Source organism: Anarhichas minor, unplaced genomic scaffold (genome assembly GCF_050575085.1).
Source record: "Anarhichas minor isolate MPS153535 unplaced genomic scaffold, ASM5057508v1 ptg000017l, whole genome shotgun sequence".
Classification (NCBI taxonomy): Eukaryota; Metazoa; Chordata; class Actinopteri; order Perciformes; family Anarhichadidae; genus Anarhichas; species Anarhichas minor.
The window spans coordinates 7403972-7473150 of record NW_027466463.1 but is presented as its reverse complement, the minus strand read 5'-3'; the positions used below and the strand labels follow the sequence as shown (position 1 = coordinate 7473150).

The window sequence follows — 69179 nt, the reverse complement described above, 5'->3', positions numbered from 1 at the left end:
TTTTAAAAAAAAAGATTTTTTTTTCTTTTTTCTTTTGAAAAATCAAATCAATTGCTTTTTCAGTCCACCAGATGGTGCGGAGTTGTTTTCTGGTGAGGTCAGGAAAGGTCCCGGGTCAGCGTGATTGGTAGGAAGTTGGTCAAAAATAGAGACATCTGGCCTCACAATGGGGTTAAATCTGCCAACAGTAGCCAGGCTCATGGGGAGAGTGCAGCGCATAACTGTCTCTCTGCCCTTGACGTCCACGTATCGCAAGTTATACTGATTTATATAACTCTTATATCCTCCTTATATAAGTTATAGTTCATATACTGAGTCCACACGTTTGCATTTAGTTAAGTTGGACTATGTAGTAATACAAACGGTTCAGTTTGTCAGGTTCATGCAACATTTATGACATTGTTGGTCAGTCTGTCTGCTTGACAATCATATTTTGCTGCAATAAAAATGATTGAAGTGAGATGAACAGACTGAAAACTTTATCTTATTAGATAAAACATGTTGACACAGTTTTCCTTTGGGGACATAATTTGAAGTTGAAAAAAGTAATAAATCGCAATATAGGCCTATGGTATCGCAATACTCAGAATATCGCAGTATCGTGATAATATCGCAGTATCGTGATAATATCGTATCGTGACCTAAGTATCGTGATAATATCGTATCGTGACCTAAGTATCGTGATAATATCGTATCGCGGGATCTCTGGTGATTCCCACCCCTAGTGAACATACATGAATAATTAACTTTCCCAGGCCTGCTTTGTCAGTGATGAGCAGAAACCGTCTTACAGTATGCTGTCAACTTAGTTTGCTCTTATACTTCGTCGACAATGCTCAGGCTACACACACACAACAAAAGTCGCATGTCACATACAGGGGCGGCCCTTTAAGGCAACGATATGAAGAAAAGTCCCAACAAAACATTGGTTTTCTGTTTTTGTGTACGTTACAATTGCTCTTATCTATAAGCATAATGAGATATAACAAATGTAAAAAAATAGAAATAAAGGACTTTGTAAAATAGAATTACATATAAAACAATATATGCAGAGAATAGGAAAAGGAAATGACAAAAACAAGAAACAAGGAATGAGAAATACAGGAACTATGTGCGTCAGACACACACAACCACGGTGTAAATAAGGGAATAAAAGAATATGTAATTAAAATAAGTAATAAAAACTGGAATCTATTGAGTTGTTAAATAAAAATGCAAGAAAATGACCAATAAGAATTAAATAACAATATGAATATATTTCGAAATGTACAGCTTAAATGCAGTTTTAATGGAAGCATTGCACAAGTTAGTATACTGTTTAATATCTGGACAGTGAGAGCGCGTCACACGGGTTAAGAGGAAACCTGGAGGTCAGCACAAGGAATGAGCCGTGACGCCGGCTTTTGTCACAGACGGACGCAACAACACGAGATGTTCAGATTGACACCATGTTTAGAAGTACAGCACTTTCCCATAACTGCAGATCTCACACATGTTCAAGCTGATATTAAAGTCTCGTCGCTTAGTTGAGTAGCTCGTTAATCCGAAGCGGCCCCTGCTGAACTTGATGGAGCCCCCAGCTAGTGTGAAGCCGCTCACTGCTCATTTCCACGTGTTGAAACTGTCGACATGGTGTGAAACACGTCGCTCCAAGTTGGACAGTGACTGTCTTGTGACATTTGAATGTCAACGCTGTAGGTTTGGTCTCAGAAGTGGAGAAGGCACATTGTTGAATTGGTGCATTATTAATGTATCTTTCATACACGACATTCAGTTAGTGTTTCATTTAGTTCATTATAGTTCATCACTGCTCAGATTTGTTGTGTTATAAGTTGTTTTTTTCTACATTTATCTTTTATTTTTCTGATCTCAACTTCAATATATTTTCATTTTTGTTCGTGGTCGCTGCCGGTGAAGTTTATCATTTAAATGCGCTGTACTTGATTTTACCATCAACCTTAACCTTCAAATATTGACGTGAGCGGTAACCTTTAAAATCCAGAACCACTCGGCCTTCAACATGAAGTCAAATTCATAATAATTGCAATACACAATCTAATACAATACACTACTTTATTACTACTACTACTACTACTACTACTACTACTACTACTACTAAATGTGCCTATTTTATTTCTCTGTTTCCAGAGTACACAGATGATCAATTTAGATTGTAATTTACACAAATAATGCAGTTTATGACTCATATACAGATATGTAAGCACTCACTGTAACAGAGGTCAGTGTGAATGAAATGACATCAGCTGTTACGGATTCATACAGTGTGTAAAGTGGTATGTATTCAGAATGTATTCATTCTTGTGTGACGTAACTCTGTTTTGATAATAACATGGTGGAAGTCATCACATGATGGTCTGCCTGGCTGATCAACGAGTAAAGCTGAATCGAAACATGAACTTAGGTAACCTGGTAACTTTCAGCTTTCTGTTGTAACCTGATTTCTTAAAGGTCATGTAAACAAAGAGACTGAGGGCTGTACTATGAAGTGAGATCAGTGGGTCAGTGAGGCAGTGAGTAAAACATGGTACGACGCCTGTGTTCGTAATGCATTATAGACATACTTATAATGTGCTATAATCTGCCTATAGCACTGTATGATTATAGTATTATGATACGCAGTATCATATGCATTGTAATTGCTGGTCACTCACTGCCTTTTTCTTTCAAGGATCATAGTGTATAATAAATGACATAGTTATAATACATTATAACCACTGTTATAATGCTTTATAATGTGATTCTAAGTTAATATAAGTGGTCCTTGTTTGCTTTAAGTAAAGTGAAAAACATAATCATAAATCTCTCCCAAGACCAACAAACGTAAAACTAATGTTCACTTCAGTAATGACCACTTTGAGTAACTTGTAATCACATTACAATGCATTATAACGGTGATTATGATGTCATACAAAAAATATAATGAATTACATCTATGATCCATGCAACATAAATGTCAGTAGGTGACCGAATCAGTGTTTATAACTATAATTACACAGTGTTCTATGCAAATTATAATGCATAGGTACGTTTATAATGCGTCATAGACAGTGTTAGCTAAAAGTTCATTTACATAGGACTTTTCAAAACCCATCTACAGATCACTACTCTGAGCTTTGGTGACGCGTTTACACTGAGATCAGTACAGATGACATAAAGACGCTCTTGCTGCACGCAGAGTGACTTGCGAGTTGTGTCATTTACGTATATGCCAATAGCTGAGAGCAGGCTGAGTAAGCCGGCAAGATGAGAATTCAGTTGTGCAAAATAAATGACTTGAATCACTCACTCAGTGAGTCACTGCACGTTCGCTCATTTCCAGCTATTTTACTTCACAGAATCCAGTGTGCTTCGGTTTCTCCGTGGCCCGTCTCATTCAGGAGGTCGCCAAGCAGGAGAGCTCCTCATCTCTAGTGACGCAGATTCTCCTGCTCCACGCAGAGCCATTAGGCCCTAACTATTGATGTGTGTTTGTTCTGCTCTCGAGAGAAGATGAAGGGTCGACTCGACTGCGGTGCACGCAGCGAGACGTGCCTGTCAAACTGAATAGTGCTGGGATGGAATTATTTGACGTGAGACGTTGGCACGTTTTGTCATTATTACCCTGTTGCTTTTTCTATCACACACACTATACCAGGGGTGTCAAACTCATTTTCACTCCGGGCCACATCAGCATCATGGTTTCCCTCAAAGGGCCGGTTGTAACTGTAAGACTGTATAACTGTAACTACTCCCTAACATATTGTTAAATAACTCTCTCTGCATTTGATTATTGTTTATTCAAGTGTAAAAATATTGTATATGCAGTTATATAAATGTAAAATGATATTTAAGCACATTTCTGTTATTATAACATAAATCATTTTAATTTAGGGTTAGGAAACCGACATTACTCTATCAAAGATCAAACTATTAAAGAAAATAACAAAGACAAATATCATCAAACACAAGTTATGCATTAACTTTGTTCAAAGCTATTTTTGTCACCTCTCTGCATCACTAATGTCCCTGTCGTTGTCCCGCGCATGGCAGCTACATCCAAGAGCTCCTCACTCAGATCAGGTCTTATAAACATGGATAGATGCTCTGTGTCCGTGTTGTCTGTGCTTTCATCAGCAGCTAATGAAGAAGACGAGTACCTGCTCGTCTCTTCGGCTAGCTGTGTTGTTAGATTGCCTGCTAGTTCCTGAACTCGGTCTGCGATGGTGTTTCTTCACAAACTGACATTTGTAAAAGTCTGTATCTGGAGCTCACCTGCTCACATACCTTTAGCATGCACTGGGCTGTAGTTTCTGTAAATATATTCTGCTGTGATTGCACTCTGCCTTTTAATTCTTGGACAATTTGATGTTTTTCTTGGAGGCTAAATTTAGCTCCGTGTTTGGTGTCAAAATGCCGACGTGAATAGTATCCTTCATCACCGACACGCATCATAACACAGAAGACAGACCCATTTTTCTCCTTGAAGCACAAACATGTATTCGCTTTCCCATCTTAAATTACATTTTCTTCCCTCTGCATCAATTTTTCTCTTCGTGGACATTTTTGGATTATTTGTCGATCTTTTTCAACTCAATCACTTGTTGGAAAACCTCTTTACGGGCTGTTCCCTCTCCTGTCCACCTGTTGTGATAGTTTTAATGTCGGTACACAGACAACATGCTATCTCAGAATTTCAACTTTCTATCTCATAATTTCGACCATGGGGATACTTTTATTTCCAAGTCTAACTTTAAATTTCTTTTCCAAAAAATTTTTCTTTTGTAACTTTTTTTTTTTTGCTGGCGGATTCGCGGGCCACATAAAATGACGTGGTGGGCCGGATTCGGCCCGCGGGCCTTGAGTTTGACACCTGTGCACTAGACGGTGTAGAAACATATTTGAACGTGCGAATCTCTGCATGGTGACGTCGAGTTGCTTTAAAGCTGCACGTGATAACAAATATGTGTCACTCTACCCTGACAGTAGTACATGAGACAGATAATCTGTAAAATAATCATCTTCCTCTGTGTCCTCCTGCTCCTAATGACATTTGCAAGATGTCACCGCACGCGATATTTTAGTGGACTGTTCAGCTGCCGGTGCGCGGTGCTTAGTTTTGGCTCGAGCGTTTTCAACGTGGCAGCTGGGTCACAAACTCTCTCCTTTTACAGCTCAACAGTACCCAAAAATGTGTTTCTGAATACATTTGAGGGGAGAAATAGGCAATGGCGTCTCAGAATCTTGATCGATATTTGATTGGCGCTGCCTACTTTGCCTGTTTGATCGGAGTTTGTGAGTTTTGCGAGCAGCGATCGACAGCTGCTCAGAGACTCCTCGGCTCTGACTGGTTGTTTTTCTACAAGCGTGGTCAAATCTTCCAAACGCAATTAGGAGGACACAGAGGAACATGTCCCCCCCCCCCCCCCACACACACACATATAATCTGTCTCATGTATTACTGTCAGGACATAGTGGCAGTTTTATAAAAAATAACTTTTAAATCATATTAGCTGAAAGTTACCAACTGCAACATGAAGTTCATAATGTACCCTGGTGGCATGTTGCTCCTTCTTGTCTCTGTGTTGTCCTTACATGCAGCACTAATCTTGATAATACTAATGTAACGGTAGTGTTTTGACAAGGCATAAGATCGCAGATACAAAGTATATAGCCATCACTTATCTTACATTTATCTATTATTAAATGACAAAATCTACTTTTGAACGAATATGTGATGTTCTTGAACTCCATGTCCTTTTAATATCGAGCAGGCAGGATTATTTCCCTGGTGTCTGGTGCCTTGCGTCTGGTGCCTTGCGTCAGCTGAAAGATCTCATGGGAGGCAGTAGTTGCACAGATTACAGGCTTATGATCTGGTTGCAAAGGTCAAACCAGAGGCCTGGCTGGGGTAGTGTTTCTAGGAAAAGTGAATACTTTTTTTGAACTCCTGGTGTATTTGTTAGCTGTGGCTTTCGCGTGAGCGTGTCAGCTAGTAATATTTGGTGTGGAACATAACAAGTCATACACAATAAAACAGGTAGTACAGCTAGATAAAAACTGCAAAACAGGAGTTAGCTCAGTTTACCGAAATTTTAAGACAGCAGCACTGAGCTTAGAAAACAACTTTGTGAGTGTCAGTACATTTGGATCAAAGAAATACGCAATGACCAGTCAGAAACAAAAAGATTGGATAATTACACCCTCCTCTCACGTCGGGGAATAGTACACAGGGGGCTGCAAAAAAAGATAGGAAGGCGATAGGGCTTTGAACCCGAACCTTACCAAAACACAGAGTATACTAACTTTCAGGTATTATCTATATTTTGACGAATATTCTCAATTATATGAGAGGTTTCTATAAGTATAATCCGGCTGCACTGAAGCAAGGCACTGATGGATTACTAGAAAATAAATCACACATTATAAATGAACCATGATCTTAAATAAAATTCAGGAGAAATGTTTTGCCTGTTTGAAATATAGAAATTGCCGCGAATAACATTCCAATTTCTAAAGTAATTTCATGTATTATTGCAACACATTCTTTGCTTTTTGTGGGTCAGAAAGTCCTCATGAGGACGGGGTGAATTGAGGGGTCAAACAAACACAGGACTTTCACCCAGGAGACTGCTCTTCCATGTCCCGTGTGAACCCAAAAGTCAATGTTGTCTTATTTACGCTATCCACTTAACTTATGTATGAAACTTAATTTTCATTCAAACGTCCTTATTTTAACCCAAACATTGATCTTTTCCTAAACCAAACCAAGTATTTTGGTTGCTTGAACCTAACTAAGTAGTGTTGTTTGAATTCACAACGTTAGCCACTTGTTATTTAAACGCCAGCGTCACAAAGTGTTGCTCTCCGTCAGCAGAAAGAGCGGATGCAGAAGAGGCGACGGGACAAGCTGAGAGGTTGAAGGAAGATAAAGATTTGACAGATGGAGGGAGGGGTGAGGAAGAGAAACACAACATTTTAAACCAACAAACTGACCTACAGTAAAGTGTTACAGCTGCTTACAATAATGCTAGTTTTCTTTCACTCTTTCCTTGTTACTCAATGTTTATATTAAATCATAGATAGCAGCTTAACAAGGTGATTCATACTCGTGAAAAGTTCAAATATTCACAGAAAGGTTCTGCCTTGCTTTACGGATGTAAACATTAGCACGTGGGTTGAAGGATGTCCTGTCTCTGCCTGTAAAACCATCCACGCAGATATTTACTGAGGGAGGAATACCAAACTAAGAGTTACTGATTAATCACATACGGTCATTTAGTAATCGACAACTATACTGGAACGTGAATAACTGGATAACACACAGACCTAGGCAAACAAAGGTGGTGTATCTAGCACCTGATTCTGTCATTTCAGTGTAAATATTTGTTTTATTTATATTCTATCTATATTAAAGAAGTAAAGATATCAGCATGATACACTTTAAGAGTAAAAGTATTCAAAATCCTGAGTGGTCCCTTTCAGATTGTCATATCATATTTGATATATTCTTGGTTCATCACAGCAGATGCATTACTTTATACGTTTGGTATTTTGATCTATAACAAAGCATCATATTTTAAGAGATGATCAATTGTTTTATATGTAAAAATGTGGAATATAAACAAACTATATAGTGCAGTAAACAAAAACTTATATGAAGAAGTACTTCATAAAGTAATCTAAAATTGGAATAAAAGTACCTATAAATCGTACTGAAGTACAATATGAGTAATTGTAGTTTATATGTAGTTTGTTATTTTATATACGGCACTCTCGTCTTTGTCTGTTCAATGGCGGCTAACATTGCTTGCGATGATGATACAGGTCTTCTGCATATTCCCATAAAAGATATACATGTATTTCAACGAAAATACTGCTTTAATTACTGTATTTACAACCTTATCTTGTACTTTGCTACATCATAAATCCTGCAAACTGAATACAGCAATGCCTTAGTGTGCTGTGTTGGTAGTACGGTCAAATGAACGATAGCTTCCCTCTGTGTCATTCGGTTGGATGACGTTTTCATTTTCATAATACAACCCACTTTGCTACGACACAAGTTTAACTTTGTTGAATGAATTTCCCCAAATGGAAAAGTAAATGTTGTAAGAAAATACACTATAGAAACAAATAAACAATAATGTAACATTTTAACATCCTAGGTCAAGGAAAAAATGTTTATGGTGAATTTTAACATGCTGTGGGTGAAAGCTCTGGAAAAAGCTAATACAGTAAGAGGACCTTGAGGTCAGATTATTTTGTCAAACTACTAATACAATGGTCACGAATGAACACTCACATCCAATTTAACATATATATTTTTTATTTTTCTTCTACTGTGATGATCTAACAATATTCGAGTGAAAGTATTTTAAGCTGTTAGCTGTTAGCCTGCTGCTAACACTGAGTTGGTGCCCCTCCCAAGCTGATCAGACAAGCTAAGTAGCTAACATGTAGCTTTAGCTGCTACCGCTACCTCACTCAATTCATGCACACAAATTAAGTAACAAGTTTTTTTTAACTTGACAGCATGACTGACTTTTTTGTGAGCGGGGGACCATGCTAACGGCATGGAACTATCTGGCGCTCGGGTGGCTATGAGGCAGATTTTCTCTCCAGAACTTGCTCATCTGCTAATCCCCGCACAAGGTCTCCGCTCAGCAGCAGAAGCAGCAAGGCCGAGACAAATGGGCCTTTTATGACGGCAGAGTTTTTTATGAGAAACAGATGATTTGTGTGTGTGTCCTGCGTGTGAGGATAATCTGCTCCTACAAAGGCTTTAGATCGGAGCAGACAAGACGCAGGAGTGAAGATTCAATTACAGATGACATAAGGCGCTTTCATCTGAGGTCCGTCTGATGGGAGTTTAGCTGTGTGTGTGTGCGTGTGTGTGTGTGGAGGCCGATCCACTGACGCAAAACATCTCTCAAACAGAGACAATATAACAGGCGTCTTGCTGCCATGCAAACCCGCCAGGTGTGCTGGACTGATGTACCGCGGGTGGGTGACGACTCGGGGGTTTGAAGGACTTAATTGCCTTGTGCCGACTGTCCCGCATGTTGCTGTGTCACTTCCGCCGCTCTGTTAGTGCCGGGTGTTTGTGTAGATCCTCAGGTTGATATTACTGTCCTCCATCTCAAAGACAGAATGATGATGATGATGATTATGAAATGAGAAACAGCTCGAGTGAATGGACGATGAACACATGTAGTCCTTGCTTATCAGAATGATTACACGTGCATGGACTGGAACATTTCTGAGTGATGCAGCACTGGTTGTTATTCTCAGTGTTTTTTTCGTTTTTGGGAAAACATTTAAAAATGAACTCTTCAACTGCATGTTGTTCAATCCGAGCGGCTTTTTTGTCTTTTTTCTCCCCACCTCGAGTAGGGCAGTGAAGTACACCTGCCGTTCTCCATTTATGCTCTTATATGGTTAATCTGCACAGAGTGCCGTGATGTTACGCACGTTTCATGCTGGGTTTGTATTGTGCATTTTGTAAAAAAGAAGCAGAGTTTTAAAAAGGTGCACTTCAGGCATTTTGGCAAAACTGGCCTTCAATTAATTAACATGCTGGGAACATGTGTGGGAGATTGTGGGAGATTGTGGCTAAGTGGATAGCAGGGCCGTCTTTCAATCAGAGGGTCGGTGGTTCGAACCCCGGCTCCACTAGTCGCATGTCGATGTGTCCTTGAGCAAGACACTTAACCCCAAAAATTGCTCCCGTAGCTGTGCCTACGGTGTAGAAATGTGATAGACTCTGAATTGTAAGTCGCTTTGGATAAAAGCGTCTGCTAAATGACTGTAATGTAACATCTGTAATACATAATTTGCTTCCCTGTTTATTTGTAACAGTTCAGCATGCTTTGATGCATTTGATTGGACCACTAAAAAGTGGGCGGGCTTAGAATCAAAGGACCGTGGCTCCACACTCACATCCCTTGTCACTAAAAGTTGCAGATCGACTGGATGTCATGATATTGTTGGTTGAAATTGGTTGATACTACCTTACGTAAGCACTTTTCATATTTGGTTTCACAAGAAGAAAAGATGTTTCCATTTTGATGTAAAAGTATGAAAGAAAAAATAAACTTTTGCACATGTTTAACAGGTGCACAATGGGGCTAGAAAGGCATCTGAAAATAAAGGAAAAATGAATGTATATGTAAAATATGTAATATGTGTGAAATATGTAATAAATAATTAAAAATCATGTTTTGCATTGCAGCACACTACTAGTTATTCAGATGTTATTTAAAACATTTTATCTGTACAATATGCTAAAGTGTACGCATGTTATACCAGACTGGATGATCTACTAAAATTGATTTTGGTGCCATATTCAGAACATCTAATCGTGGTCTAGTTTACGCCTGGGATGCAAAGGAGGTCAATACAATGGACATCCAGGATAGCAGGTAACTGAAGAGCAACCTCCCCAAACGCAGTATATTCCTTTGAAGCAGTTGCGGGGATATGGAAAACTGTTATGCAACTTCAAAAGGTCATGCTGGCATTGTTTTGAAGCGGAGGCCAGGGGTCGTAAAATGTACACATATAGAAAATTTAAATTTAAAAAAATCAGAATCAAAAAAAATGTATATAACAAAGTAGTCAGTTGGACTTAAATATGCAGTGGGCCGCTTATGGAAAGCTCTGCGTAAATGTAAGCCATGCAAGTCCATCTCTTTCCTTAGATCTGTAAGACTACTCTTCTTGACACCAGGTGAGGATGTTAAAAAGAGCAAAAAAAAAGCAAACAACTGCTGACTAGCAATCTGCTCAAATGAAAGCAGCCAACGTGCTCAGCAGCTGCAAAATGTTATATTTAGATGGCAGGCATTGTCTGGAGTCTGAGACGTACAAAACACGCTGCAGTCGTGTGGGCGCATGGCCCTGGATGCGCTACATTTAGATTGGTGAGAGATTTTCACGTGTTTTCGTGTGTATACATGTGTTTTTTTGTTCCATTGCTCGTGTTACAGCTCGTCTCTGTGTGAGTGAGGGAGACAGAAAATAAAAAAAACGGGATTGTTCAGAGTTCAAGCACAAAACGTACTTCTGCTTTTTCTTTTAGCGTGAAATTTTCTGCAGTTTCAGTTTAATAATTTCATCTGCAGGTGGAGTATTTAAAAATAGCAAGCTTCTTCTGAAGGAGCTAGAATGGCCTGATACCCCAAACTCCACATTTCCATAAATTGTGTCATCCGTGAGCAAAAACACACCAGTGTGACCTTTCAACTATGACTTCCTGTGGCTCAGTTAAATCCTAACTAGAGTCAACTTAGTCGTGTGCTGCAGTGTCCGGAGGAGGATGTGGGTGACTGCTGCTGGGATGCAACCGACCAATCAGTAGCCATGTGGCATGCACGAATCAACCCACAATACAAGCTCACGTGCATCATAGTGTAGGTTGAACCATGGTTGGGACCTATTCAATAAGATCACTTGCATTCAGTTTCCATACAGTATATGACACAACGGGCTGGCATTGACTCCTGCAGGACACTCTTCCTGTTCGTAATTTAATCAGTGAGTTAATACAAAACTCTGGCAAGACTCACTGCTTTGGAGGTGCAAGGTTTAACCTGTGTCTGAAGAGCATCTCGGACATATTAGGTGTGAGAGGATTGATGCAAAACCACCAAACTGTTTGCACATTTAACTCATTAAAAAGAAGAAAATAATCATATATATATATATATATATATATATATAATCGAAAATCTTATGATAAACCTGTCAATTACATTGTTTTGTCTCTCAAAGGATATTTAATTTCTTGCCTTGCCTCAATGCAACTCCTGATATTGAAAATCAGTTTAATAATTGTTACGACCTCAGCTTAATTTAACACAAAAAAATATAAAGATTCACCCAACCGTTGCAAAATACATGGAACCAGCACAGTACGTCTGCTGAAAGACTTTTACGTGCAACAATGAGTGACATTTATTTATGTGGAGATGATTAACGGACAAAACAACCAATATTACAGAAACAGAGGCAAATTAGGCGCCAGGGTCTCCGAGGCCAAAACATCAAGCAAAAGTCTAACCCAAGTCTAACAAAAAAGACAAAACTAATCTCTCTAACTAGACGCAAAGCAGGAGAAGCCAAATAAATAGCAGATACTTACTACGAGGCTTCCTTAATAAAGTCACCAAGACCAAAGTTTAAGGATTAACAGAGCTGTGTCAAGGTGCTATCAAAGAAAAAACGGAGTTTAAACTCAACAGCAACAGCAGCCAGGAGGGCAGGAGCACTGCTTCTCTGGGAGTAGATGTACAGCTCTACTAATTGTTGAACGATATTCAGGTGTGGGTGATTAGGCACTGAGAGACCTGAAACAAGTCAGTATTTAAACCTATCCTATTGCTTTTGCAGCTGCAATGGACTGCTGCAACTAACAGTTGTTTTCATTATCAAAATTGTGAATGATGCCCATCACAATTCCCCAAAGCTCAATGATTGAGGCATTTGGTCTGAAAAAATGACTTGAATGATATAGCTCTACTACAATGACTTAACTAGTCAACAAGATTAAATCAAGTATGTGCATACAGTATGACTGAACAGGCTATTGCCTGACGAAAACCTGTGTCTTACAACCACATTTTCTTAAATTCTCGCTTTCTAAGGTTAAGTTAAGACATGGTTAAGGTTAGGTAACTCAAACACTTGGTTAAAGTTCGGCAAATATGTGACCCTGACATCCACATCCTTACTTTTAGCCTCACTGCATAATGGTTTCGCCGCTTGATGCGTTGGTGCAGAACGTTAGCATCGCACTTTAACTATGAGGTGATGCTATATACTGTGAAAGTATCAAAACGCTCAATCCAGGGAGAAATGAACACAGTCTGTTTTCAGAAACTGGGCTTTTAAACGAGTCGTCAGGACTTCCGTATAGGGTTGTGATGTCACAACTATACATTCGCCTGTAGAAGTGCTGCTTAAACTCCATGTAAATAACGCACAAAGTGAGTCCAGTGACGCTGTGAAGACCGGAAATCTCTGACCAATCAGAGCAGACTGGGCTTTTTTGGGAGGGCGGCTTAAAGGGACAGATGCTAAAACGGAGCATTTCAGACAGAGGGTGCATACAGGTATATTTAAACAGACAGTATGAGAAAAATAAAGTGTTTTTCATACATTAAAGCATATGAACATGTTCTAGTTGAAACCCAAAGTACAAGTAAGAACCTGAAAATGAGCATGATATGTCCCCTTTAAACTGTGTTAGCTACAGCAGGTGGACCTAATAAACTGGCAACTGCATGTGCAGTACGTTGTTATGTCACTATCCCGGCATGTGTGTCCTACCAGTTTGATCTCAGCATGTCTGAGCCTAGTCTGAGTCTGCTGTGGTGCTCTGCGGGAACATAAATACATTACAGATTAAGACTAATGCAGCCAGAGACCGGGCTACTCATCATCCCCGTATCAGTAAATCATTTTTTGTAACAGGGGACAGTTTGGTGTAACAACAATCGGCCCTGCGTTGTGCAATAAGTGTGTGAAAAAGAAAAAGGTCTCTCCTTCCTCTGTTACAAAATCTGAAAATATCAGGAGGACAAGATGACCCCCTCGTTTTTTTTACAAAAATGTCCATGTGAACCCAGTCTGTAGGGGAGAACATTCAAAGCTACTTGTGACGTAAGATCACTCATAATGCCAGGGGCTCAAAGGTTACCAAACATTCTGGATTCGTTTTTATTTAATAACGTCTCGGTGACATATTGGGGTTGTATATTTTTCCAGCTGACCCGTCCTTTATTAGAGGATTTAATTTGAGGAGGTTGCCAAGTAATACAAGGGAGCACGGTTACCCCTCTCAGAAGAAAATGCTGAATAGGGATGTCCCTATTGTTGTAACTGGAATCAGACCCTGGTTAAGAGGCGGCAGTAATTTAGTGAAGGCTACTTGGAAATAAAGTAAATAATGATTTTTTAATGTTCATTTTCTGTTAAATGATCCACTGCAGTGAGCTCTTTTTTATCCAGCACTGAGAGACATTTAGGGCCTTCATCACTAAAGCATGTTTAACAAAACAGCTGCCGTTTTAATTGCTTGGTAAAGTCACTTTGCACTGGCATTCAACAATCATGCACACGTCACAGCAGAAATCAGAATGTAATCCTGTTTTATGGCCTATTTGTGTTCTTTATTATATCAAAGCGAAAACATAGCAATGGTGGATATTGTCAAGTTGCAGAAATAATGCAATGTAAGGTTTTCTTGTTCGAAGAAAAAAAGAAACGGAAGTAATTCTCCCACAAAAACAGGTCACATTTTCAATCCACCCGTTTTATGCAATTTGTGCATAAAACCCAAAAACAGCGCATAACAACTTGTAGTGAATATTGGATTTACATTTGCCAGATAGCCTGAAACAGCATGTTACTTCATGTCTGCTGGATGTGTGAATAGGCAACTGTTACACGTAAGTAGGCCAACATGTTGGTGTTGTTTTTAATAATTGTTCTGCTGCCATGTGAAGTGGACAAAGAAACTGTTTTTGCAGGTTTTAATTATTTACTTTATTCTGGTAAATTGGTGATGGCAGTGCATGGCTTGACGAGGGTCTCCGTTTCGGGAGTGACAAGAGATCCAGCTGTCAGCATGACGGACACCGCAGAGTGCTGTGAATAGTGCATTATGTGACCCAGCTTTATAACCAGACTAAATGAAAATTCGGGTCAAATGATGAAATACAAATGAAACCAGACTGGACTGGTCAGAGGAAACAACGGGAGTTGTCGACCTAGATATGCAGGAAGTCCACCAGATTGGTTGCCGGAAAGTGAGAACATCTATAGGGTAACGTAATCACAAAACCACTCCTGGGATGCACAGAGCCGAGAGCTGATAGCTCTCAGATATTACTCTCCTGAGAGTGCCAGGCTGAATCCTTGGCATCTTGTCTCTGCTTCTATCTCTCCCAGAATAACTGTGACAACACCACTGCGTGCATTAGGGTGCCCTGGCCAACTTCCTGATGTCCCCAGCCTTGCTGTAAGGCACTTACGGTCAGTTACGACATCACGTTGCATAAGCGGGATCCTACGTACCTTCACTGTCATTTGTCCCCAATTTTTGCAATTACATCTCTGTTCTCTCTCCCTGCATGTCTTTAATGACGTACGTCAGGCTGATCATTTTTAGCCCATTTGTGTGTTGACAATTAGGGCAAAAGGCAGTACACTATGATTATCTGGATGGTGTACTCATAATGGTCAAAAAGTTGAGTAAAAACGCTGGACACTTCTCGCGCTCAGTGGTCACAAACTTGTTAGCGCTGTTAGCTGCGAGTCGCTGGCTCAGCCGTCGCCATGTTGTTAGCCATTGCGAGGCAATAAAAATCCTCCCAATCTCGTATCTTCTACCACTATACTGTTATCGGATAGAAGCCTTCAGTATTGTTTATTGGCTCAATTTGGCAGTTTAAACACAAATATCACAAACGCTGCGAGCTAGCAAGCTAACAGCGGCAATCGTCATTTCCGGTGTGCATAACAGCCGTGTTTGATTTCAGACGACACCACACTTTCGAAATTCACACACTACGCTCGCAGGTACATAGTGTACACATGGTGTACTACTTGCCTGTTGAAACCTTGGCGCATACATTACACATAATGCAACTTTGGGCGCGTCATGCTAGTAGTAATGTAGCCTTGAGCTGCTAGCCTCAAGCAGAGATTAGAAGGCTTCAGAGGTCCGGTAAACTCACTTCTTTCTAACTCCACAACCTTCGATATTTTTAATGTTCAAACTTGTAGTATTTAGCACTGACTGAGGCTGACTCAAGTGACATCACTTGAGACAATTTTTCAGACTTCAAACGGCTCCCTCTGAAGACACAAACTTTTTGGAGTTCCCCTTCCCAGGCTTCACAAAGACAAAACACAATGTTTTTGATTTAATACCAAAATCTTCACTATCATCTGTTATTGATTTTTCAACTGTGAGTGGCTCCCACTTTCTTTTGTGCATTGCATTGTGGGACAAGAACATCACAATCAAAAATCAAGAATTGTTTTTTAAACTGTACAAGCAAACTCCTTTTTAGTTAACCCTTCACCCATAGAAGCTGCTTAGAAATAGTATGCAGTATTGAATTGGTACACTTGGGACAGTAGAGGCTGCTGGATTTGGCACAGCCTTCTGACTCATATGTAAAAATGTATAATAACGTGACAGTTATAAATCAAACTATAGTGATGCCGAATAATAGAGTATGTTTGGTTAAATCTGACTGTCTAACCGGCATGTGATGAAAACTAAAGTTCATGTCACAGATTTTTATGGGGATTTCTGTGTTAAACAATAACATCAGAGCAGAACCTTTACTTTGCATTTCCTGTAATGTATATATGACGTAGCGCAGACTTTTTGTCAGGCGGTCCTCCATCTGACCTTGAGATATTCCGACTGAAACTTTTCAGATAACGATATCTGCTGAGACATTCCGAAGAAGGATTCCTGCACTGCGACCCGTAAACTAGTCCTCTCATTCTTCTGCTGCTGCACCATTCGGTACACCCTGTACTTACGCACACGGTGACGATGGCCTCTATCCCCTGCCAGTGACGCCTGTACAAATGTTGACACTTCAGGAAGATGAGGTATCAGGATGATGTTAATAAAAAAACGCATGCTCTGACTGGTTCACAATGGCCTGCTGTGTCTAAACCTAGTACATTCTGATCTTATTAAACACATTTTTTTTTTATTGGAGTGCCCCTGAGATTAGAGAGCAACACACAAAAACAAAATGTTGCTCCTCCTAACGGAGACAATGCTGCATGCTAATAAACGCCATAATTATGTATTTCTATAATGAATGCAAGAAGGAGTAGAGCACATGGTGTTACTGATTAGCAGGCGGGCAGTGTTACAGTGCGCCGCTGTGTGTCCCTGACTCTTTACACACTTTCTCCCTCAAACATACGCAGGATGATGCACGATGTTCTGTTCGTGTGTGGGAATTGACCGGGTACAGTAGGCCTATACAGGACCATTGCTGATAGCGAGGTTCCAGGCACATCACAGAGAGAGACAGACAGACAGGCAGACAGAGAGAGAGAGAAAGAACTGGACACAGTGTTTCTGGTTCATCTCTGAGGGCCGGAAGGTTAGGGAAGCAAGTGCAAATAACGTAGAATTAAGACTGTGATGAGCACAAACTTGGTTTGTTCGGAGGTGCAGGGCATAACAATTCTCCAGTCTGTCTTTGTTTTTATGTTGTACAGCCTGTTATTAGACATTACAGTCTTTAAGAGGCTCTAGAGCTCATATGAAACTAAACGAGGCATCCATTGGTTCAGCACCCCCCTCCCTTTTTGGGAAGGGAGGCTAAATGCTGCTTTTAAAGCTACATTTCGGCCAGGAGAAAACTGGCATGGCCGTTTTTTACAGGGGATCCTTGACCTTTAACTTCAAGATATGTGAATGAAAATTGGTCCTATGGGTAACCAAGAGTCTCCCCTTTACAGACGTGCCCAATTACGCCGTTTGGGGAAAGAAAACGTGCCTGTTTTTTTTGCATGCAGTATAAATGTGTAATTTTTGCCTATGTTGTTAAAAGTTGTTTCTTTGAATATTACTGCAGTCTACTCATTGCATAAATTGGGTATGACTGGGAAGCAAGAGAGAGCTCAATTGTATTCATTTGGGAGGATGTTAGTCCCATAGTAGCCATTTCACATGGCTTTGTCACTGTATAAAATGACCTGTTTTGATCTCTAGGATAATCACAGCCTTATGAAACTTTACAAGCACAAAAGAGAGACATAGTCCATTCAGGGGGGTATGGCTTTCCTTGGTATATTGACAATTAGGGGGTCTCTGAGCAGTTTCAAGAACAAAAGCATTTGTCATACAATCAGCAAAAATTTAAATTCTTGCAGAAGTCTCCAAATGTCAAAAGGTAAAAGATGTAAAATTATAGCATATTGACTTTTTATATGGTGTGGCTCAAGGTCTTGCGGTATTTTGGAGGGATTTTTGATTCTTCTTTAAATTGTCGAAGTCAGGAAAATAAGTTAAATTTAGCAACAAATCTGTACAACAAATGGTATCAAACCCCAAAATTGCTGGAAAACATATGAGACATAACAGAGCTTGGGGATGGCCGTCATAAACTTCCATCATAATGTTTACACTCTCACAATTTGTTTTAATTAAAGAATTAAATTATATTTCTGTTGTATGACAAGAACTCCTGAACACAGGGGTCTCAAACTCATTTCCACTCTGGGCCACATCAGCGTCACGGTCGCCCTCAAAGGGCCGGTTGTAAATGTAAGACGGTGTATATGTAACTATACCTAACATATTGGTAAATAACTCTCTGCATTTGATTATTGTTTATTCAAGTGTTAAAATATTGTACATGCAGTTATATAAATGTAAAAATATATTTAAGCACATTTCTGTTATTATAACTTAAATCCTTTTAATTTAGGGTTAATAAACCCACATTACTCTATCAAAGATCAAACTATTAAAGAAAATAGCAAAGACAAATATCAAACACAAGTTATTACAATAACTTTGTTCAAAGCTTAAAATCCTTTCAAGGATGCGTTTGCACAATCCCACGTGAAGTATTTCATGTGTTTTAAAGTCACGTTTAAAGTAGTCTTCAATGTATTCACAATACATTTCCATGTCACATGTAGAGTAACCAGCCAAAGAGCTGCTTCTATGACTGTGTTTAAGTATCTCATAATTATGACTTTCTATCTCATCATTTTGACTTTCTATCTCAGAATTATGACTTTCCTTCTCAGAATTTCTATGTAGAACACTTCTATGTAGAATCTACTGTTGACCTGCTGTCTCCCCCTAAAGATCCCCTGCCCCCCCCCCTAAAAAAAAAGACAAACATGGGTGTAAGGGTTAAAGAGGCATAATCTGCCAATCCTGCTACACCTCAACACATATGTTGTCATATTATTTTAAACGTGTGCACATATGAATATTTACACATATTCAGAATCTATAGCTACTTTTTGTGCTCAAGGGCACTTTTGCAGTCATTTTGATGGACAGGTCCACTTCATTCATGTGAATTCATAAAGGCTTAACATGTGGGTTGTTCTACAGATCACTGATCATGGTTTCATGTTATGATTTCAAACAACCACGAAAGGCCTGCTTTCTCAGAACAATTGAGCCGGTTTCTCTGTGCTGTATTTTCTGTCTCTTTATGTGAATATTTTTCAGCTTTTCTGATCTCGTAATATTTTGCAATATGGCTGCACATTTGAGATATCTGCACCAGTTTTATAGCATCGATACACACGTTTCTGGATGCTAAGAGATGTCCATTATTTGGCCCAAATGATGCTGGTTCTGCAGAAGTGCACGATGCAGGGTGCCTAAGGGGTTAAAACAGGGCAGCAGTGTCTGTGTGTTCACTGCATGTGGGTTGTGGGTTGTGTGAGAAATAGTCAACAGTAGAACATGAAGTCAAGAGAGAAGAAATGAGAAACAATGGAAAAAAATATGTTTTAGTTCATTTTTTTATTATATCAAAATTTCTTGACATGAACAATAAATATACATTCACAATAAAAAAAAAAAAACACTTTAGATTGCAACGAAACATTCAAGTGTATTAGCCATTATAAAATAGATGAGATGTAAAAAAAAATCTTCCCCCCAAACATTGCACCTCCGGAGCAAAGAGTCTCTTTTCTCTCCCCTCTGGCATCTGTAAAAGGCATGAAGTCAACTAAAGACATGTTACGCATGGATGTGCATCGGTGTGCACAAGGCATGAAGCCACTCCACGCGCTGGGCTCCGACTGACGGAATAAGCAAACATTCTCAAATGTCTTTTTCTTTTAGCAGTTCAAGTTTGTCCAGTCAAGTGTCCTCGGAGACGGCGCCGCGCCAGAGCGCGCGGCGCGCAGCGGCGGCGGACCTTGCGTCTCCACACCTCCCGTGTCAGTCTGAGCGCAGCCGGCCGCACAGGTCGCCTCTCAAGCTGCCTACATCTTTACTTCCAAAGATTTGCGTTGAGTTTGTGCTCCGCTGCTCTGCTTAGCTGATCACACATCTATCTTTGTCTTTGCCCTGGCCGCCTCCTATGGCCTTCTCCTTGATGTACATGAGGTCGCTGTGCACGCTGGGTCTCCGTGCGCACGGAGTGACCATACCGAACGCTTCCCCAATGTCCTTCATCTTCTTGTTTTTCATAGACTTTCTCTGCAGCATGTCGCAGTACTGCACGGAGACCTTGCGGTGCAGGTCGGGGCTCATCTCGTGAGGCAGCTTGGCCAAGGTAAACAGAGTCTGAAACATCTTATCCACGTTCTCGTTGCGCTTGGCGGAGATCTCATAGTACGCGCACTTCTCGTCCCCGGCCACCAGCTGATCGATCTCCTCCTGCTGCACCTCCCGGTAAAACTCTCGGTCGCACTTGTTGCCGCAGATGACCAGAGGCACGTCGATGTTCTCTTTGATCTTGTTTTTAAGGCACGACTTGGTCTCGAAGATCTGCCGCTTGAGCCGCTGCACCTCCTGGAAGGAGTCCCGGTTGTCCAGGCTGAAGACAAGGATGAACACGTCACCTGGAGGGGGGGGGGGGAGAGAGAAGGAAGGTTTGGTTAACTTGGTCTGCTTTTGATATATACAAAGTGTTCTAAACACAATCTGCGCTGCATCCGTGCGCTCAAGGCGCACAGTGCACTTTTGCATTTTCTTTCTGATTCTCTACAACTATTATTCTTGCAAAAAAACATGAAGCAACAAATGTGGATAAGTACCTGTCAGTATGGATAGTCTCCTCATGGCGGGGAAAGGGTGGTTCCCCGATGTATCCAGTATGTCCAGCTGGTAGACGTCTCCCTTGATGCTGTACAGTTTTCTGTGAAAGTCCTCGATGGTCGGCGTGTACTGCTCGTCGAACCTCCCGTTCAGGAATCGGGACACGATGGCCGTCTTGCCAACTTTGGTGGATCCCAAAATCACCATCCTGTAGCAGTTCTTTGCTGGGATGTCGTAATCGCTCTCGGAGGGTGACATCTTCTTAATCATGATTATATCTTAGAGCGAGGAACTCTTTCTCTCTGGGCTGTGTGCGTAAAAGACGGAAGAGCAGCCTTTATTGGTCAGCGGAGAAGCTCTCGGTTGCTCTGCTGTGGAGTTTCTGTGTGCAATCCGGACTGGAGCCGCGTATTTAAGCGCGCGGCGGAGCGCTCCTCCTCCTCCTCCTTCCCCAGCGTCACAGCTCATCGAGCAGGAACTCGGGGCCTGATTTGAGCGCTGGGAAAAGCGGACCAATCGCTCACTGGTGCGTCAGTTTGTCCATTTCTTAGGAAGAAAAAACGGGAGCGCTGAGAAAGCAGTGACCAGCAGACCATCCAACAACACATTGGGTAACATTGAGGCGATGGGACAGGGCGGCTGGTGCCGTGTGTGAAAGCAAAGTTCTAACTTCCACGGAGCTGTCAAGTCAATAATTAACGCATCTTCCGGTGTTTAACCCGGTTTGGCACATTGTTGAAAATCAGGTTGAACTCTTGGACATTTCTTCAGAATACAAAACCTCGGCAGAGGAAGTGAGTTCTTCCAGAACGAGCAAATAATGCGAGACAGTCAGTTTTTTTTAAAGTGTGATTATATTTATTCTTATTTGAACACGCAGCATTGAACTCTGTTTTCAGTTATATCCTCACGCTTGCAAAACAATGCAGTGAGTACACCTTTAGGCTCCAGCTGTGTATCCACCGCTGTTGCATACAAAGTCCCATTAATTCACGAATGCATTCACATCCTCAGTTACTGCTGCAGCGGACGTGTCGCCGGGCAGAAGGACAGGAGGCCGCTGCAGCGTTCAGCGGAGCGACTGCGGGCTTGAGATGCTGCAGTTGCCAAAGTGACCCGAAGGGGGCACTCTGGGTACGATTGCAGATGAGGACGGCACGACTTACCTGTCAAAAAAAGACTCTTAGTGGAGTAGCTTTGTGGGTTGGGGTCAGAATATAAGCAGTTTTTTTGTTTTTTTTTCAGTTACAGCTGGCAAATGCCATAAATCATCTATCTGTGATGAATGAATTCAACTGAAAATAAAAAAAGATGTGTGTACTGTATGGAGGTGCTTCAGTAGCCCTTCATAAAGCCCCTTTTTTTAGATGGCAAGAGTACAAATAAGTCTTCCTCTACATTTGTTGTGTTATGGTTCTCCGAGGTAAGACAGCTGGACCACAATTAGTGGGATGGAGGCTCCCCAGGATGATTTCTTTCCTTGGCTATTATGTCTTTCCCAAATCATTTTTTTGGCGTTTTATCATCAATGGCTTGAAAAATAGTGCATACGGCTGCTGTAAATGGGGAAAAAAATCTCACCAAGGGAGAATGCCCCCCATAAAGATTAGGGCTATAGGCCCCGAACAGACAGCAGCATTCTGGAGTGCCAGTGGAAGTGTGGTTGAAGAGGCAGGCGTTAAAAGCTAAATGTGACAAAGTGCAAGGAAAACTGACTCAGTGAATGAATGATGAAACATCACTCAGGCTTTCGCTCCACCGAAGAGATGAAACATGTTGGCAGACAAAAAACAAGACCTTTGTGGAGCGATGGGGGGACTGTAACCTTCCTCATATTAATACATGGGATTACTATAAATGCAATATTTACATCGTGTTTACTCCATCATTGTTGTTGTTTTGTTGTTTGAGGTTTGACTGGCGCTCTTTTAATGATGTCTGCAATAGTTTAATGACACCTGTTACATTACAACATCAAGACAAGTGTCATTTTAAATTTTACATTTTTTTTTTTGTGTGTCAAAGGATCGGCCCTCGAGATCCATGTTCAGATGGTGTGTCTTTATAGCTGTCACTACAGGCTCAGGTGTGGCTCATCAGCTGTTAATCAACATCCTGAAAGACAGAAAACAGGAAACAGACCCCTAGTGGAGGGGTGGGTCACCACACACCTGACTGGACAGCCACCAACTGTTTATCTGGATGAACCAACTCTTCATATTTACATATTAGAAAGGGCATTCAAAGTGTATTCATATTTCTTTTCATGATTATCTGGAAATGTGTTCAGAATTTGTGTTCAATTTGGATGCAAACCTGGCTGGTGCCACTCAAATGTTAACAGCCTGTAAAATGTCTGTTATCAGTTGTTATCACTGCCATTATAAATGCTTCACATTGGGCAAGTTGCAGCTACCCGCACGCTGTGGAACGGTCAAAGTTTTAAACGCGTTGTTAATGGGAGTTGAAAAAAGAATTACTTGGTTAGGTTTAGCAAAAGTTGTTTGGGTTAAAATAAGTGTTTGTTATGTTACTTAGTCACTTAGTCACAGTACTTAAGTATGCTAAAAGACATACATTGCATAAGTTAACTTACATAAGTCAAGTTAAAATGAGATAATGTCACTTATATTGTTTACGTAAGTCAAGGCAACGTGTTGACTTTTGGTTTCAGGATTACAGGACATGAACAGTGGTCACTCAGGTCTCCTGGGTGAAAGTCCTGTGTCTTTTGCCCCTAACATAATTAATAGGGCCACTAGGTTGCTGGCTAACAATTTGGAACCTCCCTGCGGTAATCCAGTTTACCAATAGATGATAACGGCCTACTGAGCCAATTAGGAGGCAGAGAAGGGTCCTATCGTCTCACATGCTCCTGATGAGAACAGCTAACGGCTATTTAATAGGCTGATAACAATCAAAGCAGGGTTAATAAGAGACATCTTACAGTCGTCAGTTTCATTTGTATGAAAGCCAGGCTGAGCCACCATACAGCCTGGACGAGGGAACCTGTGAACCTGTGAGCGCTAAACAAGCCAAGCCATGCTGCATCTAGATAAAGGCTTTCCCCCTCCAGGTTCCCACAGAAGAAAACTCCCCGTGTGACTTCACACTCTGGGGTAATCAAAAAGTGTGTTGTTGTGTCCTCGTCGGATCAGGTCAACAAACTACAGAGCGTGCGTCACAGAGTCAGTGGACGAGGCTGCTCCGCTCAGAGCCTCCGTTAACTCCAGTGTTACCCGAGGCGTCCTGCTAAGATTAACAAGATCTCCACACTGACCCACCATGTCCCATGACCTGGTCACCTGTGTGGATACATTGTTCAATGAGTCGTGACTCTTTCCAGTATGTGCGTGTCTCGGGGGCACCTGCAGAGCAAGAGGAATAATGTGTGTTCTTGTGTGGGGAGAATAGGTTTCCACCAGTGTTTAAACACCCTCCCCCAACCACATTACTGTTGCTGCTCTAGAAACAACATTTAAGTAGCATTCACACTGCCGCTCAGCAACCGCCCTGACAACTGCTCTGCAAGAGCGTTACCCGAAAAAAAGCAAAGCGCTGTAAGCCGTGGCTCCAAGTCGTCAACGACAAGCTTCGGTGAGCGTCACAAGGGTTTCCTGGCGGATGTGCAAGCTAGCTTGGGCACCTGTAAATAATTTCACAAGAAAATAGAGTACTGGTTCTCTCTGAGTAGTTAGCGCTGTGTTGCACAACTCCAGGTGTTCAGACACCAGCATCATCAGAGGCTCCTCCTACGCTCTTCTTGTCCTCTTTCTCCTTCCACCTCCTACACCTTCCGCACTAAATGTCTGCACAACTATCTCAAACACTGTGTACTATAGCATCATTAGATGCAGCGAAGCTTTTTGACCATCTTGGACACCTTTGGAAGTACGAGCCAAATATCATGGTCATGTATTTGACAAATTGTTACACCATTTCCCTTACACGTCTTGCCATTGAGTCAGACCCTGTGTGGGCCTCGTGATGTTCCTTTCTTTGTTGACTTTTGCTTTCTTTCGTCCACACAATGAAACCTTTCCTATGTAAGCAAACATGACCTCACCTTGTACTTTAACTCAACTGAAAAGCATTCACATTCATGCACTTTAGGATTTAATTGTGGGTGATACGTCTGCATGCAGCTTTTGAGCGGACAGGGCAGGGACGTGAGATGAATCAAGTATTCTATGTTGCTCTTTTAAATTCGAGACTTTGCGGTCTTATACCACGACTGAGACATGGGTCTCTGATAGAAGTCGGTCGACAGAAGTGTGTTTCAGGCTCTCTGTGCTGCTCTAGTCTCTGACGCAAGTAGCTACTCGCTGCGACTAAAAGAACAGAGGTGTGTTAGACACCACTTGCTGGAATTGCCGCTCTTCAGGCCAAAATTGAACATGATCGGTGCAGATCAGAGACTAAAAGTAGACTCGCAAAGCGCCATTCACATTGAGGCAGTGTTCAAATGCTTGGCATTTTCTTTAAAATGCCAAGAAAGTGAGGTATTTTGTAGTTATTATTTCTTACTATATACTTCCTATACCCTAGGATGAAAACCGTTTGAATGTCTTTGTTGATATTCTGCACTCTTCATTCATAATCCATGTTTCGCAGTGACCTCTTAATGCCCCCGTCTGTCATGAAGACAGTAGAGTAGTTGCTGTAAGTTCCACTCTATTTTCCTCTTATTTTATCGAGCTCTTTTCTCTTAAAGTGCAGTCACATGAGCTCTCTTCAACCACATTTCCCCACGCTCAGCCAAGGATTAGCAATACAGAAATATTGGGGAGAGTGATCATACATTGGCCAGTGTATAAGAGTGATACAATAATGACAAAAATGTTCTTGAAAACTCCCGAGCATGTAAAGATTGCTCCTTACGTGGAGATTGTTTTGACTGCACAGTCAAAGTTGAACAAGAGTGAATATTGCACTAAACGCATTGAATTTGTCTGCTGCACGGGCTACAATTGAAGTGTATGGGTGAAGGAGCAAATATCGATACAGCCATTGCAACTGTACTGTGAGACTGTACTTAAGCAGAGTGGAACAATACCAAAGACCTGAAATTAAAGGAAAGAATAGCAGAGCCATTTCCTTTGGATTATGACTCAAATTTAGGAATGCAGGCTACTCCGTAAATAGAAAAATAGAAGCAAGTAAGCAGTTACTTGAAGCTATGGTTGGTCCTCCCTCAGAAGCCACTCCCCCCCCCCCAATTTATCATCATGAACATAAACAAAAAAACATGTCTATTGTTAGTACTCACTGCTATCAAGCTAAGAGCTTGTGGAAGACTCTGATGACAGGCAGGTAGCCCGTCCAATCAGTTCATTTGGGTCGAATGAAAGGATTGGACGGCCTTATTACAGTCCTGCGACAGCCAGAGCTACCAGATTTCTGTCTTCTTTTGTTTGTTGTCAAAGCATTTGATTTAATGACTGCGGTCGGGGATGTAAAGAGAATTTCATGTTTTGAAGAAGATTACCAACCAGGGCTTTTATCACAAACCACTCAAATGTGTCATGTATCAGAGGGGCTGCATTAGCACCGAGTGCTGCGATCACGAAGAGAGATACGACTGTCCGATTATCCCTGACTCAATCAAAGAGAAATGAATCATGCACGATGCCCCAACATCTGCCTGAAAGAGGTACATCTGCCAAAACGCCGCCTTAAGTGCATCAATTAGTCGTCGTGAGACACAAATAGAGACCTCAGTCCTTTATTGCATAACAAGTATCCCACATCAACAGGCAGTGTGTGTTGTTCAGTTCGGAATGGTTTGCATAGGTATACAGTATGAAGCCGTTATAGCTCCTCTGACATTTAAAAGGGTTCATTTATCACATTGTACAACAGTTACAAAGAATATGGCAGTGTGGAAGGCTATCTCGGGTTTGTGTCGGTTTGTGTGTAAAATACAAACACACACTTCGTGCCCCACAACTCCTTTTACCAGTTGATCCGGGATGCTGTCACTTCACAGACTTTAAATAAACATGCTCATCATGTCGGGGTTTTACATGACTTATAAAAGAGAATTATTGGGAACGTGTGGCAGTGATAAACGAGTGAAAAAACACGCTAGCTGCTTCCTGGTGTTCTAAGTATTTGCTCATGACTTCCTAATATCTTGTCAAGAATAGCACACGACACATCGCAAATAACACGAGGAATGTTAACAGCACAGACGGCACACTTGTCGAACATGTAATGTTGAACATCAATTGTGACTTCATTTCATTCAGGTGTGTGTGTGTGTGGCGCAGGGTGCCGGTGTTGTGCATGCAGTCCGGTAACAATACCTGACGTGACTCTGTGTGCTCTGTGTATAGCGCCTCAGTGAAGGTGGATAGGTTTGCTATTTCCTGTTGCAGATCTTCTTCGTGATGTCGGCTGCTGTTGGCGGTGGTGCGTGTGTTTTTACTCTACATCCAGCTTTAAAGGAATAATTTGACATCTTTGAAAAAAAAAAAAACCTTATTTGCTTTCTTGCCAAGAGTTAGATGAGAAGATCAACACCGCCGGTTCAAGTAAGACGCTCGAGCCGGGAGGAGGTAAAGTCTGGAAACTATTTCCAGATGGACATCAGTCTATCATTCTGCTAAGCTAAGCTAATCACCGCTATAGTTCTAGCTCCGTACGTACCTCAAAAGCGGTATCAATCTTCTCATGTAATCTTTAACAAGAAATAAATTAAGATTGTTCCTCAGATTATCAAACTATTTCGTTAACGTGCCATCCTCCATGTACGCCATAACCATGTGGTCCAAAACGACATTAGAAAAGCGGCTCAACGTAGCATCCACGTTAATTAGAAGAGCATCAAACCAAATGAGAAATGGAACACTTGTGGCTGCAGTGTGAACGCAGCCTTTGAATCCACAATGGAGGTGGATTAATGATCGACGCTGTTGGCGAGTCCGTCTGTCCTCTTTTCCGTCTGACAGGAAGGGAATCCTCAGCCCAACCAGGAACAGGAAGCGGCCGGGGCGGGATGGGATTATTCATGCTTGCGGTGCTGACCCCTCTCCTGATAGATCAGTTCAGTGAATGGTCTGTAAATACAGCAGAACAAACATGTAATGGGGCAATAAATCAGAGACTTGAACACCGTACCACTCTGTGCCAGGATAGCTTGCGTGTGTGTGTGTGATGAACCGTGAGGGAGCCTGATCGCATGTATGTGGGTGTGGGTGTGAATGATAGGAAGATGCCTTGTGTCTCCACATCTTCCTCCACTCTGCACATGAATGCTCTTGACAGTTTTACGCCACTGAACCCCATAAATCAAACAAACAGCAGTACCAAAGAACAGCAGCTCGGTTCCTTGTGTGCAGTTGAGGGGATTTGGAAAAGAATTGAGAGGAGCACTTGAAGAAGCCATGGATTAGAGCTGTATGTATGTAGCCAGTATGTTTCGGATCCGGTAAATTTGCTCAAGTGGTAATTTGTTTGGAATGACAAGTCATGCTTATTGTTTCATGTAAACAGATTATTTTAGTGCTTTAACACATACTGAATTTGCCATGTCGGAGTCACCTGTGCATTGAACACCGTTATATTTCCCTTCACAGTTATACTGTTACTGTAGGCTAAGTAGGCTTAATGTAGAAATGCTACATCAAAAATGGATTTAAAATACATATTGAATCATACAACGTGGCCAGGACATCCACAAGTGAAAGTCAGATACTGATCTCTGTCGTTTCTTATCACAGCCCAAATATCATCAAAGGCATATTAAGACTCATTTACAGACTTTGTCTTGTTGATGGCAAGAGATTCTAGCATCATCCAGCCTTCAAGTTTACTTCAGGGATTTATTAATAGATGTGAGGGGAATAAAAGTCATTATTTGGTGTCAGCTTTCACCGCTGCGTCTCACTCTGCATCGCAGGGGATTGTGAGCTAGAAAAAGGCTGAGAGCCAGCCATTGTCCGAACTCAATAGACATCGATTTCCATTCGCAGTGTGGTGGCTGCATCGCCGACATTGTCGCCACCCATTTCAGTCACGGCGTGCGGCAATATCCAACCGGTCGCTTCGCTACCCTTGAAGCGTTCAACTAAATGAGAGCATTCAGAGTCTACGCCCGAGGCAGAAGATGAATATAGCATCGTATGAATCTTCTGCCAGGCGCAGTGTGAGGTAATAATATCTGGCACCTGCCTTACCTTCTCTTCACAGGTTTGGGGCTGAATGACACGATCGTGGATCGGCGCTGCCGTAAATTGTTGCAGCGGCACGAACACCTGCGCTCTCATTCACGCTGGGGTTTAATGTGTGACGTTTTTAGAAATGCATGCTTCTGACACTGCCGAGGCCAGCCTCTCTTTTACTTTCTAAGTCTGACGGGACTTTTTCATTTAACCTCTTTGGTTTCATTTAACCTGTTGGGCGAATGAGCTCACCCTGAGACACATCGTAAAATAACCTTCATGGCCCGAACACGAACACACACACACACACACACACACACACACACACACACACACACACACACACACACACACACACACACACACACACACACACACACACACACACACACACACACACACACACACGAACACACACACACACACACACACACACACACACACACACACACACACACACACACACTGAGTGGGTGCACACAGCGGCTGCCCCCATGCCGAGAGCTCATTACTGCATGGGTTTGTCTGTGCGGACCCATGTCCCGAAGTAGGTCGCTCATAACTGTCCTATATGTCTGTGGCTAATCTCGTACTCGCTATGGACGAGGAAGCGGAGGAGGAGGAGGACGTTCTGGACCTAAATGTGCCGAGAGTCTAAATGATCTAAATTGAAAGACATATGCATCTGCGATCATGTCTGATAGTGGGCTGATTTGGTCCAATTTCACGGTGTCTTCGGTGCATATTAGGGTGCATATTCTTATTAGCCAAATGCATTTGAAGACTTACCCCTCAAATCGTATCGCCGCCGTGTAAACCACGGCTACTATGGCAGTCAGGACGAGACCAACAGGACTGGCACCACTGGAGACAGAGAGGGAGAGGGTTAGGAACACACTATGTGATGGAGATGTGAGCCACTTATCAGTGCTCTCCGACTGATGTGAAGTGCTGATGAATACATAGAGAGAGCGACGGAACATAGACAGCACATCTTAAGATTTATTATAAAATCTTTATCGTTGTGGCCACCCAAAAACATTTCCCCCACAATTTCAAAATATACCATATTCAATGATAAATAGAGTAAATTGTGAAGTCAACTTTGTATAAAGAAAACAAGTAATGATAAAAAAACAAACACTTTTTTTAAAAAACAGTTTAAAATCTGTTTTCCTCATGTAGATCATCCTTATGGACAATAATAAACACACTGACCTACATTCACCTGATCAGAATGTGGCACAGTGACTAATTTTGTCACGAAAGAGAAAGAACCCGATACCAATCATACAGGAACACTTTCATTTAGAGCACACAGTATGAGTAATGCGGTGGACATTATTAACAAAAGAAAAAGCACTCTCATGTGGTGCAGAGGAGTGAGTAGCAGAAGGCTGTGATCTCTATTATCGCTAATATCTGTAGACACATAATTATCAACATATACACCATGTGTGCTCCGGTTCAAGTTCTCGTCCTTTTGAAGCTTACCATTTCCAACTTTGATATAAAGGGGAAGAAAGAAAGAAACCTAGTCAATAAAAAAAATCCCACTGTGACTGCCTGCTGAATTTGATTCGCTGATGAGGCTTATTCAACTGTCCACCCTGACCTACATACAGGCAGTGATGGAGGCAACAGCATACAGAGGAAACAAAGTACAGCTCCATTTAGTGCTTTGCTGGACTTTTATTTTACTAATATTTTAAACGGCATCACAACAAATGATGTTCTTCCAACTGTGAATTTCTTCCTATGGTTCAATAACAACTTGTACGCTGAATTTCTAAAAAAAGGACGGCTGCATATGTAACGGTGTGGCACTCAGGAATGAATATATAAAATAGGGTCCACACGCTGTTGCTCTCTTAGGCGACATGTATTAGCACTTACACAAGTGACGTTTCGAGCTAATGCTTTTTGTCCGACTTTGTAATATCAAAAAGGACAAATTTGATGACAAAATCAAAAAAAGTCTTGCAACTCGATGTGGACATAAACAGCAATGACTCGTGTCCTCACTTGGACTTGAGCCTTTTACTTGATGCATATTCCCCCAATTTCAAAGATTAAAAAGTAGGTTATTTTAAAAAAAGGAAGCAAATAATTTCCCTTAATTTCCTGAATAAACTAACTTTAAGGTCATTCCTTCGCAGCAAGTCGACACTTGATCCCCCCGGATCCATTTGACCGTGAGGAACTAACGTACATACAATTGTTCTCTCCCAGGAGGACAACCATAAACCAGGCCAACAAATGTGAAGTGATGAACGGTTCGACACTACCTGCGGTTCCCAAAGATTACCTCTTACAATTCCTTCTGCCTTTTCACCTTTTTGAAGCTCAAAGGAGCCTCAGAAAATAGTATTATATATAATAGTACCCATATAACAAATTACTCATGACGAAACCCAAAAGTGGTCAGATCGTCAGCTGACTTGCTTGTGCCAAATTGGTGCGTAATTCCCATCTATCAGAGAAACACAGCGGTCCCCTGAGCAAGAATTGAACGGCAGTTTTCTCTTTTCTTCTCCTGATTCAATCTAGCCTCGACTTCAACAGCTCCAGGGAAAAGAGGTAAGGGTGACACAAATCTTTTTGTACGTTAGCCCTTTGGTTTCCTCTTTATGCTGTGGATAAGGACATCTTTTTAAAGTCTGACTATTACATGACTCGTTATATGATCTAATGACTTATGGAGAGAACAGCTATTGGTTTCGGTGCAAGTTGACAAGCATCTGAATAAATTAATGCTAATATTAGAATCGTGATGTTATTTTCCATTCTGTGCATCCATCGAGTTCACACGTGCCCGAATCTATGCACATGACTATGCACCGTGTGTGTTTCCATATGTGCCGTCTGTATGAATCAGGCTGCAGATCTCCCGTGCCGGCATGGAAAGCTATGTATTTGGACAAGGACATTGAGCAGATGGGGACCAAAAAAACAAAACAACCAGACAGGATAATAGTCAGTGCTTGTTGACCACTGCACCAAAAGCAAGTTCCCTTCTTGGGCACAAAGTGTGCAAAATCTGATTTTAAAAAGGCAAAAAAAGTAGCCGTAGCAGACCTGAGCACTGAAAACACTTGCATGTACGGGATGCCCACTGGAGGCGAGACCTTCATTATGTGGCCTGCAGGGATATGTAGGTCATGTGCTTTTCTCTGTGGTTGTCTTGAAGGATGACATCAGTAGAGCTGGTTGTTGTTGGATAGTGAAAAACCTGGGAGGAGTTCTTGCCTGAGGATTCAGGGCATAAAATATGAAAATATGAACTATCCAAATTGACGGCCAAAGACACCACTGCATTCCAAGATAATGTCTTAAAGAAGCTCGTTACATCTCACTGTGACCTGCATGAGTTGTACATACGACTTAGCCATTTAATCTCTTAATTACCTTGTATGCCAATATCCACTATAGCAGTCAGGAGTCGACTAATCGGTTGTTTAGGTCTTGATTAGCAATTGTTTCATGCTTCTTCTTCTTTTTTTTTTGCTGAATGACAAGAACCTTATGAGCAGGATTTTAAAGAGTGCTTTTGTGTGATTCTTTGTGGAGAAACTCAGTTTTACAGAAATAGGTTAACTGTGGTGGAAGTATGATTCAGGATGTGTGTTTTAAAATACTGCTTCAACAACAACAACTCTGGATTTAACTGTTGTCACAACCAGAAGGCCTGCGCCACATGACCTGGGCTGAAACGCCACGAACGAATCCAGAGATCTACTGGTGTTATTATCATTCGCTTGTTACAGCGAAAGAAAACACACAACCTGAATCATACTTCCACCACAGGAGCCGCGATCACGGTGTGGCAAATATAGCCATTGTAAGAGCCATTTTGTTGTTTTGTTTTTGTACAACCTCCCACCACATGGGGGCGTAGTGCCCGGTGTAAATCAGTGCACAGGTAATATAATCAGTGGGGTTATTGGACACAGGTTGTTGCTAATAGGTAGAAGCAAACAGTTTTTGACTTATTGTGACCGTTGCTTCCCAATAAAAAAGTCACTACGGTTGCTGAAATGTTTGTTCTGACGCGTGCACATTTAACGAATGTAAATGTTATGATTTATTGGTTTATGGAGAAAATGCATAACTGAAGAGAAAGTGGTGGAACTCTGATTATGTGAGAAATAAAATGCCTATATTGGAAACTGGACTTCGTTATTTATGGCACGCGTCAGAACAAACATTACAGCAACCGTAGTGACTTTTTTATTGGGAAGCAACGGTCACTACAGCCATGAATATATGTTTTGTCCATGAAGCCATGGCGTGAGATGTATTTGACTGGGTTGATGACTGAACTCTATACCTCTGCTGCATTTGCATTCTCCACATGTACACACACACACACACACACACACACACACACACTGTACTGTCAACCTGAGCCGAAAAAGCAACAGCGTGGGTTAGAACAGGGGAGTGGAGCGACGGGATCTCGCCCAGAGCAGCAGAGAGCGCCCTTTTGTAAGCCAGAGCGTCACTATTCACACTATTCACAGGCACAACACATGATAATGGTCTTTAATGTAACTGAAGGGCAGAATTGTACCACGCTGTCAGTCACTCCGGCGATGTAAAGTTTACAAGTGACCTGGAGGGGGTTCCTCAAAGTGTGAGAAAAAGTGCAAGTGGACAGGGGGCAATGGGAATAGATAACTTGCGTGCCACAAGCATTTGCATAATCCTTAAAGGGACAGTTCCCTCCACAATCAAAAATACACATTTGTCCTCTTACCTGTAGTGCTGTTTATCATTCTAGATGTTTTTGTTTTTGGAGATATTGACTGTAGAGGTGTCTGCCTTCTCTACAATATAATGGGACTATGTGATGCTCAAAGCACCATCAAAAAACTGTTAAAAAAAGACATTTGAAAAACTCAACAGCAATGTCTCTCTCCTGAAATAATGACCCGGTTACTCAAGATAATCCACAGACCTTGTCGTGAGCAGTTTCATGTGGGAACTATTTTACATCAACCACAGTTCCACGGTGTAACGGAGGCGTACAGATGTGAAGATGAAGCAGATGTTCCCCGTTTATAGATATTACCGATTAGAATTTAGACAGATGCCTGAATGTTTCAACTCATAGGGAGGAGGGCAGCCAACTGTCATGCTTTCATGACCTTCTTTCTTATAACATACGTACATCTATTTTAATCTGTCAGGAAAATATATATATATTGTCTCACGTTAATCTTTCCACTACCTTTCCTTCGCTCGTTCCCGATCTGTGCCGTTTAAATGCGTTTACCGTGAATGTCAGCATATAGGTGCACTAAAGTGTAAGTGTCTGCTGAGTTGACCACGGAGATCTGAGTGTCTGCTGACTTTACCGCAGCGATGTCCAGTAGTCTCCATTCCTCCACCGCTGCCAGTGAGCAACGGACTTTCAAAATAAAAAAATGCGTTAACGCGCTATAAAATAATTGTCGGCGTTAAGTAATGAATGCGTTAACGCGATAATAACGCGTTAACTTGCCCAGCACTAATATATATATATGTTCCCTTCAAAAAAACTTTTTCTGCAGCGATGCTCCACGCATAATTACATGATATATAAGCACACAAAAAAGAATGGCATAATGCAACAATTTTTGCTTCCATCATATTCATTAAGACGCAATTGTCCAGCTCCTTCTCTTGTCATAGTCTGAGTGCATGTGTATCAGCTAATCTCCTTTGTAGGTCGCACAGAGAGGGCCAGTAAGTGCATAATGTGCATACTGTGTGGGTGAGATTGTCTGGCACAGCAAGGGGCTTGTCGGAGTGAACAGGGAGTGAGTGAGGAGTTTTTTCTTTTCCCCTCCCCCCCCACCTCATGTCCTTCAGTTGTAGCTGCAAGGACTGTGTTCATTGTGTGCGTGAGAGTTACTCTCACAGTCACAGTGAAGCACATCCATTTCTTTTTCTTCCCGTTTTTTATTCTACACAAAGAAAAAAAATGAGAGGAAGAAAAGTGCAAAATATATTTTTTCCCCCGGTGTTTGAATATGGAATAGCTCCACATATGGAATACTGTGATTAGCGGGTCTCTGTGTGGTATTGAGCAGTGTTTCACAATATTCCTGTAATTTCAATGTTTCTTTTTTAACAGAATAAAAAACTGCATCTCATTCAAGGCGAGAAGAAAAAGGATATTTTTATCAGTTGTCTATTTTCCTCCATAATATCTTTTTGTTTTTTTTACCGATGCTACAGGATACAGACAGAATGTGTTTGTGGGGTTGAAGGTTTTATAGCGTGCCTGGAATATTCCTTTTCTATAACACGTAGTTACATGGTAGCATATGCAAGTTTTATGGCTTGTGAATGTTAAAAATGTACCAGCCACTCGAAAGATTGTTTATTTTTTGCTTATGAACGAACCATTTGGCCCCACCCATTCAGACAAGTAAGCAAGCTTCAAACATTGAATTAAAAACAGCATCAAAAAGTCTGCTTGTTGCGTGATCGGTGTTACAATTGATATTCCAACAGCGGACTCAAGTTCAACAGAATTCCGACAGGATCACGACTGTTTCAGGTGTTTCGGTTTAATGAGTGCCCATGTTAACTGGTGACTTTCAGCCAAATGTGTCTGTGGTTGTCCTGAGTAACTGAGGTAAATGGTTGGCGTGGCTAAGAAACACAGATGAGTATGTATTTAGTTTTTATGAGAACACCTACATTCTGTTCCGTTCTGCCATCACGATACGAGCAACCAGCATTCGGCCGAGAGTCTCCAGTTAATACAGTTGAAATCAAAATGTTTTTTTGAATTTTAATACTCCACAAACTCAAACCTCTGAGGCTATCTCATGGTATTTGACGTCCTTAGCATGACCACAGATTTCTCCAACAACAAGGAGCTGAAAGATGTTACAAAGCTCCGCAGAGCTCAGGGGGACTGCCTAGTCAGATGATACCTCTCTGTGGGTTTCTGATTAGGAGCAAGCCCTTTCACATACAAGCGATCTATTGTTAGTATGAAGAATATTGATGAGAACGGTTTGAAGTCAACACGGATGAAGTAACTCCAACGTGACAACTAGTGGTGCAATGGATCACAAAACTCACGGTTCGGTTCTGATCGCGGTTTTTGAGTCACGGTTCGGATCAGCAAAGAAAAGGGGAGGAGACAAAAAAAATATTTAAGGTGTCCAATTTGAATCAAAATGAAATAAATAAATAAAAATAAGTTTAAGCAACATGAGGTCTGTTGATACCCTCTTCCTTCGATCAATATTAAAAGAAAAAAACAGCCAGTGTCTACGGCATCAACAGAGTGAAAAAACAACAAAAAAGAAGGAAAGCAGAGCACTTCAACCTGATTTTGAAAATCCTTTGTTTTCCACAACGGAGAATGGCCTCATGTCTGCAGCAATAAAGACCCCAATAGATGTTGTAATAGCTTTAACCCGGCCTGATTCTATCACAAACTTAAAAGCCGCGATGATAAGTTGTTGTCGTTGTTGTGACTTGGCCCCCGTCACTGACAGACCAGAATGGTGGCGCTTCATATGTGTGGACATGTCCGATGTATCGCCGTTGTCGTATGTCTTTCTTGTTAAACAACGCCTACATACCGTAACGCTGTTGTCCACCACCCTCATCCCGTCATTATAAGTTACAGGGAAGACAAAATGCTCCCAAACTTGTGACTTCATTTAAAACTGCAAAAAAAAATACCAATTGGGATGTTTTTCATCAAACCCGAGTGATTACGACGGAAGACAGCAGGAACGTCTGAGGCCGTGGCTGCTGCTTGTATCTCGACTGAACGATAGAGGGGTAGAGAAAGACGGAGGAAAGCGGCGGTGAGGGAGAGAAACAGACAGAAGAGGAGGTAGTGAAATGAGGCAATTTCCTGGTTCGATCACTTGCAGTGCAGAGGACACACGGCTGAAAGTGCAGAGAGAAAGTGAGGCAAAACGGTCACAACAAAAGGGACTATAGAGAAGGTATAATTTAGCATTGGAATCCGTGCGAGGAAAAATGGGAGCCTAATAGCTTGCTCGACAGCCCTGGAGCGCTTGCATAGCAACTACGCACGCCAGGCTCCGAGAGATTTGGTCACAGTTGTCATAGAGACACGCGTAAAAGTTTTAACCTCCCCACCTTTTTAAAAGAGAGAGAAGTGATTTGCATCTTGCAGAAAACAACATTCTCTTCTATTTGCAGGTCGCAGCTCAGTATCAATGCCATTCTGCATGACCGCACTTCATGACGCACGTCAGCAGGCGGCAAGACACTTTCCTTTAGTTCAACTTTCGGTTATGGTTAATGACAAACCTGGTGGAGATAAATTGTTGTGAAGTATTAGACATAAAATTCAAATCACGCTCTTGTTGACCTCAGATACAGTTGTAGGAAGTGACCTCTACTCATTTCCAGTCTCACTCACACACACACACACACACACACACACACACACTTACATAAGTGCCAGGCCGAGGTAGTTGGCAGTGCTGCCCCAGTACATCGGGTTCTCCGTGATGTTGAAGGGAAAGCCTGTCACCTTCTCATCCATCAGGATGCCAAAGTAATCACCTGGAAAACCATAACAGACACATTCACAGTGGGTTAATGCTGTAACAGGTTGAGATGATATTTGACAAAAACACACCATTTCATGACTAAAACCTGTCACTTTTTACTGGCTTCTCCAGTCCCGTGACGCATTAGGCTGATGCCAATCCCAGCAGACACTTGCCGGTTATCAGGAAACCTCTCTAGAGGTGCATTGGTCGTTAATTTGCCTCCAGGTGCCGGTTGATCAAGAAACACAGATGAACAGGGAATTATTCCTGAACCTGGTGGAGAGGAGCACACTGTTGCCTTAGTTACAACCTCGATGTCTCATTTCTAACTCATGATGTTGGGCCACTTGTCACGCTGCGATCATTTCCGACATGTTTCTGACAAAAGCAGCAGACCCTGAAGTCAGACTGAGGATCCAGTGCCAGGGAACAGGACTTTGGCAGCACGCGGCCTTGTTATTGCTGCACCGTCTGGCTGCCGCTCCGTCTCACTGGCTGCTACCGATGTCAACACGAGGACCACATGGACATGACCTCGTGTGAAAACTCTGGAGTCAAAGTTTGATTACTGCACCAGCCAGAAAATATTAACATATTAACTTTTTTGTGTGAGGAAATATACATTATAATAATGTTTTTCTTTTTTGAAAGAGGAAACATGATTAGGCCTCTGAGTCGGTGTTTCTCACTCGCATGTCTCACACAACAGATTAGCTCTCATTGTGATCAATGCAGATGGGGGTCGGCGATGCGCTGAGCTGTGTGTTCACCAGCAGCAGCCGCTACCGGGACTATAAAACATGAAACAAAAGGTGTTTTTGAGAAAGTTTGAGCATGCAGCCATAACTGGCCACCCAAAGCATAATGCAGTTTGCTGCAGCAGAGTGCGAAATTAGCCGAACCAAGTCAAAACAATCACATATGTACTGTATACTGATTTAAAACAAATGTGTGGCTTCTTGTGCAAACATTGGGGGCAGCTGAACTACAGCAGGACACCCGCTCACTGTACCCTCTGAAACCTGGGAAACCTACTATTGCTATGTAATAACGTTCCCCGGCTATTGTGTGTACACAAACACACAGACATTTTAATACTTCGCTTATGCCTCCCTCACACACACACACACACACACACACACACACACACACACACACACACACACACACACACACACACACACACACACACACACACACACACACACACACACACACACACACACACACAAAACTGAATTACGCATGGGGTGCTGCTGGCCCTGTTCAAAGGAAGGCTGGTATTGCCCAAGTTGTATAACAATTTTTACTATGTATGCTCATTTAAGCACCACAGGTGGGGGAGAATATAAGAGACTATATAAACAAATGGGTTTGGTTTGCAATAGAAAACTAGCATAACAATACGCTAACCTCATTTTTGATCTCAAAGCAACTATTGGCTTTTCCAATTCAATTCATTTGAAAGCCAAGCATAACACATTTTTCCCAATGTTCCTGCATCACTGTTTCATTGTGGTTGCAAACAATGGCAACCTGGATTTGCTGAAGAGTAGTGAAAGCACAGCGGTAGCCTAGAGGTTGGAGAAGTGGGTCTGTGATCGGTAGTGCGTGATCGGAGTTTACACCCTGGGCCGGCTGGCTAATACGTAAACACTGTCGGTGTGATTTGATTGTGCTTGGATCTTTCTTTCTAACCCTGTGCCATCAGTTTGAATCACCAGGTCACTGCGAGGGGCTTAAAACGGAGTAAATAAGAACAATCTAATTACAAACACACACCCACAGGCTGTAGCCTCTAGTTTGTTTGTGTTTATGTTTGTGGGGTTCTTATCCAATGTAACGGTCCAAGGACAACAGATGTCGGTTGATGTAGAAAACAAATCTAATCTAAATCTAAATCTAAACAAAACAAATCTGCAAATTTGGGATTTGTGATATTGGGCTACATATATAACATTTCTCTAAAGATTCTCTCAAGTAAAATAACTAAAACTGTTCTATCTTTGATCAAAGAAAATGTTATTAATGTAGGATCCCATCCCTCTTAGTAAGGAGCTGACTGTAAACAAAAACAAAAAGTACCTTTTCAAGAAAGGTACTTTAACTGGCATAAGAAAGTATACAAGTATACATAAGAAATGTAAGCAGCAGAGGCCGAGATGTATTGACTTTAAGTCCCAAGTGTGGGTCAAGCTCCAACACTAGATCCGACACTTCCCATGGTGCAATTATCTTTCAAGTCCTCACAGCTGGGATTACTCTAGATGTCATTAAACAACTGTTTTAACAAAGTGAATACTACCTCCAGTGACTAAAAACAAATATGTTGACATGTAAAATCAGTGGACTGCCCCTTTAATAATTGACACTTTATTTGTTACCCACCAAGGAAGGTTCCAGTGAATCCCAGAGCCAGGAAGCTGCCAACCACCAGCACAGTGCCCAGCACCATGAGAGCTACGCCAGCGTAGAAAACATCTGTCCTGTCCATCACCTCCCACTTGGCCTGGGACTTCATTGCCACCGTCATACTGCAGACAAAAAAAATAAAATAACAACCACTTTTATTCATGCAGGGTATTACTGTACACACTCTAGCTAACATGTTGATAATTTGAAGGTTTAAAGGGGCATTATACGGCACTCAGATGATTCAGAGCCTGAGCCAGGATTACCTGAGCATGGCTCTTCAGCTAGAAGCTAACAGCGCTAACATTGCAAACCATGGCACCACCAGTGCAGACAAGGCTAACAGTGTTAACCTGGTGGGGAGCCGGACGGTGGGCTTTACCACAACAGCAACCCGTGGAAGTGGGACAGGGTTACCAGCGGTATCTGCCGTATGAGTGCAGCGCAGAGCGGTGGTGGTTAGCTAGCTAGAGGGACTCACTTGCACTAACAGGCCAATGCGGCCGGCCCGGCTAACAAAAAAAAAATAACAGAGAAGCTTGGATTTCAACACACACACAGGCTTCATTCTCTGCTCAGGACGCCATTACTCCACCATATCTCTACAGCAGTTGTTAGCTGCGATATTAAAGCTCTGAATGTCGAATATAGCTCCTTTAATGTTTACCAACGGTCACTATCCTACAGGGTCATACACCTCGCAGATATTTGGTCACGAACCAAAAGATTCGGACAAAATACAATTTTGACCTGATGATGCCAAGAAATGAAAAACGAAGGGATCACGGAAGTTACTACAACCTGGATGTCTGAATTCAATTTCATGGCAATCAATCCAAAAGCTGTCGAGGAAAAATCAGGGGATCATTAGGGTTAATCTTCTGGGGACAATGACTGTTCAAATGACCAATGTCAAAATGACTGTACAACTACTTCCAATAGTTGCTGAGATATGTCGGTCCGGACATAAGTGGTTGACTAACCCACCGTAAAGCCACGCTGCTAGCTTGGCTTAAAACATAAGGTCAGCCGGGCGGATACTTCATCATCTAATGACTGGTTGTGTAAAAAATAATGTTCCCTCCAGCCTGACAGAAAACGCCCGACAGGAATATGATGTCAAAAAGATTAATACAGTGAAAACAAAATGAGAATTAACCTCTGCGTTATTGAAGTTTGTGAGATCCAACTTCAAACTTTATTATGAAATCGTCAATCATGGGCCGTCAGAGTGCAAAGACATCTCTCCGTGTTTCATCAGGCATGAACACCATCACTACGGGATAAACAGACTCTGCAGTACCATGACATCATTGCATGGAATCGACAGGGGAGTAATCGGTGAAGACTGATTGTTCGCAAACTGTTTAACAATATTAGAGGGTAGAGTCACATTTTTATTTTGTTCTTTAGGGTCACCAGGAGAATTTCACTCATGCCGCCCACCTTTGTTTGGTTTTATACCTCAGAGCCAACGTACACTGCTTCATCTAAATAACAAACAGGAAGTACGTCTCAATGCATTAAACTAACCTGGTAGTCACCAAAAGCATCCATCACTGCAGACACGATCAAGCACTTCATTTGTATATATTTCTCGACTTTCGACTCCCCCAATACCTTCTAACGCATCGACTGTGCGTGTGTGAGTCACTTGTTAGCGAGAGTGCTTTTAACTCTCTGATGTCACACTCAAATGTAGCCTGCACTGACGATGGTTGAGTGATTTGAGGGTCGTGCGTTGCGCAAGTGTGGTCTTCAAGTAAAAGCATTTTCAAGAAGGTACTTACAGAGTGTTGGATTTGCATTAAGATGTAATAATTGATTCAAACTCTGGCGCATTTACAGAGTGATTTCCGTTCTGTTTGGCAGTTCAGAATAGCACTACTTAACTGTGGTGGTGGCAGATAACCGTCTCGGCCTTGTTTCAACACCGCTGTATAGTTTGAAAGAAGTGGAAACACACTGCATTAAAGGATATGCTCTTAAAAACTATCCTAACATATTGAAATGAGTGCAAACTGCTGTCCCCACTGATGATGGGATTCGGTGATGGGTGTTTGATGTTTACATCGATGGACATAACACGTAGCACGGTGACTGATCTACTCAGGGGATAATAGTAAAGACTTGTGAACACGTGTACCAACCACAAATTCTACAAGCACGACGGCGCTACGCCGGTTTCAGTTATCGCGTGTTTTAGCGACAACACGTAGGACGGAGACCTCATCGGGAATCCTCCTGGTGAAGGATCTAGCAGTGCGTGATCCCTGTTGCCAGTCACTCATGTAGTGTGAACTTTGCTTTCATGACAACAGAATGGCTGCACTCCAAATATGTCTTAAGTGGGGGCCGACGTGTGGCAAACTATATATAAAATTGTTTTATATATTGTTTCATATTGCCAAGCTCTATTTCAGATAATAAATCCATGTTTTCTATAGTCTTCTGATTGGCACAGTTAAGTAAATATCCACTCTCGGTGTACAGGGGACACATTTACAGCTTAAAACGCTAAATATTAATGCTGGACCATGTGTCAAAGCACGTGATCTACAGAGCCTAAACATTTAGTCAGCAATACAATATGCAAGAATGCAATATCATTAATGTAAAAACACGCCTGTGTTACCAGCAGGATCCCCACATTGTAGCTCCAACATTAATGCCCCATTCTGACTAATTGAGACCATAGATTCCACTTTTTTGCCGAAGTGATTTTTTTTTTCAGAATTGCATACATTTCTGTATGCATTCTTTCGTAATCCAGCAAATTAGTTTTTAATGCTTTTTTATTTATTTTTTTACATAACTGCATGGTTTTATCGTATAGTGGTGCAAATTCAGGGAGGGGAGGGTTCTATCGGGGTTGTTTCTATCATTTCAGCTTCAAATCCTCATTTGCACGTTGATATTAATGTTACAAAAAGGACCAAAATGTAATGTGTCATGGCGACGGCTGCTCCATCCTCCACCCGATTTCCTGCTCTTGTCCTTCTGTCTCCAATTCAACTCTGAAAAAGCTACATAGCACGACTTCTACTTGAGCAGCGAACATTATCTTTGCACCTGTGATGCTTTCTTCCTTCTCCTATATCAATGATGAAAAAATGTGGAGCAGCAGTTTACTACAACCACACTGGCACCTCTGCCACAACGCATGTGTGTATTTCCATATACACCGTGCATTAATATGCATCTCACCTCCATATTGCATCTAGGTATGATTTAACCTGATTACACTTACATCTAGTTTGCTTTCCTGGCACGTGAGCAGCTGGCATGCCTGTTGTGCTCGTAGTTTCCAAACATTAAAAGATATTTCTAAATGAGTTGTGGGATATTCTTTTTTTTAGCTTTTAATATTTCCTGAACCTAAACACAGGAGGAGTAGACGTGTAACATTTTTGCATTTGATAAATTAATTACTTTAAATGTTTAAATCCCAATTCTCCCATCTCATTAATAGCAAGAATGTCAATTAAACACACGCAGTTAATGAAAAAAAACGCCCTTGGAGCTTTCCCTAAAGGTTGCATTCTTATTGAACGTAATCGGCGCAGAGCATCACTGTTGTCTGCTTAGCAGATAACAATGCGCTCTCTGTATCCCCTGCATGTCTGTCCAGCAGCCTATAAATCCAGTGGAGCTATAAAAAGAAGGGGCTGTCAGTCAGCTAATCAGCAGGCCAGTGAATCAGTCGATGTATACGTAAGTCAATTAGGTAGACAATTAGGCAGCACAACAATGAGGCTGTAAGGTAATTAGTGCGCTGGTCTGTTCGTCTGTTGAGATTGCAAACAGCAATCGTGTTTTTTTCCAGAGAACCGCTGTAGGTGTGCCGTTTTGAGAAACTGCGTGTTTCCAATGCGACTTCAGGGCAGGAGACCACCTTGCTGACGTGATCCACTGTGCTAAACTTTTCTTTAAAGCTCAGCTTTGCTGTATCCAAAGAGGGAGAAAGCTTCTCTTTAGCAGGAATGCCCTGATCACGAGTTACATAACATAACATCCACCACAGTCCGATCTGCTGCTGGCCACTGCAGCACTGGAGCAGTTTGGGAGTAGGGGCCTTGCTCATGGGCACGTCATCATCGGTGGTGCCAGGAAGCCCAACACAGATCTACTGTATCCTTTCTAACCTTAAACGCCACTACTGCCCACACAGACTTGCGCTTTCGGCTTTCGAGGAACCAGACGTCAGTCGAACACAGTTGTTAATCTCTTCTGCGGATGATTTGACTGAGAGAGTGTCATGCCCGACCTGTGGACGACATGTGGGTCACGTAACACCATCTATGGAAAATGAATGGCAATGGGAGGGAAGGGTAACATATGTAACGGTGACCTGTTGGATGAAGAGCTGCAGAATAAAAGTCTCTTACTGCCGTCTGTGCAACCCGGCAGGCTACGCTGTCCTGTGGAAAACCATTTGCACCGTGCCAGCACAGCTGGAATGCTCGCAGGTGCTCAAGGCTCAGTGCCCTCACCATCCTTACTGATGGTGCATCTTTCTCTTCCCTCTAACTTTCTCTCACTACATTTTACACGCAATTATTGGAATTTTCTCTGTCATTACATTGCAATCGTGCATATAAAAGCATTTCAAATGCTTTACAATGTGTTTAAAAGAGTACATCTGAACAAATTAATTGCTATGTGCGGCTACTATTTTTAGTTTCTCATGTTGCGTGTTTCTGTGTGTTGATAAACATTCTCTTCAGAGACACGAGAGAAAACTGGCGAGACAATTTATCGCTTCGAAGCAGCTTGTTCCAAAAGTGTTGTTGCCCGGCAACAGAGAGAGGAAAAGAAATGTGAAAAGAAAAAATTCTTCTGGCACTGGCATACTGTCTATGCGAGGTTTTGTAGAGGGTGCTGTGTGACCATTGTGATCCACAGCGGGAGTTGTGGGAGCGTGTACTTCCACTGGGTGCTGTGCGATGGCAGGCGTGGGGGTGACACCGGCACATCCAGAACCGTGGGCCCACATTAGGACGGGGAGGAAGGAAGAAAAGAGCAGCAGAAGAGGACACGGAAGCAGAACAGGAAGATGTATGAGAAGAAGGGCGACTGAGAGAGAAACGGGCTCGATCAAAAGTGAGCTGATCTGGATGGAAATAAAATGACATGAATTGAGCGGAATGAGCAGCAGAGTGTGCGCTTCACCTGTGACTGCGGTACACGTTGAGCAGAACGATGACGAAGCCCAGGCAGTAACAGGCCAGGTAGGGGCTACCAAAGAGCCTGGAGAGTGTCCGTGTCCGATGCTCCCATCTCGCCACCTGACAGATGACAGAGAGACAGAAAGCAGAGGTCATGAGATGATGGCGTGATCCTTAAAATGCAGTAGGGAACGGTCCAGAAAACAATGACTGGAAGAAGATTGAGAAACACTGCTAATTGGGTTGCAACGTAAAATTAGCCGTCTTTGTGGCAAACTTTGCAATGATGATTATGTTACTTCAGAGATAAATCTGAATTAACTGATTTATGTTGGCCACTTGTGGAAGGTACGACAAGTAGTAAACACAACAAGTGATCCCCTTATAATTTAGCTACAGCAAACGTGTATGTATGCAAACATTTGCCTGGTTACACATCCAGCAGATACTCAGCAGTTATTGATTTAAAGTTGTTTGTTAAACCTGATGAATGTAACTCCACTCTTCATTCTACTTGTAGCTCTATTATGGTCTCTGCCAACTCCTGAGGAAGTCTGAGGATGTCTTTTCAACTGCTAAATGCGTGTATATACAGCATATACTGTATATATAAAAAGTTTATTTTTTTACTATGCCTTTAAAGTTTTTTGTAGGTTGACATTATTTTGTTGTTGCCTCCACTCATTCTGATAAAAAAACTTTTCATCCATCATCGCATTACATGGTTGGTACCAATGAATTCATTTGGTTGTGTAGTATCAGTTGTTGGTAGGAGGCTTCAATCAAAATAAGTTCGATTTTAAGTGTCCTAAGTGTATTTTTACGAAAATCAGCCATTGACAAAATAAAAAAAGGTAATTATACAGTAGCTCATTGGGTCACAATGTAGTTTTTTTTAAAGGACGTGTATGCAATGGGTGGAGGTCTAAATGAAAGCAGTTGGTTTGTCTTATGGAAAAAAAAGAAAGAAACCAATTATAAATATATCTTCTCTTGGCATTTTTAATGCATTTTTGAGACCGACCCCAACTTCAGCTATTCAGGCTCAAGACGTCCCGGGCGCCAGGCCTTGATACTGGATCTTGAGTAGCAAATAACTATATGGTACATAATTCATCCTGCAATGCACAGCAATTATGGTCACTGATGAATTATCGAGGACGTACCTCGCTGAATATTGTACAGGGACAAGGAGAAAAACATCTACTGCAAACAATTAGATACTATTATGTCTCCTGAGAGGAAATGATCTGCTCACATTGTTCTTATTTGTGTACATCCCTAAGCCGGCTGGTACATAAGAGCTAATCATGCATCTGTATGCTCTTGCCGAAGCTCCTAATTGATGTTAGTTTGCAGTACAGCTCTCCAAGTTGCACTTCACACTCGCGCGGCAAACTCCAAATTACTGACTGACCCGGATTGTGTAGGTGGACTGTAAAAGGACACAAATGTTGCCATGGCAACACCTTTTCTACGCTCAGGGGAGGAAAGAAGAAGAAGATGTATAAAAGTGAGAGGACATAAACTGTACACAGAGAAAATAAAAGTGTTGGTGTTTGAAAGGAGGGCTTTGGCGACAGCGGAACTACACCTACTCATGTGGCATTCTCCCTGATTCTTGAGCTCTATGTGAAAGGCTGAGCATGTCTTATTCAATATATATTCGCTGAAGTGTTTGACATTAGTCACTAAGCAGCCTGTGGCAATGACAGGAGGTTAAACACAGTGCTCAAGTGCAATAAGAGTTATTTGATGAAGCTTTACTTTGGTGAAGAGATAAATGTTCATCTGCCCCCCACTGTAGCCTTCCTTTATATTCATCTTTCATCCCTATTTCCTCTCTGTCTCCATGCCAAGAAAAGAAGACTGCTGTGAAATGAAACAACTTAGCTGTTCTGTGACTCACCCTCATGTTACGTGCAAATCTTGATTACATTACAGTCTGCTCCGTGGGACGCTGAGACACAGCGAGCCGAAAAGAGACAGAACGTCAACAATAACAATGGAGGGATGGAAGGGAACTAGCCTTGCAGGTGAGGTAACACATTTGTTCGCGCAGAGATGCTAAGATTATGAATGCATCTTAATGTTGATGCTGGGGATGTTAAATAATTAACCATTTACGAAAGAATTTTGACTGATTAACGCTTCAGTTAAACAGTTGAAAGAAATATGATTTTTTTTTAAAGAGGAGTAAAACTCAGCGGCACGACTTATCACTCAAAGGAAATTTGCTGGTCCACCTTTAAAAGGTCAGCCCACCTTATGTGAGCCTGAGCCGGAGTTGGTGCTAACTTAAGGACGAACCCCCTTCGCTTTATGAAGTGTGTGTGTGTGTGTACACGATGCATTAACAGCCATAAAGTTACTGTTGACTTCATACTCATCATCTGACCATTTCTCGACCGTGCACTCCCTAATGTTAAAACAGGCAGGAACCCGGACAGATTATGGCAGGCTGGCACACAGCTGACAACCTCGTTAGCTCAACCAATTGATGCGGTGGAGACTTACTGAGAAAGTGGCTGCTTTTCTCAGTCTCTGAACGGGACTTGTTTTGAAAGGTATGATATGTCCTACATATTTATGTGTTTTTTGTGGATAGCCATTGAAAGGTGCGATAGCTTCATATGCGTTAACTAATGAAAATTAATTTTAATGTTCTTTAAAATCCATAAAGGCCAGGTTGTCTAATGTAAAAGAGTGTCTCCTATTATTGATTAATAACAATCACAATAATCTTCAAATACATCAGTGTCTGTGCTTTTATTTTGTGTTTGCTTCTAGTGGTTTGACAGAATTTCCATGACACATCTGGGTGATACAAGAATTCAGCAATGTCAAAAGAAAGAGGAAGTACATAATGCTGCCATTCAAGTGGCCTGAACAAAACTGCTGCTGAGGCTCCAACTGAAGATGAAACGCTCTGTGTTGAAGTATAATATAATAAATGTATGATCCATACTGTGACCCATGACAATGACACTTTCCTTTTCCAACAAAGAAGTGGCTCAGGTGTAAGTCCATGTGATTTAGATATTGTGTAATTAAACCCACCTCCCCTCCGCACACACCCACCCAAGATCTAAAGAAAGAAACCATTACACGAAATTTGACCTCTGCATTTCACCCATCCCTGTATATAGGGAGCAGTGGGCTGCCAATGATAGGCGCCCGGGGAGCCGGGGGTTCAGTGTCTTGCTCAGGGACACTACGACACGTCCCAGTCGAGGACCGAACCGTTGACCCTGCGGTTACCAGACAACCCTCTTAACCCAGTGAGCCACGGTCGACCCGAACAGTACAAAATAAACCTTACTGAGGACAACAGAGATCTTCAGGGAGTGATTACAGCATAAAAAGTGAAAGAAAAGAAGAAAACCCAAAGGGTCCCAACATTAATCAAAAAATACTTTGACACTGCACAGGCTGCTGTAAACTCAAAAGGGCTCAGTTTGCATTTAATGTTTTCAGTGACACGTGTCTTTTCTCAAGAGGTATATTTTGAGAGACAGGTGTGGTGAATTTGAAACCCAAGAACACATTTTATAACCCGGTGGGAAACATTACAATCCACCTCCACCAACCACATAAGCAGGCCATCTGTGCAACTACGCTTTAAACTGAAGCAGCGATGGGACTGCAAGCCTCTATCAATGTGGATGTTTGATGAACCACTGGGTGAAAATACTCAAGTGTTCTGCAGACAGACTGCTGATGCCGTTATCAAATCATAAGTAAAGCCATGGGAATAACAGAAGGCCGGGATGAGGAGGAGAGCACAGGGAGTGGCGCCAGCTTGGCAGAACTAGCAGCTCTCAAAGACAAATTCAATTAAGGCTTAGGTAACAGGCTGCACCGCGTACCCATCAGCCCAAATACATCTGAGATACAGGCACTTGAATGGGCTTGAATGCAGGACATTAGGAAGACATCTGAGGGGGAGGGAGCTCTCAGTGACAACAGGAAAATAAAGCTAAAAATACACCAGACGGTTCCATTATTACTGTGTCACCAAAGTCCATTTTGTTCCGCCACAGTTTTACAATGAACCGAAAATATTTTCAATGGGTGGGCGGGCTGGCTGGCCCTGTACGTGCACATTTCCTTACCAGTGATGCGCACGGTGTAAAAATACTAAAAGTCCTGCATTCAGGAGAAAATATACTCAAAGTACCAAAAGTAAAAGTATACTCATTATGCAGAATGGATGATTTCAAGTAGTATATTTATGGTAATCATTGGATTATAATAATGATGCATTAATGTAGTATTATTATTATTACTTTTTTTGCATGACTGGGCCTTTTTGTATGTTTATGGTGGCCTATTCTACGGTCAGGAGTACATCAAATACAAAAGAACATTCTAAAGTCATCATGTATAAACAGAAGGCTTTAATTACTATAGGGTTTGATTGGCCTCACACAAATCTACAATATATGAAGAAATCAGAATGCATGAAACAGTTTTAGAATGTACACAAATTCTTATTGTGCAAACTGAAACACAGTAAAAAGAAAAGTTAGATATGTCAACAACTTTTGTTTCAAACTATAAACGTTGGTGTTGTTGGGGTAATGTTGGGATATCAGTTTGGCTCGAGTATCTTTGAATCTTGTGTTTTAATCATTGGTCTTTCTGTAGCGTCTGTAGTGAGACCATGTCCTTGCACAGGTGGATTGTTATTGAGTTCGTAATGTCGCTGTAGCACTTGCTTTTCTTTTCAAATACAGTGTCTCGGGCCAATGCCTATTCAAGCTATGGCCCTTTGGCTTCACTATTTCACTGGCGCTACCGACGGCCTCCAATCCTAAGACCTTAATCGCACTGGCAACAACAGCTGGTAAAGGTGGAGGTCATTTTAACTACTTTATATATCTTTTATTAAGTTGTATATAGCCTAATTATTATTGTTTATTAGTTGATCTACATTTTCTATTGCAAAGTATCTTAATTAGTAACTAATATTGTCTAAATAAGTGTTAAAAAGGACAATATGTCCCTCTGAAATGTAGTGGAGTAGAAATTAAATTAATAAACATACTCAAGTAAAGTACAAGCACTTCAAATTTATACTTAAGCACAGTATTAAAGTAGTCTAAATGTACGAAGCATCAGATTGTTTACAGGAGAGTAAAGCTCTTCATAGAGGCTTTTTATTTTGGTCTCAAAGTGAACCAGATTGATGAATTTAACTTTATAATGTACAAAATATTTTTTTAGGGGGATCATGCCCCATAGAGGGTCCGAGATCCATGGCCCATAATCTCACAAAAGCCTGCACCTTCACCCACATCTCATCACACCCGTATCCACGCGTCATGAATACACTCACTGCCAACAGAAACTGATGTACTACCTATGTAATAAAAATGTGTGAAAAAGGTAGTTAGGCGTACTTCCAGTTTAAGTAACCTTCCGCCCCTCCAGTGTAAATGTATCCAGCTTGGATTGTTATTCTATCAGCCTGATCAACAGCTGGTGGTCGATCAGTTGCACACGGGCACAAAAGCAGACACACACACACACACACACACAGCCAAGAGCATTAATGCAGGGATGTGTGTTGTCAAGGAGTAACGAGAAGGGAGAACAAGAACATAGACGGATCGCATGCACATCAGCGACACCCTGATTAAATCCTCTTAAATTCAGAAAACACTGATTGAATATTTAAATATCTTTGGATTTATGGAGATTTTGTCAACGGCAGATACTGGGAGCACATGCTCTTCCAAATAAACAAACTCAATTTAGATAAACATAGATCAAATGCAGGGGACAGGACATATTCATTTTTAGCCACCTTAGCAGTGTGGCTCTACGGATGGCAATGTTGTCTGTCAGTCGACCACTTTAGTCCAGACTGAAACAAGTATTGGATGGATTACCATGATATTTTGTAACAGACATTCATGGTCCCCAGAGAATTAAGCTTACTGACTGTAGTGATCCCCTGAGTTGGTGGTCTTCGGACTTTTCCCCTAGCGCCACCAGCAGGTGTGTCATGGTGTTGAATTTTTTTTTTTTGTGAAATGTCTCAACAACTATTAGATGGGTTATATTCATGTTCCCAGAGGATGGATCCTTATGATTTTGGTGATCGCTTGAGTTTTCCTCCAGTGCTACCAGGAGGTTGACGTTTGCGGTTGTGAGGAACATGTTTCTATTGGATGCTATGAAATTCCATACAGGCATACATGTTCTTCTCAGAACGAATTGAAATGACTTTGGTGTAAATAACCAGACTTTTCAATTAGCTTTGTAAATCATGGTGCTGGCCAAATCAAACTGCTGGCCAGCTAGCAATGATGCTGGGGATGGAAATTTAGTGTTACTAAAGGCTGATTCCTGATGTGTTAGTGACCCCCTTACCTTTTGTCCATTGCCACAATCAGGTCAAAATATCCCCCTCACTTACATCTTGGTTCGTGGAACGGTATTCAAAAATGTGTGGCTGAATTTACACAGTATTTGCACTCGACATTCATGGATCCAAGTGGATTAAGCGTCAAATGTTTGCAACCTCTTTACATTTCTTGTCAAAATGTTGCCCATTTTGCCCCCATCATGCCAAAATGTTCAGTTGTTCAGTTAAACATTTAAATAATGTTTAATGGAATTGAAAACAAATCATGCTCCACTAAATTCATGCTTCTCAGAAGATGAACCATAGCCATTTTGGACACTTCATGAGCTTTCCATTATGGTTCCTCATTGAAATTAGGTCAGCTGAATTTTTCATTAGCTAACAGTCCGATTTCCATGAAATTTGCTGGTCAGGCACATTATCCTAAAAGTATACCCATTTGGCCCTTGACCCCATGACCTTTCATCTATTGCAGCCATCAGGTTAACTTTTCAGCCACAGCATTGTAAGTGATCAGTCAGTTGCATTGCTCAACGGAAAAAAAGAGTTTACTCTGAGTAGCTTTATTGGTTTTGTAATATACAGTATGTCATCTTGCAATAACCATCATTTAATTCTGCCCTTAAAACATCCCTTTCATGTGAGTTAAAGCCATATGAAATTGTGATCCCTGTTGTGACTGCGTACATTCCGCCTCAAGGCACAGGCAGAAGGTCGAATCTATTAGATCACCTCGATTTTGTCAGTGACGATGATTCAGCTGAAATGCTTTCAGGCTGTGAAATCGCAAACTGAATACATTCAAATGTCAAGATTATGGCCCCAAATGTTCTCCTTGCAGCAATTTTACTATAGAAATAAATAAATTAACAGGACCAAATGAAAATATATCAAAGGAAATCAGCGTTGGGAATGCTGAAAATGCACTCTATAGCAGTCACAGACTGTGACTTGTTTGTTATGGATACAGTTATGTGACAATAATCACTAGGTACAGAAACAATTCAGTCACACTGAGTCGGCTTCTTAACTCTGATCATCTGCCTTTGTAAAAAAGCTCAGGATATACAGACCATTTAGCGACCTGTGGCCAGCACAGTGGTTGGCAGGAATCTTTAGATTTTATAAAGCATGAAAGCCTTGAACCGAAGGGGATCGACAGAGACTTACCCAGCCTATGATAAGGCTCCATGTTTATCTTTCTGCTATGTCAACTAATAGTATGCACAGGAAAGTCAGCTACAAAATTAGGGTGGGGAATGATTGTATATACTGTCAGACAATATAGATCTATTCAACATTTTAACAACTGTGGTAGCTATACCTCTAATATCTCTAATATCTTGTGTATAGGGTCATTGTGGGTAAGGCTTCAAATCAATGGCCATCATTAAGATTATGTACTTTGACATCCAGGTATTTAATTTGCAGGCAATCCTGTCTGACAATTTACTAAATTATTCTTTTCAGATAATGGATTAGATCAAAATATTATAAATAATATATTGATAATGTCTTTTAAAATCACGGTCTGTGAAACAGTTTATCTGTTCGGCCCATCTCTACTAAATAGCTGCTGAACAACCCTCTCAAAAGCCAGAGGGTGGAAGGGTCGTCAGCCACAGTGTGGTATAACTTTAACAATGGCAATATATTTAAAACCGCATTACTTTCTCTCTTGCCACAAGAAGTGAAGATGATGAAAAGTACAATATAAACTAAAGTAACAGTCATGTACCTGAAGACAATGTGTAACATAAGACTGCCAGAACAACAACATTATGTCCTACGGGCTGCTGGAAGGCTTATCATTTGAAACATTTTCAGCTTGAAGTGTTGCATTTTTGTAAAGACAGTAAACTTGAATGTAAAGTAAACAAAGAGAAAAAGTTGAATTTGCATCAACAGCAACTTAAAATGGTAGCAAATCTGAAATTAGCAAGGTATATTAGGCCTCTCTCTAAAATATGCCTGGTTCAAATAAAGATTCTTTCTGCAGTTAAAGTAAATTAATGATGTTGCTAATTTAATTTTAATTTGTATATATATATCCACATTTAGGGGCAGTAAACAATCAGGGATGTATTTGTTTTTGTGTTTCTTTAGTCGTGCTCTGCTTACAGAACTTCTGTCTGCCTTAAAGAACCTTTCCTTCAAGAGCTGTTGTATCCTCAGGGCTTAATTTAAAGAAAACATGGACAGCTGCCAAAACTCGTGTCATTCAACTTGTAAATCAGACATGAAATCAGAGTTCTTAACTATGAAAGTGTTTAAGGAGTGGGTACATTTGAGGTTAGATCACCCTTGCAATCAGTGTAATTGCGTCCAATGAATTAAAACGTGAATGTTTGATGAATGATGAACTGAATCTTTCGTTCGTCACTGAAGAAATGAATATCTATCTCAATGTCTCTGACCTGAACTGAACCAAATACATATGTACAGTAAAAAATATGATTAATAATGACTAAGACCAGCTACTGTTATCTTTAGGTCATCTTCAGTATCACTGTCGTTAAGGTCAAGCGGCATTTTTCAGGTTCATACATTTACTACGGGTTTCTACGAGAACATGTTTCCATTCCTTAATTTTCAAAGAACACGTCCATTTTCTCAGTGTCTGTCAACACTTGCGAGGTAGTACAAAACTTAAACCGGACTTTAGCGTTTCGTTTTTACCTCTTTACTTAAGATTTCATTTAATTTCATCTTTTTACAAAAATGTACCAAAACAGGCCCCCGTCCCTAAAAAAACAGCAGAGTCTGCTGAAACATGTATTTACTTCTGTCGGACCGCTACGAGATGCCGGGTTGAGACTCTGGCATAGCTACTTTTTCAGTGGCGGCCTTGTTCGGTGTATCACGGTCCCTCTTCAACAAATACTCTAACGTCTCTGAGTCGTCCTCTCAATGGCCTCTCTTGGACGTTTGGGCTGCTGAATAATAGTTTTGAATTCATGATGACGCCCTTGATTCTAGACACGCCGGGGACACGTATTCATGTTGAGAAGCCGTGAAAAAGCGCATTTTGCACAATGAGTCATCGTGAAGTGAACAACTTTCATATGACCGCTGTGTTCGTAACGATTGCCAACGTGTACATCCAGCACATACACTGCTAACCTTTTTGGAACGGACATCAGAAACAACAAATGGTTTAATCCAAGGACGGTTTATTACAATGTGGGTTTTATTTGAGTACTTTAGTCCGGTGCCATCGGTTAAAACTATCTTAAAACTTATTTGGAGACGGACAGCTTCAGCTCTATGGGACCACTGCAGCAGCTGATGTGGACAGCATGAGCTGACGAGTATCTGGTTCCCGTGGATGTAGGTCACTGGGCAGCACAGACCTGATGACTGGAGACTAACTCCATATGCAGGGTGACGATCAGGTGACGTTTAATATGTCGCTCGCTCAGTCGGCTTCACCGCCACACGAAGGGCAGGTTGATAATGCATGCACCGGGTGGCTTCTATTTGTTACAAGCCTGAGGCTGACCTCTGCTTGTAAGGGCACAGTGTGAGGGGAAATGCTTCTGCTGAAAAAAGTGGGAAAAAATATAACAGTAATCAGGATCATCTGATTACAGATGAAGCCAAAGGGAAAAACAATGAAATAAACGTTATTGGGTCAACTGTTGTGTTTGTTTTTTTTAAGTGTGTGTTTCCAAAACTAAAAACATAAGCAAAAGTGTTTTAAATGGATTAAATGGTAGGCTCTATTTTTCTAACCCTAACCCATACATCGGTGGGCGTGTAAGAGGCTGTAACCGTCATGGCCAATCACATTCGCCATTATCATTTGACGTCTCATCCCAGTGATCCATTCAATACGTTTACTGCTGTTAAATACCACAACGGGGCCATCACCAAAATGAAAGTAGAATAAGATGAGATCACACCAGCAGGGCCAACAAATTGGCCTGACGTGTTCATTTTAATCACCTCATGTAAAGTCCTCCAGGACCATTTTTGTGTGAGGTTAGAGAGGTTTCCATGGATGCGCCGTCACCTAATAAACAGTCACCTCTAAACCCCAAACCAAAACCCTTTCTAACCCCCCCCCCCTCCACACAGCAGCACATCCCCAGTAATCATCTGACTCAGTCTTGCTAATAATTATCCTAAATATAACTGCCATTAAGTTTGTTTTCTAAGACAAAGGCTGCCATGTGCGCAACACTCGTGCGTCAGACCATAAAAATAATCGGACTGACTGATTGTTGATTGTTGGGTTTCATCCTGATAGAAACTAAAGCGGCAGCATGTAAAGTAGGGTTCCATTGTAGATCAAATCTACAATTTTGCTATGCATAAATTATGTTCCTTATTATGAGGATGACTCTTAATATCTCAAGATACCTTCAAAAGTTATTTACTCTGGGATTTTCTGCACTCTCACATCAGGAATCTTAGAATAGGTGACACTTTTTCTTTGTTATTAGAATAAAGGTTTCAACTAAAGGTACGAATCCACTTATCAGGAAATAATGGCTTTTTGGTAAATGTTGGAGATGTTGAATGCCAATGATTCATTCTTTCTCTTGTATTATTCCCCTTATACTCCAGACTTTTTTACATGACATATTCAGTCTTGATGTGATTTTTCTGCTCCTTTGTCCCCTCAGTTTATTTGTCCGCCTTTCTGCCCTTTAACAAGCCACACAAGGTTCCTGTGCCTCCTCCTGCACACTTTGCTTTTATTCTCTCTTTTCAATGCAATTAAGAGTTTGTAAATAATGAGTTTGTAAATAATCAGAGATACCCCTGGTATATCATCTTATACCGTTCCTCTCTTTAATTTCTAGAGGCACTCCTGATGAAATGAAACAACTAACCCTTTCCCTTTTCTCCCGGCTTCACTCTTTTAAGTCTCTTCTTCTGCTCGTCCAAACATCACTCATTCAGACACTGTTGCTCTGCCCAAGGCCGAGTCAGGACTGCCCCCCCCCCCCCCCAGGTAAGACCCCTCTGAGAAATGGAGCACAGACATGGGAGCCTCACATCGCTGACGTGCATGTAAGCCAGCGTCTAATCTGCTGACTTCTCATGGAGCGCTGCTCTTGATTTCTGGAACTGAAACGTTGGGTGACAGTCTTAGCTGTTGTTCGGGCTGGCACATCCTAATGCCTCTAATCCATCATATACACGGATCTTAAATATGGCAGATTTTAATTAAATTTGCCAACCCACTTGTAAAAGATAAAAGAGTCTTGTGTGTTTTAGCTTACACAGTCTTTAATTAGCTATTAATGTAAAAACCATGCCTATTCCTGACTGATCAGAACTTCTGCTAATTAATAGACCTTATTTATTTATTTTAATTTACTCATTGACACAGTCACAGTAAGGTTTGTCAAGACATGTGACGACTGTTAATGTAAATAAAGATAATTACCCGATTAATCCGGATGATCTCTGTCTGTGCAATCAATTTAAATACAACTTTAACAAACGTTGAAGTAGACCTCTCAGCTGAGATTCAAAAAGAGATTCATTCATATAACATACGGGGGCGGGACTGATACAGACGGATCGAGAATGTGCCTATTATAATGCTTACGTTGTTTTGAATAGGGGGCCAATGGTTAGGGCTGCACAATAAAAAGAATACTAATCGCGATCACAATTTTGGCCTCCCACAAATAAATAGGCACAATCGACCGCAATATGAACGTCTAAAATGCAACAACAGCGGAGAGCAGACTTGCAAAACATAAATGCCCTGAATTCAGGTGAAGAGGAACCTCATTTTAAGTCTTATTTCCATGAAATCATTTGATAATTAGCAGGAACGTGAAAGCAGTGCTGTGTTGATGTCATTTTGGGTGTAAAATGTTGGGGCGATTTTCATTTTGCCTCTTGGAGACGCACTGTGAATAAGGACCAGTCTTATTATTTAATACAAAAGCTTTGTGCATTAGCGGTAATGCAGCACAGCGTGGATGTGAAATCAGCGCTGTGTTTATTCAGATAGGAAAGTGGCAAACCTTTAGACTTTTTCAGGCAGTTTATTTCAAGCCATTAATGCGCGACTGGAGCAGTGTTGTGAAGGTCAGCAGAATGTAGCTCGCACAGCTTTCTTCTAGTTGCACAGTTAGTTCCCACATTCTGTTATCTTAAGGCCTGAAGTCATGCCCACGTAATTCCAGCGGAGATGTCAGAGACCAGCGATACAAAACACAAAAGAACAGGCTGCCCACTAACCTCCCAGCAGCTCGGTGTCAGCATGACATCTATCTCATGGAGCCCCAGACCAGATCTAATCATTTATGTCGGAGCAGATTTGAGTTGTTTAAGATATCTGCAGAGGCTGGGACAGGGGCAACCTGTTGCTGTCCGGGCAGAGGAGAAAACCTAACCGGCCCAAACCACAGTGGGAATGCCCTCACCTAAAAACAAGATACAATATTGACGGATTGAATACATTTTTGTTTTGTTTTTTTGTCACCAAAACACACTGTGTGTACCAATGAAGTCAAAATATATGCATTCAGTGCATTTCCTTCTTCAGAAAACATCTGAAAAGCGTTTTTTGGGGGGTTTTTTTGGGAGGAGGGGGGGGGAGCCGTCACATGCCAAATAACAAATTTGCAACTAATAATAATTTGAACGTTAAAGATTCCTGAATCCCAATCAAAACTGGCCTGTTTTTCATTGATCGACCATGATAATTCCTACTTTTTGCCGGTCATATTTACATACACGTGCCATGTTTTATTTTAATAATGACACGGAGCGGCACAAACCATAACGTCACACACACACACACACACACGATGGCAGTGTAGAAGTTCATCAGCCCGAGTGAAGGAGACTTAAAGCTTGCAATTTATTACAACTGCAGGTCCAAAATAAGCCATGGCGAAATAAATGTTAAAGGAACAACTAACTTAATAAGACGCTTATTATATTATAAGCGTATTATTATGTTATTAATTATCATGCATGATGCTCAGAGTAATCACACTGACCATTTTTTTTTTTGCCCCCTAGCACAGTCCTGCTCATAACGAAGATAACAGCTAACATTATTGGAGGCTGCACGGAGTTGTATTATGATGCGTTCATGGTCTAGTCAGTAAAAATGAGTATTGGGCAAAGGTAAATTGCAAGGGTATCACGATGTGCTCAAATGTAATCTTGTCAAATTATGATAAATAAGTAAAAAAAAAAGAAAAGAAAGGAAATCGAAATCGGCAGGTCAGACTGCAGTGGCTGCATCTCTAGACCCACTCTTTGTCTGAACTAAAATAAATAAATAAAACAAGGCTGTAATTTTCCAAAACACTTTCGAGAAATAAGTTCAGTAATTAGAAGCTAAGAATCTGAGGTGTTCAGTTTTCTCAATGCAATCCTCTGCACACAGACAGCGGCTTATGTAACCAGCTGATAATCGATGTCGTAATCACTGAGATACAGACTAAAAAGCACATCAGTGTCAAAAGCAAAATGCAGATTTGATCTCTGATGAACTCATCACAAGGTTGTCATGCTGAACACACTCAGTCCAAAACTGAAGCTGAAAGAAGTCTGTGTATTTTGAGACAAAAACTTAAACAGTCAATTTGAATAATTTAGAACAAAAAGTATGCACATTCACGTTTCTGTCTGGCTGACGATTGGTGGACTGAACGTCTCCTTCAATCACTGAACACGCGCAGTGGAATGAGCCACGGCCACATGAGAGCACATTCACTGAGAGATGCTGGTGACTCTCTTCAGGAGTGAAGAGCTATACGCTGCTTGAAAAGTCTCCCTGGCCCTCCAGTTATTGTTGTTGCACCTGTTAGACAGTTAAGAACGCTTTTCGATATGAAGAGACGGTTTTTAATTTTCTTGTTAATCAGTGTGTGCCACAGCGACGACAAAATTAACATCATCTTTAATTATGACACCATGTTAACATGTAAATCTGTAACGGATCGGCTACGAAATGATGTGAAAGGCTCCTAAGAGATAAAAGCAGAGGAACAGGGAAAGACGCTAGGGAACACCGGATATGTATGTATTTCTAACCTGGACAACGTATTCGGGCTGAAGAGGGAGTGCTACACGTGACTGCCTCTTCTGTCCCACTCCAGCCCATGTGAGCCAGTGGTGGGGAATCTCTTTGGCACACATGGAAGCGATGCGTGTAATGCATTAGGCCAACAAGACAAGAGAATTTGACCATTTGAGATGACGAGTTGAGATGGTGGAAGGCTGGGGTTAAATTAGCCAGGGACACACAGGTCTACACTATTCTTACTTTTTAAGTAAGAGGATGGATCAGATCACCAGCGCTTGTGTTTGCGCCATAGATTATTAGAAGTGGACGTAGTCGTCTTGACGTCACCCATTGGTTTTTGGACCGCGGTTTTGAAGCCTCAATTTAGCCATCGCCATCTTGGATTTTGTCTGTTGGCATCTTGGTGTTTTTGCAACCAGTGAACAGAAGTGACCATAGTTGGACTGCACAGGAGTGACGGCGTGGTAGAGACAAAAAAAACCCGCCCTAAAGCATACCATGCTTTATTGTCTATTTTCTCTAAATTGGATCATAATGTACTGAATGAATATCGTGCTGTATTGAAGACTTGAAACTAGAGATTGAGACCATAAACTCATGTTTACAATGTTTACTGAGCTAATAAATCAAGAGAGAAGCAGAGTCATTTTCTCATAGACTTCTATACAATCTGACTTGTTTTTGCAACCAGAGGAGTCGCCCCCTGCTGGTCAGTAGAGAGAATGCGAGTTTAAGGCACTTCTGCACACAACTGTAGGCTGACTGTTCCACGATGAGGGTCAGTGTGGCACACTCCCCTCCCCTGAGCCCCCGTTTCTTCTTCTTCTGATGCGAGTTTCAGGCTGTAGCGGCGGTCTCCGTAAGGAAATATATAGAGATATTATGTTCTGTGACACTGTATCGATTGACCTCAGTCAGCTGTGTGCCATCTCAGAGTCTGTGCCCTATCAAAGTAGTGCCGTGACTATGTTGGATGTCATGGAGATTGTGATGAATACGTAGGACAGCAGGACTCATGTCTGTCTGTGTGTGAGTGTCTTTGGTGAAAAGATAGAAGGTCAAGTAGTGGTAGGTGAGGGCTGATCTTTGTCACACACACACACACACACACACACACACACACACACACACACACACACACACACACACACACCAAAATATAGCACCAATTGAAGGAACAGACCTTGCTGTGTCTGTGTTGTGCGAGTAGGAACACTGTGTTCAGTACAGATATACCTCACTTGTTATAGAGCAGCCGTGGAGTCCCCTTCCTCGATTTCTATGTAGATTTTATGTAACAGACGGACACAAAATAGACAAATTTAGTGGAAAAATCTGCGCTTTCTACTCCTTTGCTATGTAGCTCCTAAATAAGATCTGGTGCAACCAATCTTCAGAAGTCTACCTGTGTGCAATCCAAGTGTCACATGATCTGTCACATGATCCAACGGAGCACCATTAAATCCATTATTATAAAATGGAAAGAATATAGCACCACAGCAAGCCTTTCAAGAGAGGACCTATTTCGCTTCAACAATTTAGTATTTTGTGTAGGTCCATAAAATACAAATAAAATCCATTTTAGTTCCAGGTTGTAATGCAAAAAAAATTCCAAAAACAAGGCCATGGGTGTTGGATACTTTTGCAAGGCACTGTATATAGTGCATGTGCGTTTAGAGCACTCAAGTGATACTAAGGTGGGAGAGATTTCCCCTCAACCAGGACACTGATGTTTGGGGCCTCCATGAGTAGCTACACTAAAAAAGCTCAATAATAATGGTAGAAAATGACAGCGATTATGGTGCATTTCGGTGTTGTTTATTCATCTGGCACCAGTGCATAAAGGCCTCTTAGCCAGTTATTCAATTCCCACCAGTTGGGCACCAGCGAAATGTAGAAACCATCCTGGACCACAATGACCGGCTTAATGAGGCCCAACATTAAATGACTCCTCTCATAAGTGCATGTTATACCACGAGGTAATCAGACTGCTGGGTTGTTTCATTCTGCAGAGCATCTTCAGCCTCGTGGTCACAATGTCCGCAGCGTCCCACGGTCATTTCAACCATCTCTTATTTGGAGTACACGAGTGACGGGGCAGCGTGCCCCTCACACTGCTAAAAAAAAGCAAGCTTCCTCCTCACTCACAGAGTCCTGGCTAGATCAGGGAAGAGGAGGTGGAAAACATAACTGAAAAGATGAGACATATAAGAGCCATATAGACAGCCTTGAAGATGTTTGAATGTGTGCAGGTATAAAATGTCAAAGACAGGCCTTAATGAGGCACAACTCAGGAGCATGCTTCAGGACGTTTCTGGGGTACATTGTCATTCCCATTAAAAGAAAATAGTGTTGGAAAATAAAGGCAGTAGGTTGGAACTAACTATCTTTTTTTTCTTTTTATTGGTTAATCCGTCAATTCTTTTTTTTAGGTTGATTGGTTAATAGTTTGGTCTACAATGTTAAAGATAAACCAACCACATTTACAGAGGGGACATCTTAAAGCTGCAACAAGTTATTGCTAAAATGCTCAAATTTCACAACATCAGCCATATCCTCTGGTCTCGGCTTCCACACACACACGGAGCAGAGAAAAGTTTTCTGAACTTGATGAAATATAGCCACGGTGTGTCATGTGGAGTGAGCGCTCCGGCATATTGTAACACACTCCTGGTGGAAGGAAATAACGGGAGTAACAGGGGAGGCAACTTTAAAAGTGACTTAATGTCTTTTGTGCTGCGAGTGCTGTGAGGTGGACCTAATTTATGAGTGGTTCATGCGGATTTGGAAAAGTAACTAATAAATATTGAGAAAAATAGAGTTTTATGAAACTTTAAAGTTTTAAATTTGATAATGGAAGTTGGTGTGGAGGTAGGGGGTAGAACGAGTATTTGTGTCACGGTTCAGGGCTGGGCTAAGACTCATGCGCAGAGACCGACGCTGGAGACGAGGTGAAGTTTAGAAAATAAGAATTTTTACTGGTCATCAAAAGAGAAATAAACAAAAACTTAAAGCGACTCCAAACGGGAGCGAGCAAAAACAAACAAAAAGGCAAAGTCAAAAATCATTGAATCCACACGAGGAAACAGCACGGGAGACACAAGGAGCACAAGGGGAAGAACAATGACGATCTGACAGCCGGAGCGGGGAAAGCAGGGGAGTATATACACGAGTGGGGTAATGAGAGGATTGGAGGCAGCTGGGTGGACCGGGCAGGTGAGTAGGATGAGTGCAATCAGGGGAACACACACACACACACACACACACACACACACACACACACACACACACACACACAGAGATAGACACAGAGACACGATGAAACTAACGGGATGTTACAATTTGATTGGGTTAGCAATAGGAATAGAATAGAAATGTTATTGAAAATAATTATAGAAAGAAAGCCTATTGTAACGTAAAAAGTTAGTGTTTTCAGCTTGTTTCTGCAAAATTCAAGTTCTTTATTTATGATTAGAGTGAAACATTGTCATTGGCAATGACATTGTTTGTAAAATGTAAAAATGAGGATCTAAAACCAAATAAAATACTGCAAGTTAAAATATTGGAATAAAATGTAATATAGTCAAAATACAAAATAATTTTAAAGCTGAAAGAGCCAAAGATTTCAGATGACCAAACAGAGCAAAAAGGAGAGGGAATCTTGGACTAATAGTTTGCCATGAAGCCAGAAGAAACTATGAAAACAAAACCAGCCTCTTATCTTTCCATTCAAGTTGGAACATTCCAGCCTTTTGTAGCGCTAACATGCGAAGCCTTCAGCACTATCAGGAGCACGGTACCAGCACAGCACATGCAGCACACGGAGTGCCATGAAACAAGGCGACAGTGTGACCTGCTACAAAGGATGATGAGGTGTGCTCCGCCACTCGCTTCAAAATACCATCGCCATAGACCAACATGTTCCTTGGACCAGGTGTGCAGGGAGAACGCTGCAAGTTAGCTCCCTAATAAAAAAAACATTTCTTCTCAAACCCCCTCCCCCTCCATAACACTCCCACCTTTTAAAAAATATGGCATTGTAGCTCGAACAGATGAGATGAAAAGAACTCTCATCACCTGCCTCTCCAAATAAGTTTCATCCGTCCTACTGCTGTTTGCCTGAATAACCACCATTACAGCCACTTACAGGTAACCTTTCAGCGCAACGCACTAAAGAAAGAGTGATTTGGGATCATGTGTCGGGGCCAAGAGCTCCTGGGTGACATTTGCCGCGAAGCAAATAATTGGCTTCTCTTTTGTAAAGTGAGAGCTACTGTGTGATGAGCATGTGGGCTGCCGGGCTGCCGCAGAGTCAATGGTCAAATGCGTCACCATTAACGGCGAGTGAAATGACAGTTCTGATATGAAACAGCGAAACCAATTTCAAAAGCAGCGGGTAAATTATGGCAATTTTAGCCCATCATCGTACATTTTATTAACTCGTACAGTCTTAATCATGAGCGACTGCGTCGTGATTAATGGTGCACTTTGACCACGCATGACAGAAAAGTGCCAAGTAAAAGAACGTCGGTGGGGAACACAGTTAGGGAGGATTTTTCTTCTCATATGACTACTTTGAGTTAATTGCAGTTTTATTTGAAGCTCAAAGCAGAACTGAAGTATTGGGATGATTGGTAAATCTCCATCGCTGAGGAAGACGCGACTTGAATTGTATGACTCAAGTCTGCAAAGCACTTGATATGTTGAGCATATCTGACTGAAAATAAAAAGATCCTGTTCGTCCTACGTCTTTGTGGCAATGATCCCTCAGGACTGACTCGTCAAGCTATCAACACCCACAACACTGACATCATTTATGGCCTGATAACTGTGATGCAATATTATGTAGTGTATAGTCTATTACGTATGAACTATAATCGGTCCTGATTACCTAATCCTAAACAATTACGATACAATATCAGATAGGTCTGTGAAGTTTAACCCTCTCTGATAGACAGATCAGGCTCAGGGACAATGTCAGGACGGTTGGCCTTGATTTGACAAAGACGGACAAACAGCCCATCTGTGGACACAGTTTTCAAAAGCTATAGCTCGTAACACTAGCGTTCCCAGTTGGTTTCTTCTACTACGTTAAACAAGTTATTGAGAGTTTTATCTGGAGGTACAAACTGTACAGCATTGGAGTGCCTTATGCCGTGTTCACACCAAACGCGGTGCGAATTCATCGCGCCACATATTCTTGTCAATCGCGCCGCAGGTCTCGGCGGGGACCATTTGTGTACATTCGCGCGAATCGAGCGAATCATGCCGGAGAGGGGGCGGGGCTTATCGCCCTGAAAGCCGTTCAACTGTCCGCCATTAACCATGGAAAAAATAACCTATTTCGGCTTAGTACGTGTTGTGGAAGTCACAGATATCCCGGGAAACTAAACGCCGTCATGTCTGGGTTCATAATATTGTTCAGAGGAGCTCTGTGGATTTTATCAAGCTGTATTCACTGTGTCTAGCAAGCCACAGGTCGCTGTTTACTACAGCTGTATGAACACAAAATAAACTGATTTGGCTGTGATTTAATGGCAATAAACTGACAAAAAGGGACTCCGAAATAACTACGTAATGATGCCGATTTGTAGGCTACTTGTCTTCTCAATGGAGCGGATGGAGCGGTGCTAGGCTAAGCTAACATTGTAGCAGCTCCACCAACACTCAGACTAACGTCATGTAGACGTAAATACGGCAGCGTCTATTCATTGTTTGTACCATATGGTTTACGCACACACATTTATACACATAATTTGGTCCGGTCTCTATTGATATGAGGTATCGTAGAGCTCTGGGTGAACACAGACGGCTACAGTATTTATTTCATTACATTAATTTAGCAGACGCTTTTATCCAAAGCGACTTACAATTCAGATTCTATCACATTTCTATACCGTAGGCACAACTACGGGAGCAATTTTGGGGTTAAGTGTCTTGCTCAAGGACACATCAACATGCGACTAGCAGAGCCGGAGCTGGGGATTGAACCGCCGACCCTCTGATTGAAAGACGCTGATAGGCTAATATTTGCGCGAATATTTCGCCGAAGTTGAAAAATCACGCGAAATCACGCAAAATTCAACTCACGCGTTTGGGGCGATTTGGCGATGGACGCGAATTCCCGTCCATCGCGCCGCAAATTCGCGTCCATCGCGCCGCAAATTCGCGTCCATCGCAAATTCGCGCCGCGCCAGTCTCATCGCGTCTGTGCATAGACTTTGTATGTAATCTACTCGCGCGAATAATTCGCGCCGCGTGTGGTGTGAACGCAGCATTAGTCCCAGAAACGTCCCAGGTTCGATTCCGGCCAATCAAATGGCAAACGATAGCATGATTTCCGGGTCTCGATACCGATTTTTTTCTTCCAAACCTCAGTGTTTTAAACCATGCATACCATATGCAAGAGGATATAGAGAACTATTTAGTTACTACATCTGCAGTATCTCTTACCACATTCCAGAAGAAAGGGTTGAAAACGATGGCGACCACAGCGAGATAAAAGCTGGAGTCGTGAAAGTTGGTGTGTTTTAGGAGCCCTTCAATCAGCGTCAAATCCATCTGAAAGAAACAGCAATGTGAAACATACACATTTAAAAAAACATGATTTCATTGACAGACGGATGGTTGCTGGTTATAAAAACATTAGCCAGCCTTCCATCCAAATTTAACAATATTTTCAGAAAATGGGCAAAAGATAATGTGAATTGTTTTCCATCCACTATGTATGTGAACATTAGCGGTTGAGCGCATGGAGATAAACAGTTGGTGGCGCTAATTCTCCAGTCGGGTACCACTAAACCATTGCAGATGACGCGACAAGATGACGTCATCAAAAGAGCGCCAGCGAAACCTCAAATGGTGGAAAACCCATGAAGAAAACGCGATGGAAACATGACATTTATGTTTGTTTCATTTATGGAACCGAGTCACCTCAGCGCTGTGCGCACAGATCTGATGATTTCCCTGGGCTCTCATCAGTGGAACAGAAGCTTCAGTGGTGAAGTCTGTTTCCATTTGGCTTTTATATCCACCTCAGACAAGCATACAAATGTTTTTTCGATATTTAAAGTTTCCTTTTTGTGTGCACAAATTGACAGTGCAAAGCATAGAAACAGGTGGATGGAAACACACACTGTAAGACTTTAAAACCGTCCTCAAACCACTTCTGGCTACTTATTCCCATGTTATTTTCTATGAAGCTTGCAGATACATTTTAGTTAAACGTTGAAGTAAAGAGAGCTTCGGCAGATACTTTTTTTCTTGACCTGTATTTTTTTTAATATTCTAAGTTATTTATCAAAAGACATGTGCTATACAATGTCAGTTAGTTTTGCTCCAAAACGACATTTGCTCTAATTTGACGTATTCTTGCCTAAATGTGACCAATTACTGCATAATACAACTGCTCTTGCACTGCTGTACAAAGGTTACACGGTTTTGTATTTGTCATTGTACGACAGGGTCGCACAACCAAATTTCGATTGTACTCCCAATTTGCTACATAGAAAAGAAAAAAACTATAATATATATGGAGGGTGGAGGATGAGTTAAAGGAGTCTCACAGCTAGAGGAAAGAGGCTGTTTTGAAGTCTGGTGGTTCGGCAGCTGATATTTCTGTATCCAGAGGCTGTCTTTACAGCCGGCAGGGTGAACAGGTTGTAGCTTATGCTCTTCGCAGGCATCTCTTCTCACCAATATCACAGTAAAATCACAGTAGCAGGCTTTCATACTATATTGTCACTGTTAATGAAGGGTGGGGGGGAAGCAGATGACGGGCAACCCAGGGCTTTTTTGTTGTTGTTTAAAACGAAGCATGGCAGATTGGTGTAAAAATGTATTCCAATGACTGATACGAAGCGGAGCGGCATACACTGATATTCCTTCTCTGTCACCCACTGGAGGTCTCTGTGTGGCTTTCCAGTTAACGCCTGCTGATGCAAGGGATGAAAAGCAATAAAGTACGTGTCTTTTACGACGTGCGAACAATGATTCCTGTTCTTAAGAGAATTCGCCATGAGGTAGTGCTGAGGGTCTGTCTCGAAACAAAAACGCCACTTTACTTAGACTTTCAGGACACCGATGATGAACAAGGGAGGTCAGCGCTACAGATAAGCGACTGAGTATTATCAGATATTTATGTTGGATCACTCACTTTAGGGGAGATACTTCAGGTGTAATAGGGTAAACATCCTCATGTCTAATAGATATCACCTTGAAACCTCCCCGGCTGATAACATTACATAAGACAATGATTTGTATCTGTATTGTATTGCAATTTTTCTGAAATTGTATGTTTAAATACTCAAATGAGGCATTATCTTATTGGCCCAATTTGGAAACATTTACAGAATAAAAATCAGAACATTGGATAAAGCCAGGTTCAAAATGTTTGCTTATTTTTGTCGACATGTTAGGATCAACAGTTTTGACAAAGGGAATTTAGGATATGTCTTTGGATCACTCAATAAATCAGAAAATATAGTCAACAGCCATAGAATTGTTTTTATTTCCACCATGTTTTTAACAACTGGTTCTATAAATCAGGCTATGAATTATATATGAACAAACTGCTGTGTGAAAATATTCAGAATCTAAATGAAGCTTGGTGTGTGTAAGCGCTACTAAAGTGAAGCTTGAGAAAACAGCTTGTAAAAGATATTTGATACTGATGTCAGATTAGTTTGTCTTATCTTTTTCTAATGGTAACAGGCAACAGGTCAGAGTTAACCTGTTCATTTTAATGGGTGCTCTGAAGCTGAGTGAAATGTGAAATGCTGCAGGTCTGGTTTGTTATTGTCAACATGACATCACCAGACTTATTGTTTAAATTGATGAGAATAAATAATAACAGATGCACAAGATGGTTTGAAAGATGGGTAGCACAGAAGGTACCTTGTTTGTTTTTTACCGAACCAAAACAATGGTGCTTAAATACAAAATAAGAGGCTAAACATATAATTTGTGTTGCAAGAATACAATTTCTAATTATATTTTATTGCAAGGACATTAACTTTCATATTCTACCCGGAATAACCATTTGTTTACTGTGGGTTTGCAAAACAACAACAAGCTTTTATTTTGAAAAAAAGGCTACCGTACCGCCTGTTTTCCGGCTGTCACGAGCTCAGCAAATGAAGCAGACTGGTTCGGTCGGTCAAACCGGGACCGTCGCTGCTCGTCTGAAGCGGCTTTACCGAGTCACGTGGAAGTTAAGACATGCAGGCCGGCTTCATCATCAACCGTTTCAGTTTTACCTTTGAATAATCGACGTTGTTGAGTCCTCCGCAGCAGTCCAGCGGCACAGAACGCGTCTCTCCTGCAGGATTATCGTCCTGAACCGCGGCCACGTCGCTCATACACACCGAGTGAACGCTGGCGGACCAGCAGCCCTCATCCACGTGTGTGAAAGATAACGAATATTGCACAATTTGGGGTGCAAGGGTCTTATTTAGTCAGAGCAAGAAGGGAGCAGTTGCAGTGGGGGGGGGGGGTGAACTACACAAGTCCTGACAACCTCTAACCCCGCTCAATGCATCCTGGGAAATGTAGTTCATGTTTCACTTGCACTCGGTAAAAACAATTGATATTTTGCACCCATTGCAGCGCATATTTGTCGCCCAGAAATGAACTCGAATCCTAAACTTTTGGACCTGCTGTTACGCGTCCAAACCTGTAGGGTGTCTTTCGTCCTGCATTAGTCTTCTCCT

The 69179-nt window shown here is 41.6% G+C and overlaps 2 protein-coding genes and 2 long non-coding RNA genes across 6 annotated transcripts; 2 read left to right on the top strand and 2 right to left on the bottom strand.

Annotated features, from left to right (window-relative positions):
* Positions 1-19153: 19153 nt before the first annotated feature.
* On the top strand, positions 19154-33858 carry LOC142951561 (uncharacterized). Its single transcript, XR_012954581.1, has 2 exons — positions 19154-21582; positions 21803-33858. It is a non-coding gene; the product is annotated as an uncharacterized LOC142951561 (long non-coding RNA).
* Positions 19522-21184, bottom strand: LOC142951559 (dexamethasone-induced Ras-related protein 1-like). The gene is made up of 2 exons (XM_076093185.1): positions 20788-21184; positions 19522-20592 (listed from the first exon to the last, which is right to left on the bottom strand). The coding sequence occupies exons 1-2, from the start codon at positions 21056-21058 to the stop codon at positions 20063-20065; spliced, it is 801 nt and encodes a 266-aa protein (XP_075949300.1). The 5' UTR covers positions 21059-21184; the 3' UTR covers positions 19522-20062.
* On the bottom strand, positions 26498-68975 carry pemt (phosphatidylethanolamine N-methyltransferase). 3 transcript variants are annotated; one of them, XM_076093186.1, is made up of 7 exons: positions 68727-68975; positions 65923-66030; positions 45084-45199; positions 39888-40033; positions 37398-37509; positions 29743-29817; positions 26498-27849 (listed from the first exon to the last, which is right to left on the bottom strand). In XM_076093186.1, the coding sequence occupies exons 1-7, from the start codon at positions 68826-68828 to the stop codon at positions 27795-27797; spliced, it is 714 nt and encodes a 237-aa protein (XP_075949301.1). In that variant the 5' UTR covers positions 68829-68975; the 3' UTR covers positions 26498-27794. The 3 variants fall into 3 exon arrangements, with proteins under 3 accessions (XP_075949301.1, XP_075949303.1, XP_075949302.1); XM_076093188.1 differs by having other exon boundaries at positions 68572-68934; XM_076093187.1 differs by lacking the exons at positions 26498-27849; positions 29743-29817; positions 37398-37509 and adding an exon at positions 37588-37790.
* Positions 38459-49682, top strand: LOC142951562 (uncharacterized). The gene is made up of 3 exons (XR_012954582.1): positions 38459-47115; positions 47514-47646; positions 47870-49682. It is a non-coding gene; the product is annotated as an uncharacterized LOC142951562 (long non-coding RNA).
* Positions 68976-69179: the final 204 nt, after the last annotated feature.

Bases quoted from the DNA above. Each gene is read 5' to 3' on its own strand.
- LOC142951559 (XM_076093185.1), bottom strand. From the start codon at position 21,058: ATGATTAAGAAGATGTCACCCTCCGAGAGCGATTACGACATCCCAGCA. The intron at 20,593-20,787 runs GTACTTATCCAC...CCCCCCCTCCAG, and splicing joins GAGACTATCCATACTGACAG to GTGACGTGTTCATCCTTGTC.
- pemt (XM_076093186.1), bottom strand. From the start codon at position 68,828: ATGAGCGACGTGGCCGCGGTTCAGGACGATAATCCTGCAGGAGAGACG. The intron at 66,031-68,726 runs GTAAAACTGAAA...TGTTTCTTTCAG, and splicing joins ACAACGTCGATTATTCAAAG to ATGGATTTGACGCTGATTGA. The intron at 29,818-37,397 runs GTAAGTGTGTGT...CTCTGTCTCCAG, and splicing joins TACCTCGGCCTGGCACTTAT to TGGTGCCAGTCCTGTTGGTC.